This window comes from Castor canadensis, chromosome 4 (genome assembly GCF_047511655.1).
Source record: "Castor canadensis chromosome 4, mCasCan1.hap1v2, whole genome shotgun sequence".
Classification (NCBI taxonomy): Eukaryota; Metazoa; Chordata; class Mammalia; order Rodentia; family Castoridae; genus Castor; species Castor canadensis.
The window spans coordinates 170,479,070-170,551,158 of NC_133389.1; the positions used below are offsets into that span (position 1 = coordinate 170,479,070).

Here is a 72,089-nt window from a genome sequence, read left to right on the forward strand (position 1 = left end):
TGAAAACATCATTCTGCAATGAAAATTTTCACATTTAGTATTATTTTAGTGTAGCCTTATCTAGGTGTCATGTGACATGATGTCAATAAGTTTTCTCCTAAAATTACTACTTACACATAGTGTTGAGGATGTTCTCCTGGGTTGGTCAAATGAGTGATGTGCAGAATTTTGGAATTCACTACTGACCGTCAGATGCACAGTTGGTCCTCTGTATCTGGGAGTTCTGCATTTGTGATCCAGTCAACCCTGGATCACACATTTGTGAAAAAGTTTTGCCTGCACTAGACATTATTCCCTAAGAAATTCTGTATAACAACTATCTAGATAACATTTACATGTACAAGATATTATAAGTACCCTAGATGTGATTTAAAGTATCTGGGAGCGTGTGTGTAGGTTATATACAAATGCATCATTTTTTATATAAGTCACTTAGGCATCCATGGGTTTCCATATTCTCAAGGAGTCATACAACCAATTCCCTGTTGATACCAAAGGTCGACTATAATTAGTGTTGTTTTGAATTCTGTCCAGTGCTCTTCTAATCAACCCCGTAAAAGGACTTCTTTTCTTGTTTTGCACTTGGAGGTATTTAGAAATGTCCAGACCTTTCTCCGTGAGATAGATGTTTTGAGTGTGGTTCTGGGCCTGGTTTGCTTGGCCTTGTTGCTTCCCTTGATAACTTTAGCCTAAAAATAAGCTATTTAGACAGCAGAAAATGATCAGATCTCTCAGATTCAAGTTTGTGATAATCCTCATCATATTGCCTAAACAAGACATTAAACATTTTCTGGACTTCTCTATTTGTTTTGTGAGTCTGATGGCCTTTTGGTTTTAATCAAAGTCTTGACCATTATGATGACAAAATAAATGTCAGAAAAATTGAAATCTACTTAAATGCAAGGTACTTAAGAGGATTATAAGCCTTCTTTGATACCAGAAAAATTGGCTTTTCAAAACAATTTTTTAGGCTAACTGCATTTTATTTTGTTCTTTTGAAACAGGGCCTTACTATGTAGCTGAACTCATTATGTAGCCCAGGTTAGCCTCAAACTATTGATGCTCCTGTCTCTTGAATGCTGGGATTACAGGTTTATGCCACCATGCCTTGCTCAAATATATTTTAAAAACTAAACTCTATAAAAATATTGTAAAAGTAAGTATATGCATGTAAAATAGCACTAAGAGTGAACTTTCATTGAATTCTACAATTTTACAAGATAACAACTTTTTTTATATTTATATATGCTCAAATGTATTTTAAAAGTTAATATCATGAAGTTATAAAATTCTGTAATGCCTTTTGTGATAATCAGCTTCGGTTGTGACAAAATAACTGATATATTCAACTTATAAGAAGAAATGAAGAAAAAAGGATTTATTTTGGCTCAAGGTTTTAGAAGTTTCAGTCCATGGCTGCTTGGCTCTTGACTCTGGGGCTGTGGGGACACAGAACGTCACCTGGAGAATGTGTAGCAGAGAGAGATGCTCACCTCATGGAGGCCATGACCAGGAGGTAAAGAGAGAGCAAGAGGAAGGGGATGGGGTACCAATATCCCCTTTGATGGTACACTCCAATGACCTATGTTCTCTAACAAGGCCCCACCTCTTAAAGTTTCCATCACCTCCAATAGCACTACTAGCTGGGGACCAAGCCTTCAGTACACAAACCTCTGAAAGCACATAAGATCCAAACCATAATAGTCTTTTAAATCTACTTCTTTGAATTATATTTTAACATTATTTGATTTTATAAGTAAGCATTATTTTATGTCTATAAAGTACTTATTATGACATTCTCTCAAGAATCACTCTTGGGCTTATTGTTGACATAAAAAGCCAATATAATTTATTAATTAAAAACTCAAGAAGAAACAATTAAGACAAGAAAATCAATTATATTCCTTTGATCAGACATGAATCACAAGAACAAAAATCATATCTACCTCTGGTATCTGTAGAAAAGATGGTGGAAAGTAAAATTGAGAAGTTTACTTGAACTCCCCAAACTAAAGTCATCACTAGTGATAAGTAAGTGACTAAAAGAATAACCACTTTTGATGGAATGGTAAAGGGAGCTGTTACTCAATTCAGTCCTTGAATGTCTCAAAATAGTGTTTACTGATTTCAGAAATTTGTAGGAAAAAGTATACAAACTGTATTCAAATACCACTTCAACTGTTGAAAATTCTTTAATGTGTTAACATCTAGTCACACAGTCTCCAAACACGTGAGTGATATGTTGCCTAATGATTGGGACGGTATCTGCTGGATTCCACAAAGGGGAGCATCAACTCCCTTTTTGACTTGTTAGAACATCCAAGGCCCTTGAGTCTGAAGGTAAACATCTGGTCAGGGTTATTTTATGAGCCAGATGGTGAGATCTTCTTGGAATGCATGTGGGAACTATGCAGATATGAAGGGTCTTAATAGAGCAGCAGGGTTCCATTACTTTTGGGAGAGTGGGTGTGAAAAATAGATCCTCTTAGCAGTTGGTGCCTGAATTTGTAGGGATGGAACTGCCTTTGTTTATAATAGCACTTCACTATGACACGTGCAATACCAGGTGAGAAAGAACAAAAGAGACAGTGGAAGTGCTCAGAAAAGAAAGTAAGAATAGTTCTATTTGCAGAGAAACAGAGTAAGGTTGAACATCACAAGGGTGAGTTGGCAGGAAGAAATGCCTAACAGGCAGGTGGTCTAATGATTAGGTGTGTTGGAAGTGTGGATGCCAACCTTTTACTTTTTGGCAGTCCTGCAAATCCATCCCAGGATTTTATGCACACTAGGCAAATGGTCTATCACTAAACTATACCTTTAATAACTGGGAAACAAAATTTTAAGTAGGTTGTATATATTCCCGTACTTTTTTCACATTTGTACTAAAGTTAGCAACCACTCCTCTGTCTTTTATTTCCTTTAGAAACTGGAGAAATGGGGCAGAGTTGGGGGTGACTCAAGTGACCCTGAGTTCAAACCCCAATACTACTACCACCAAAAAATAGAAAGGAAGGAAGAAAGAAAGATAAAGAATTGAGTTTCACATCCAGGTCCATGATGGTAGTTGAGAACAGATATGAAAAGTCAGAATGGTTCATCAAGCCAAGTAATGCCAGATGGCACTTTGATCATGAGGTCTAATGATTCTCCAGGAATTTTCAGAAATTATGAAAAAATGGGTTCAGACTTGCCTAGAGTGTGAAATTGGGATTTTGATCCAAACTTATATAGATCTCCAACATACAGAGGAATTACTTGCTGTCTTGGTTAAGTAGAAATAGAAAAAGGAAGACAGAATTTAAATAAGTGATAAAACTGCTATTGAAAAGCTATCCCGTGGACATTAACTTTCAATATTAGGACACGACCACAAGAAGACTGCTCAGATCACTTTCCCCTATGTTTTGGCAATGAGGAAATAAGCCCGAGAGGTGAAATCTGTAGCCAGGTACCTTAAATTAGAAATAAGGAAGAAATGTACTTGGAACAATTTTGTGTCATGAAAATTGCAAAATATTGCCTCAAGAGGAAAACTGCCAGTATCTTAAAATGTGTCTGGCTTACAAAGGAGAGACGTCATTAATTGACAAGTGATTTGTCAGGCTATGATGAAACTTACTTCTTGGCCTCACACATCGTCTGGTACGCTCAATTTGTTTTTCTGTTCCATGTTTTTGGGACTCCTGCCATCTCATTACAGGTAAGAAAGCTACCATGTGCAGCACCCATTTAGGCTGGGTATTGTGTTGACTGGTGATCTGTATGAACAACCAGAGCCAAAGGGAGCATTTGGGAAAACATGATATACAAAATCAATTCCAGATTCATGATTAATTTTTTCCAACTCCTTCTTTTTTAAGATTTTTTTTGGGGGGGGGACACAGTAAACTTACATCATGTTCTAATGACCAAATTACCCTTTAGAGATTAAATAGAAGTTTTTTTTAGGCATGTATTGGTCAGGGTTCTCCAGAGAAACAGAGCTAACAGGGTGTGGAGATACATAGGAGAGTTTTTATAAGGAATTGAACCTACTCATTTGAGAGACTAACAAATCCCAACATGCAATTGGCATGTTGAAAACCCTGAAGAGCCAGTGGGGTGGTTCCAGTCTGCAGGTAGACTGCTCCAAGATCCAGGAGAAGCTGATGTTTTGGTTCAAGTCTGAAGGCAAAAAACCTGGGTATCCCAGCAGGAAGGCAGTGGGGCAGGAATGGTGACTTCTCATTGCAGGTGGGCCAGCCTTTTATTTTTGTTTCTGTTTATGTAGGCCTTCAATTGACTGAATCGGGCCCATCCACATTAATGAGGACAAATCTTTACTGAGGCTACCAATTCAAATGTGAATCACATCCAGAAATGTCCTTGCAAACACACCAAGAATAATTTTTGACCAAATATCTGGTTACTGTATGTGTGGACAAAAGATCAGCCAACATACTATGTACATCGGATTATAATGAGGCCGATTTCCTCATATGGCTTATGGAAATTGATCTTATTTAAGAAGGATTTTTTAAATACCTCATTATTTTCTTGTCTATGATTGATTTGAGGGTCTTGTTCTTTTTCCTGTGAAATATCCTAGTCACTATATTTTTGTGATTTATGAAAAGGCTAAAGTGTGTTGGAGACCCATTCCTTACAATAATGCCAGTTCATAGATCATTTGTACTTATTTCAGAATTATTTTTCTATTCTTGTTTCAATATTTTTTCCTGGTGATACTGGGGTTTGAACTCAGGGTTTCATGTTTGCTAGGAAGGCACTCTGTCACTTGAGCCACTTCACCAGCTATTTTCTGTTCTTTACCCAAAATATTTGCTCATAAATCCAAAAATATACACTTGATTATTTACCTACCCCAGTTTTTCATTGACATTTTCCTTTTCTTCTTCCCCAGTGGATAGTGCTCCTTTGATCATTACTCAGTTTCTTTACTCCCATTTCTGCCTTGAACCCACTGATACATATTTTTTTTTGTTCTTTTTGAGTCTTTCACTTACTTCCACCTTTATCATGCCCAGGAACAACACCACTTCCTAATTTGTGAGTGTCTTTCATGAACTTTACTATTCCTTCCCTTCAAACATGTCTATTTGGGTCAGTATTTTCAGCATTGTCCTCTTTCTTAGAAGAAGTACCAGCCCCGTCACTGCGTCACTGCTCTGATCTCTTCCCCTCCTTATTCCTTATGGTCACTCTCCATTACAGTTTGAATATGAAATGTCCCTCATAGACTCATGCATTGAATGCTTGATCCCCAGTTGGTAAAATCATGTTAGGAGGTGGGGGCTAGTTGGAGAAGTAGGTCACTGGGGACCTGGCTTTGAAGGTCATACCTGGTCCCCAGCTCATCTTCAATCTCTGCCATCTGTCTTCCATGAAGAATCTCTGCCTTCCTACTGCCTGATGTTTTACCCAAGGGCATGGGGACAAGAAACCATGGACTGAACCCTCCGAAACTGTAAGCTAAAATAAGTCCTTCCTCCTTTAAGTTGTTATGTCATGTATTTTTGTTGTCACAGCATGAAAAAGTAACTAATACACTCTTCTGTTGCTCCCACTACATTGGGTGGTTTTTATGCTCATGGTGTTCTCATAGGATTCTTATCTTCACCTACCCGGTGAACCCAGTTCTCCTCATAAACTCTGGATTCACATCTGGGTCCCTTGCACGTGGAAAGTCAGCTCTACACAGAGAGGCGGTCGGCATGTCAACCAACCACAGCTTCATTCACCATGTCTGTCCTTGTCCTCTCTTTAACTGCTTCTCATTCCTCCTCCTCTTATCATTTCTGCCTTGATTGGGAGTAGCAACATTCATCCCTCTAACTGAAGGGTATATCCATAGTCCTCCCTTTCCTTCTTCCTTTCACTTACGACCCTAATGCATTGTAATGCTCTTTTGATTTTCTCAACATATCTTTATTTAACACCTTCTCTTTATCCACTGACCTAGTCTCAGCCTACATTTTCTCTTGTATGGACTGTTGCCACGGCCTCTGCCTGCCCTCTCTGAAAGCAGGGGATGTGATGACACACTGTGGACCTAACAGACTCAGGAAGCACTTAGGTTACTAAACGCACCATAAGTGAGAGGACTGTTCCCTGAATGTCCTTTTGGCTCTGGGTTCTCTAAGCACAAACAGGCCCAGAGTCTCAAGGCTGCAGCCCTGTGAGTTCATTAACAGTGGACCATTCCCTCAAAACAGAGCTGAATAACTTTAAATCCAGACTGAAATGGGCCATCAAAATTGTGGTTAAAAAAGTTGTTTCAAAAAAATGTGAGATTGGAGAAACATCAAAGCAGGCATTTTGGGAAAAACTAGTTCTTATTTCTTGGATTTTCCTATCCTTATTTTATAGTTTAGTACAAATGTTATTTTGAATGACATTTGAGCAGGGATGGGAAACATACTCTTCTCAGGATTTAGGGCCTCTGGAGGTCTTAAGCTGACCTTGCCTTGAGGACAAGATCAGGTTGCCATGGCGACTACTTTAAGAAGGGTCCCCTTACTGTTGTTAGCCATGAGATGTTCCCAGTACTGGGTTCCAGTGTTGAACCCAGGCCACCCATCCTGACTTCATTTTCTCACTTCTGGGAAGTTTTCTATTTGGTTGTTTTCTTTTCTTATTCTTGGTACCAATCTAAATAGACTGAATCAAAAATTGAACCTAAAAGGGAGGTGTCTGGGATCACTGGTTACCTTGCAGAAGGCTCCTTATACTCCCAAATAAACTCATAGTGTCAAACTGGTTAATTTGGAGGCTGCAGCATTCTGATTGCTAAGGACGTTTGAGTTCAAGGTCACCACAAAGCTCAACACTCTTGAACTTTTCCTCCAGGATAGTCAAAAGGCACTAGCTTTAAAATTTGTTTATAAATAACTATTTCCGGTAAACTTCCTGGAGCAAAGATGATCTGATCCACGGTGGTTTCCTTTTCCTACCTCCTAGAACAGAAGCTGTTGCACATCTCAGGAGCAGTAAGAAAACTAACTTCCCAGTGCCTTTTTGATGCCTAAGAAAATAGACAATCATGTTGTTGAGTCTGTGATTTTCCATCTGGCTTTGGTCTGCTGACTTCTTTGACTCCACCCTTGACTGGAAGGACTGCCTCATGGGACATACATATCTGGATATGCTAACGAGGCTGCAAAGTGCCAGTTTGCCTGCCTAGGATACGGCATTTATGAGTCCTGCTGGGCAAATGGTCAAAATCCGCTTCCTGCTCAGTCCTTTGAGAGTGTGAAGAAAAACCCAAACCACCTTGGTCAATAGCATTAAACACATTTTCACATGACTCAGAAAATAGGATTGGCCAAAAAAGCCCATTCCGTTTATTTAAAAATTCCATTGTCTTATCATTGTGTGAGGATTTGAAACTGGCGACCACACAGATGCCTTAGCTGTTTTTGGTATGTCGTTGGTAGAGATTCAAAGTATTCAGAATAAGCCAAGTCCTTAAAATTGACTAACAAAATTTTTTTAAAAGTGTACATCTTTGTGCTCATTAGGTTACCTTCTTTCACACCCTGCAGGATTTGTGTAATGGAATATAAAAACATATTGGGAAATAACAGCACCCTGAGTTTTTCAGACTTCCTGCAGACAAGTTTGTCAGGAATATTGGCAGGAATTTTGCCAACCCCAAGAAATATAAATTGGGCAACAATATTTATGGCTATCAGGGGAGCTATTTTTTAAACAAAATTGGGAACACAAGAAAGAAATCAAAGGAGCCATCTGTGGCCCCAAATTTCTCAATAGAATAATCTTTCAAATAAATTTATACTTTCTCAAGGTTTTAATAGAAAAAATTGTTTAGATCATCATAATTGGTCATATGCTATGTAAAATAAAAATTTTCATTGATAGATAGCTGGTATGAAAAAAGGGTTGAATGGAATATTAAAAAGACATGTTTTTAGAACAATTATTATTTGAACAAAGAAATGTTAAGGTTCTCAGCACCTTAATTTTATCTAACAACTCTGATATGAGGTGTTATCTCCATTTTACAAATGACAAAACCAAGAACTTCAAAGGCTAGTGAGTTTTTTAATATGGATTACAGTCTGAGCCTTAGATGATAAAACCCAGTTCTCTTATACCACAAGCACTTCCCCAAATTTGTTTTTATTATTCTTAGGTTCTGATACTAAAATAGTCAAAAAGTGGCAAACAATGTTTTGTGGACCTGGTTTCTTAACAAGATTAATAGCATGATTCCTTCTTAGATTATGCTATTGCATTAGAAACCTTAGAAGTATTCTGCAGTGAAACATTTTTCTTTAAATGTTATCCATATTGCTAATTTGCTTATAGGACTTTTTACACAAGTACTGTAAAGGGAACTATAACCTTACTGATCTCATATTTTAACTCATGTTTTAACAAAGCATTTGAATATTCGTGAATACATCTTTGCATTTTTGAGAGTTCTACACAGCCATCTATTTCCTTGTAAATTTAATTAATAATCCTTAAAAATTGTTCCTGCACAGATGGAAGTGAAATATTTTCTTTTCTCTGATGTGGAGAAAATGTTGAAGATAAATAGCAAACTAGAAATGAAAATTTAAGCGTTCATGTTGGTCCTAATAATAGTCTTATAATAGTAAACATCTGACAGAAAGGGCTGAAAGGCATTGTTACTGCAAAGGCAATAAGTGTCAGACTATCAATGTGGAACTTTTTTTCTTTGCTGCTGATTAGAAATGTAAAGACTTGGTTTATAGTAGCAATAGCTACTTTTATGGAGCGTTTCCAGGTTTGAGGGTCTCTGCTGGGGCTGTCTGCATATATTCTCTTTTAAGAGCATCACTTTACAAGGGAGAGGTCACTAGCCACTATCATATGACCCACTGACTGCATGCCTTGACATTTATCCCACAAAAATGGACACTTAGGTTCATGCAAAATCCTGGACAACAGAGTTCATAACAGCTGGAATTAGCTCAGATGTCTTTCTTGAGGTCAGTGAGTAAACAAACTGTGGTATGTCTACATCATAGAACACTATTCACCATGAAAAAGAATGAACTATTGATACACCCAACTCAGACTGATCTCAGGAAAATTATGCTGAAAAAAGACAATCTCCAAGGATTTCTTACTGTATGTAATCCAGTTATATCACATTTTTGAGATTCTAGAGATGAAGGACAGATTGATAGTCCCTCAGGATTAGGGGAACCAGTGGTGGGAGGTTGGCTGAGCATGGTTATCAAAGAGCAATGTGAGGGGTCCTTATGGTTTTGGAACTACTTCATGACTTCACTGTGGTTATAGATACACCCATCCACACTGCTGATAAAACTGATGGAACTGCACACACACAAACACGTTCACAAGTACCAGTAAAATTGGGAAATAAGAATTAAGTGAATTGAATAGAAGAATATCCAGTTGTGATGTGAGGCTGTTTTTCATAATATTATCATTGAGGAAGATTGGACAAAGTATACATGAAATCTCTACAATTGCATGTGAAACTATAATTATCTCAATAAAATTTTAATTGAAAGTATATTAAAAATACTTCCAAAGTTAATAGTTAATAATAGTTAACAATTACTTGGCCATATATGAGAGTGACTGCAAACTTTATACAGATATTATTGCTAACACAAATGTATTTTTCCTTAGCCATATCCCTGTATACCCATGAGTTCTCCAATAGTATTCACCATGAGGGCAAGTGTGACACAGGGAACATCGGCGCAGAAAGAATCTGGAATTAACCACGTGGAGTCAAATGTTCACCTTTGCAAATTTTATAAAACCTTCTACCATGTGAATAGTGCTGGAGCTCCCCATCCCCATCTGGTCCTGTAAAAGTGAGGGTCAAGTGAGGGTCCCTGGGGCTTAATTAAGCTTTAGATTCCCCAAGTCTGGCCAGAACCAAGCCCAGCAGGGACCTCTCTTCTGATTATTGGTGCCTGGGTTGTACTGGTTATTAGGTAGTTAGAAACAGGGATGATGACCTTTAATTATTTTTCATTGTTTTTGGGGAGAGGTTTTTTTTGTCTTTTTTTTTTTTTTTTGGTGCTGGGATCGAACCCAGGGCCTCACGCATGCTAGGCAAGTGCTGTACCACCGAGCTACATCCCAGCCCTATTTTTCATTGTTTTGAGGCAGGGTCTTGCAATTTAGGTCAGTCTGGTTTCCTGGCTCCACCTCCCAAGTGCTGGAAATAATCCCAGCATGCCTATAAAGGCATGCAGCACCCTGCCTGAGTTTAATTGTTTGAATTAAGTTTTTGTTCATTTTCAATTCATGAAAATTAAAGAATGTGGTAAAGGCATATGAAGTGGTATGAGAGGTTTGCTGTAGGACTCTTTGCTTTCATTTGGACTCGGAATAAGGTAGGTCATCAGACAGCCCTATTTGGGGAGACTATTTTCAGAAGAACCCAGAAGTCTGATGAGAAGACCCTCTGTCCTTCAAGGGTCAGGCAGCAGTCCAGCTCTGCTGCCTTTCTCTGGGTCTGTAGCTTAGCTGGGCAGAGGGCAGGAAGGACCAGGAAGTTTCTTTTGGCCTCTGGATGAAGCCAGGACCTTGAATCCAGCTTTACTAGTGATAAAGCTGATGCTCAGATTGTGACCTCACTCTTGTCTACTTGTCAATTGGTTCAGAACCTGTAGGGTGGAGCAATGAAATGAAATGACCCTTAACCCTGCACACATGAAATTTGTATTTATCCAATTTGTGTGCCAGACACAGTCTTGGTCATCGTCATGGTCCCTGTCCTCATGAGCCGCATTGGCACATTTGTGTACTTCACAGGTTGTAAGCACTCCCACTGGACTCTGAACACAGGAGTGACCCTGCAGGTTTAGAGAGGAAAGTTCTTTTAGCTCAGTACTGTACATTCCTCCATATTTTATTATTTCTTTGAAGAAGCTGGGCTCAGGCCCAGTAGTCCTAGGGGAATCACTTGGCCATTTTGTCCCAAGTATCTCTCCCAAACATGTGGCAGTCAAGGAGAATATTCCTTTTGTAACCTCAAGTCAGCTTAGAGTAAAACCAGTCCAGGCTGTAATAGAGGAGCCTGTGGCCATGGCAAATAAATCACTAAAGCAGGAGACTGCCAGGCTCTCCCTCTTCATGCTCTGCTGAGCGAGCTCCAGCTATGCTTCCAAACTAGAGAGGACAGAGCAGACGAGCAGCCCTCGGGTGACAACAAGGGGCTAGGCTTCCCATGCATTTTCCCCATCCCTGTCCCAATCCAGCTTGGTGCAACTTTATCACATTCTCTTTTCTTATTTCTGACCCTCCTCATGCCCCAATATAATTTGTTTGGGGGAAAGCATTTACAAATACAGCTCTGAGCTTCACTTTGAAAATAAATTTTACTTTCCTAAAAAGAAAACAAAGTTTAAAGTTAGTGTCTGAATCTTGCAATGAAAGAAAGGGGTGTGTGTGAGGGGAGAGAGAGAGAGAGAGAGAGAGAGAGAGAGAGAGAGAGAGAATTATGAGAGCTAACCATATTGTGTCTCTTCTTATAAGAGTGCTAATCCCAGCAAGAGGGCCCCACCCTCATGACCTGATGACCATTCCTTTGGGACTTAGGGTTTCAGTTTATGATTTTTTGTGGGGGGGGGAGTGAAAAAATGCAGACCCTACAAGATACATTCCATTATTAAACGGCTTGCCAAAGAACGGGTCCCTTTAGGCCACACTCTGTCTTGCATTTCAGAGGGAGGTTTGGTCTTAGTTGGGGCAGGTGAACCTGGAACTGGAGAAGGGCTCCATTGGCCATGTCCCATGAGGATACTGGTGCTGATGTCCACTGAGGCAGACTGGTTATGGGAGGCCCCTGCTCTGGGCCAGCTCCTTGCTCTGCCCCAACATGACACAGTCACCATGTTCTGGTGGTATATCTTTGGGTTGAAAGACACTCTCTTCTCTGCACCCGCAGCCTGGCATCCTCAGAGAAGGAAAGCAGATTTGAGTTCATGACATGGTAGAAAGAATGCTAGTCAGCAATCAGGGGGGCTGGTGCTAGTTTTGACTTTGTGCCTAGTTGAAGAGCTTTAGTCAAGTTACTTTTTCAACTCTGTCTTATCCACTTATATGTATCATGAGCAATCAGAGCAAGTGTATCTCTTTTTCCCTTCTAGCTCTCACTCTACAGTTTATGAGTAACTTACAAAGGGAAGGAGACAAAACTTACTGCAGTCACTAAATGCCACTCATTGAGATAGATACTTGGCACTATTTCTTTTCAGAAAATGTATCTGCAGTTTTGCAGGTGTACTCATTGGGTCTCAGAGAGGTTAAGAGACTTGGGTCATATGTAACTGAGATAGTCTTCTGTTACGAATGTCAGGAAATTCAAGTTATACTGATTTAAGAAAAAAATAAAATAATTGGGAAGGGGCTTGATGATGTGACCAGGAATTGGCTTTTTCCTTTCATCTCTTAAATCCTTTTCTTCTGTGTTGATTTGTTTGTCAGATTTCATGTGGCAATAATATGGCTGTAGCAGCAACTGCCTTCACATCACACAAAGCAACCCAAATTTCCAGCTTGCCTAGTATTGGGCTAGCGGGGATTCCCCAGATGTGGAACTTTCAGTTTTCAAACCAGGAAAGTCCCAGGCAAAATGTGATGAGTTGGTCCCCAGCACTGGCTCAGGTTCAAGTCCAGCAGGAAATAGGATGCTTCTTGAATAGCTCGTGCAAAATGTTCTGACCTGCTCAAAACTGGCTGTCTTAGGTTAGGGCCTGTCCTGGAACCAATCCCTGTGGCCAGGCGGATGCAGGTGTGTTGGTGGATTTAGGCTTGTGGAGAGCCTTGCCCGGACCACATGCAAGGGAGATGGAAAGGGGAGGAGCTCTAAAAACACCAGGGTCTGTGGTCAGAAAAGTGACTGAAAGATCCAAGGTAAGTTAGTAGGCATGACACCCTCTGTTAGTAAGTGGCAGGATCAAGTTCGAAACCCCAGTCTCCTTACTGGGAATCTCAGGGAGGTGGATGATTCCAAGGGATGCTGTGGTCCCTTGCCAGGTAAGGTCAAGAAAGAACACCCAGCACAGTTAGAGACTAGAGATTCTGACGCAAGAGCTTTGGGAGTTCTTGGCTCCTTGGCCTTTGAATAGAGAACAGATCCACTTCCTGGCCCCTGCTGCACAGCAGGATTTATGGAGGTGGGTGGGCGGGGTGTGTGTGGGGTGCCTGGCTGAGCATTCTGGCAAATGGAACCAAGTGAGGGCCCTCAGCATTTGGAAGCCCCTGTTGGATGCCAAGGGCAGAGCCAAGCCTACTCCCTGTGAAGTGCAGTGTCTGCATACAGAGAAGGACGTCTGCCTAGGATATTGAACCCCAAAGTTGTTGAAAAGTTGCCTTCTGTGCAGTACCAGCTTGGAGAGTCCTAGCTGTTAATATTGCCTTTTATTAAACCCTCCAGCAACACTCACTGGAGAGCTACTGGGCTAAAAGGAAAGATTATTTTTGGCTCTCATACTTCCTGTTTTAGGAGAAAATGATGTTCCAGAAAGACTGAGAAACTGCTAACATAATGACATTGAAGACAGAAGAGAAATTTCACACTGAAAATTTTATTTCTAGTCTTAGAAAGTGTGAAAATTATTATAAGGGTGATGATAGAAACATGCTGTAATCAGGAAAAAGAAATATGTTCTACTTTAAAAGGCCTAATGTTAGGGGTACTGAATATCTGATGATTTCAGTGCCAAGTTTATGTTCCTGCGTATGGAAAATTTTAGAAGTGTTACTAACAGGAATGACTCTACAAGAAATGATTATTCAAAGATTGCCTTGTATTTAAATCTTTCTACCCAGATGAAGTGACCCGTAATGAACTTCAGTTGGCATCTGCTATGTTTTTCTTGACCAGCATCCTTTGTCTTTTCTTCAGCTAATGAGTGGTACCTTGATGTCATCTTAAGGAATTAACCTTAATTTTCCCATTTCTCAGTTCATGTAGGTTTGAGTGAATTGAACTTCAGAGATGAATGCATGATCAAACCCTGACCATTGTCAAAAACCAAAATTACAATAGATTTAATTTAGAGCTCTTAATTGGCTTTTATTTGTGATTTTGGAATGGAGCAAAGCCTCATTTTATAAAGCAGAATAAGTGTTCTAATGAGCAGAGCAGAGGAGGTAGGTTTTATAGGGCAGAAAAGGACTAACGAAGCCAAAGAAAGATAAAAAGCAGATTGTTATTTCAGGGTTAAAGCAAAGGGGATTTCCTCATTATACTGATTATGGTTGACTGGAATCTTCTGGTTTTTGGAAAATGGACATATTTCAGTGTTTGATTTGGTTATGTGGTACCTGCTACAAGTTATCTTGTTCTGGTTTGGTATGGTCTTTTGGGGCCTAGTATAGGAGGCTATTCCAAAATAATTCCCACCCCCCACCGCCACATTTGTGTAACAAAATCCAGAGTCATTGTGTTTAGTTCAGAGATGGTCATGTGACCCATCAGGTTAATGGAAACCATTCTGAGAGTCTTGTTCAACCAGGAGGATATGAAACCAATAGAATATAGGCCTATTAGTGCTTTGCTTAGATAAAAGGCAACACGCAGAAAGTAGAGTCAAAGGTATTGAAACATGACACTTTACTGTCACTGATAAGTATTACAAGAGTATATTGCCTTTTGTTATCCCAGGAAAAGATCAAAAGTCAAAATTCAAAGTACAGTTTTTACCAAATGCTGTCATACTGTCCCTGAAGATAAAAAGTGGTAAATCAAACTATATGAAGTGGGGGGACTATGTATATTTAGGATTACATGTAAAGGAGGAGTCAAAATGCTCTCACTTCTTTTGCTATTTGTTTTTTAAACCTGTAGCAGATAAAGAGGCAAATCATAAAACAAGGGGGAGCCACACTAAGCAGGAACAGAAAAGTAAGGAACAATGGAGCAGCCTGACATGGGTAGATCCAGAGAAACCATAAAGATTCCAAAACAATGATCTTAGTCACAGTGAGGTCAACAAGGGCCCAGATTCTATGAATTTGTTGAAAAAAAATCCATGAAAAGACTGCACACTATTCCACCAGTTGGTGCTTGAAAAGACAGGGAAGTATGTTAACACATTTTAGAAAGTGTCCAAATTAGGAATATAAGTTTTGGCTATGAAAGGGATGAATGTCACTAACCAGAAGAGCTCTTCACTGAGACCCACTTCCTGAGGATAATGGGGAATCTAGAAATATGCTTATATTGATCTAGAAATAACAACGTAAGGAATCCTTCTACAGCTTACCATGAAGTGAGGTGGCCTGTTGTTTTGTGATTTTTTTTCCCTGTGTTGATTTAGTCACAAGCTGTTTTTTGTTGCTGGTGATAAGGGAAAAGGAGACATACCCATGTGGTAATGAATCCAGAGGAGGTCAATCTAACTGCATCTCAAAGGGAAGGCAACACATATGCCAGCACTTTGAACATTTGTTCTAGGTGAAATATTTTGTGTGATAAATAGATGATCTCTGGGGTTTCTTTGAACTAGAAGAATCAATCTATGATCACATGCTTGGCATAGGTGGTTATTTGTTTCTTTCAATGGTCATTAAGTTTCATGCAATGAATGAAGAGTCTTTGAATCTGTTTTCTCAGTTTTGCTTTCTCAAAATACATATCCTTTTTAGAGAGTCATGTCAACTGTAGATAATGACATCTTTCCAGAGTCTAGAAAGATGAGCCTGGTGAGCCTGGGTTTTGGCCAAGAGAGCTGTCTAGCAAACTTCTGCTTTCCTTCCATGGTATCAGGTTTTTCCTGGAACATTGAACTCCAGCCAAGGACCATGTTTCTCAGCCTGTTTTTCATGCAGGAGTAACCCACCAGCAGTAAGGAGAGTCTGAATTTTTTGACATCTGCACCAACACTACTTATAATCTCTTGGATTAATTACAGCCATCCTAGTGATGTGAATGGTATGTCATTGTGGTTTTGATTTTGGTTTCGTTGCTGGCCAATGAGGAGTATCTTTTTTATATGCTTATTATTCATTTGTATATCTTCTTTGGAGAAAAGTGTAGTCAGATCATTTGCCTGTTCTTAATTGGGTTGCTTATCATTTTATTATTGAGTTTAGTTCTTTATGTACTCTGGATACAAGTCCCTTGTCAGATACATGATTTATAAATATTTTGTATTTATAAATTTGTGTTCTGTAGGTTATCTTTTCTTGAATATTTGCTGCACTGTTTGACCTTTTATAGCCTCCACGACCTCAGAATTCCTTCTTCCTTCCATCCATCCATCCATCCACCATCCAACTGATAGGATGAGCCTCATTTGCTTTCTATTTTCTTCCTCCAAGTATGGTTTCAAAACAAGGAAACAGATTTATTCACTGGTTGAGAGGGCTGGGGAAGCAAAGGCCAGGGACACTCTTGTCAGCCTTCTTAGCCTGCAGCACAAAATCGGGTGATTCTGAAGAAGTCACTTGGAGACCACTGTGACTCTATGGTGCACAGTTCTCATTGACATAACTTACATTTCTGACTCTTTGATTTGCTTTCTTGGTTTGTGAGCAAGAGGATTTTCTGTGGTGTGAAGCAAACAAAGGGAAAAAATCCTTAATTCAAGACTGTAAAGCACAGGTGTTTTTCACCAGTTAATTAATTTAAATGGAATCTTGTAGAGAAAAAGTGGCTTTGGAAAGCATGTTGAGAAATTCATGACTTCAGTATTGTCTGTATTTCAATAAAACTTTCAGAAAAAAATACTTTATTTGAAATGTTTACTTTATACCCAGGGTATACTTCTGTTCACTTTAAAAACCAATAAAACCCAATTTGCCCCACCTTCTTTGGAAAAGTCTGGATATTTTAGAACACTCAGAGTTGAACTGCATTATATGCGTTCAACTGGTAATTGTGAAACTGGTTGTTTTCTCTTGGTGAGTTTGTTCAGTGAGAAGAACAAGGTTTGTGACCACATTTAATCAAAGTTTCTTCTTTCTTTGATCTCTAATCCATGCTCCAAATGACAACTGTCTTCAATGTCCTCACTGTGTCATGGACATAGCAAACATATATTTCCTAAGATTTTGCAGCTGAATTCAGTGCCTGGGTTAGAATAAGTGCTCAGTTACTTTATTAACTTTTTATCTTTTTGTGAGTATAGAGACAGAAGTTTTGAGGGTGTGGCCAGATTAACACCATGAAGAAAACAATTTATACAAAATTCTTTGTGGATCAGATATCTGTATACCAAGATAATATGCTTGCAAATATATTTCTTCTTAAGGATTGGATGGGGCTGGGGCACAGAACACCAGGTACATGGAATGCTTGGCAATGCCAGATTCTGAGTCACAGAGGCCATACTTGCCCCATACCCTACGGGTGGCCAGTGAAGACACATGTAGATCAGAGGGCCGGCTCTGTCCCAGGGCTTCCTGTGCAATCTCTCCAGAACATCTGCTTTATGGAAAGAAGCAGATCAAATGGCCCAAGAAAAGATCCATGTCAGATAGATGGGAAAAAATAAAGTCTCTAAGCCCTAGGTTTAAGTTAATTTCCAAAAAAAAAAAAAAAAAAAAAAGCTTGTAGTATACTTAGTTACTTAGTAGCATTTTAGAGAGGAATGTAATTCCTTGATGTGGGCGTGATGGTCTCTACTCCTGGGTCAAAATGGGCTGAGTGTGGCTCAAAAGAACGGCAGAGTCTTCAGAACAGGCCACGTGAATGAGCAGCTTGGCCCTTGTGGCCCCTGTGTTTGATGATTCATGAGATTGCGTCAGCTCTGGGTCATCCCTTCTGACCTGAGCTTTCCTTCTCATTCAAAGACATTCAACACAACACAGCATGTGTCATAAAGTTGAGCTTAGGTAATGGACTAGCACACATTTCTTGGACATCTTGTAGCTGAAAGGCACTGCATGAAGCTCTGTGGGGATTACAGACCAACAAGTAAATGATACCATTTTTGTTTCCAGAAGCTTGCAGCACAGTTAAGGGGATAAGCAAGCATGTTTGATGGATAGTTTGATGTCTCAGCTTTTCTAGTGCCTGGTGATTTAATTGAACACTAACCTAGGGGTTACAGTGAAGGTATTTTGTACATGTGGGTAAAAACATCTATGATCTCTATTGACTTTAAATAAAATAAAGTGACCTCATACAATTAGCTGAGACCTTGGGTACAAAATTTGAGGTTTACTGAATAAGAATTCTGATTCAAAACGGTACCATCAACTACTGCCTGGGTTCCAGCTTGCTAGTCTACCCTATGGATTTCAGACTTTCTAGTTAAAATTATATGGGCCAGTTCTCCTACCCTCTTTACCTCCCTCCTTCCTTCCCTCCCTTCCTCCCTCCTTTCCTTCCTTTCCTTTCCTCCTTTCCTTCCTTCCTTCCTTCCTTCCTTCCTCCGTCTCTGTTTTTCTCTTCCTGTTTCTCTCTGTCTCTCACCCTTCTTTCTCCACTATTTTTGTCTCCATTGCTCCTATTGGTTCTGTTGCTTTGGAGAAGACTGACTGATACAGTACCAATAACTCTAATACAAAGCAGAAGAAAGAAGAATGTATGATCCTCTCAATAATTAAAACAATGTTTGCATACACCTTGATACTCAACTCATACTTCTTGGATGGCTGGGTGGCTGGCTGAGAAAGTAAGAACAATAGGAATGGTAGAAAATGCTAGTAATTCCTAGACAAAAATCATAGAAATCTTAAAATCAACTTTCAATTTCAATTTTTTGTTCTTACCTGTTTTTTCTCTGAAAGCTAAAATTGAGTAACTATGAAACAATGTGTCTAAACTAAAGACAGCCCATTTCAGTTCTCAGTGATTAGCTTAACAGTGGTGGTGGGGTTGGGGTTATATGTCTGGATTCTGTACTGAGGTGTTAAGAAGTCTGTTGGGAGCCAATAGGAAAGTTTTTCTTTCCTGAAACAAAATCCTTTTCCTTCTCTAGGTATAAAGATAATTGTATATGGTGCTTTGAGTTCCTGAGGTCATCCTTTACCTCCTGGAGGATGGCTGAGCCGAGAGAATTACTGAAAAATAGAGCAAGAATCCTGATGGCCCATATCAGGACTTTGTGTGTGTGTGTGTGGTGTGTCTGTGTCTGTACCTATGTCTGTGTATTATAATAAAATTTCCTACTGCTGAATAATTTGATGCAGCAATTTTATGGGACATGGGTCACGCTAAGGAGACACAGCACATGAGAGGGATAGAATAGGGAAGAAACCAAAAACTTGAATGTGGTTGATGTGCTCAGGGTACAGGAATGAATATAGAATTCTTAAACTGGCTGGGCCCACCATGGGAATGGGACTAGGGAGGAGTTAAGAGGTCTGGTAGAGATGAACCAATTGGGGTTGTAATACACATATGCATGGAAACAACACAAGAAATCTCCCTGTGTAGCTATCTTAGTCTCAAACTAGCAAAAATGCCATGTTTCTCTTATTATCTTTTATGTTTTTTCTGCTACAAAATCAGAGAACAGAAAGGTGGAACAGGTTCTGCCCAGAGGTGGGGGTTGGGGGGTGGTTGGCACCAGTGGGAGAGGGAGGAGGCAGAGAAAGGGATAGGGGAGTGAATATCATATAAGTAATGTATACACATGTATGTAAATGTAGAAATGATACCTCTTGAAACTTCCAGGAATCAGGGAAGGGGGGATGAAAGAGAGCAGTGGAAAGAATGAATTCAAGAATGATATATTTGATACATTGTAAGAACCTTTGTTAATACTCCAATGTATCCCCACCCAGAACAACAATAAAAAATAGAAAAAAAAAGATAATTTGAATCATGGCTTTCATCATCTGAGGTAAATGAATATAATGCCATCTTAGAAGGACCAGTACTGACTGGTAACTAAGAAAACTTAAAAAAAGCTGAGTTGTTTTATATTATCAATGGTAACTGCCTATTAGAATACTTTAGTTGTTGGTGTACATTAGTTACTCCATAGTAGTGAAGATTCTTAAAATCAAGGAAAAGCTTCTGAAGAATCAGGAGAAAAATCACAAAAGTACCCATGTGTCCATCATGGAACAAGTTCTTTGGAAAATGCAGCCTGTGCCCTTCATTCAAAACCAGTGGAGTTAGTTTCCCAGGGTTCCCAAACCAAAAAACTGCAAAATTCTCAGCAGCTCTTTACTTTTCCTGGGTGAATTACCTCCTTTTACCTTCTGGACTAATATTCTCTGACACCATTCCTAATACCCTTTAAGGGTTCTTGGATGCTGGGGAGGAGATGGGAAGATTATGTATCTGTCTGTCTTGTTGGTTTGTTCTTGAGAGGCTGTCAAGGAATAAGAAGGGTCTGAGATTTTACCCAACTTGCAAGTAAATAAGTTAGTCTGCTACAGCCTTTCAGATGATGGCAGAAGGCAGGAGATTCCTAGGTCAGGAAAAAAACCAATCCTTTATTATCCACTCATTGCAGAGCACACAGGTTGAACATCATGTTTGCATTGGTCACCTGCCCCATGTTCCACAGGGGTGAATGCTGTCCATGTAGTAGATTTGAATCACACCTGAGGGGCCTCTTGTGTTGGGGAACTTGAATATTTTATATTGGACTCCAAGAACACCTGCCTTGGGAGGAGACATTATCTGTATTATACTGGATAACAGGCAAGTCTTCCTTTTTCTCTGGAGGTCATCACTATCTCTGTTTCACAGTGTTGTTTACCATACACCATCCTTGACAAGTAGTCACACTTGCAGGACATTCAGAAGGAAATGAGTTCCCTGGAAAATCATTTCCCTAAAGGAGCTGGGAATGGACTTGGAGAATTGAAGAGTGCCTCATTGGGTTTTTAGGATGGTAAAGTTAGAACCCACTGGTCTACCAATATGAATGCAGAGTAATGTTTTGGTGAATGGCTTTATGACAGGAGGAATATGAACCTCACAGACAGTTCAGGATTATCATGAAATAAGAAATGACTTTATGGTATCTTTTTCTCCCAGGCAATGATGTTTTCCACTGAGATGTTTATGGATAAGGCATTCTTTTTCATTAACAGTGACAAGCGTGGCTAACACTCATTAGGTGCATACTATGTTTCAGTGATAGTGCTAAACCTTTGCCTAGTAACTGTATTTGTCATCATCATAACACTATCAAGACAGGGCATCATAATTTTCCTCAATAAGCAGATAAGGAAAATGAGACACAGAGCAGATGATTCTGAGAAATTAGTTTCAGAATATTACACAGAAACAAAAGAGTGGAGAAATTTAGGGCCTGCTTGTTAAATTTCAGGGAAGGAATTCTTTGTCCAGATCACCACCTAGTCAGCTGGTCAGAATCAGAGTGGAGCTGGAGCTATCTGGAGTTAAAGTGGAACGTTCTTCCCTCTCTCCCTCTTAAGAACACTATTTGATAATTAAGATACAGTATTACCATGAGGAAGAGAAGGATATGGAGGGCCACAGAACCTCATGTTCTATGTCTCAATACATCTGTTCTAAACTTCTGAGTCTATTGTTTTATACTTCATGTTTTATACCTCTATATCTATTTATATAAATATTGGAAAGGAAATAGTAAGGGATAGTGATATGATTTGTATTTGTGTCTGTATTAATGGGTTAAAATATTTATCCTCAGTGTACTCATTTGCTTAGGCTGTCATAACAAAATATCCCAGACTAGAAGGATCAGATGACAGAAATTTATTTTCTTATAGTTTTGGAGGCTGGACATTCAAGACCAATGTGTCAGTGGTCTGTTCCTTGTGAAGAGTCTCTTCTTGGCTTCAGATGGTGCCTTCTCTTTGCATCCTCAGATAGCCTTTTCTCTGTGCACACATGGAGACAGAGCTTTCTACTGTCTCTTGATTTTTTGTTGTTTTGTTATTAAATAAGGACATCAATCCTATTGGATTAGGGCCCCATTCCTAATACTCAGAGACTATCTCTAAATACAGCTGCATTGGAATTTAGGGATTCAGCCTATATTTCAGGAAAGTTCAACATTTAGAGGGAGTACATGGGGTTTGATTGTGAGGGGCAAGGATGGGCTTTGTGTACCTATAGTGGTACAGGGACTTGAACCTGGGAAGTTTGGCTTCAGTCTGCATTCTGATCCTCTGTTTTTTCCATTTCACTGTTCTAGTCCTTTCTGGAGGCTCAGCTACATCACTATCCTGATATAATGTGTGTGTCCCCACATTCGTACAATAAGTTCCTTGTGAACTTTTATTAAACATTTATTAAAGTTGGTTTCTGTTACTTGTATATAGAAATTAAGACAGTTTTGGGGTATAAAAGAAAAATCTGTGAAGACTTCATGACTGTTTTTTCAGATAAAAAAGTTAACACTATTCTCCAGTTGTGTAGAATCCAATGGGAAATGGGTTTAAGTTTCAGAAAAGAATATTCTTTTCTTATTTTTGGAGGCTGGGGTTTGAACTCAGAACCTCATGCTTGCTAGGCAGGTATTCTACCTCTTGAGCCACTCCACCAGCCCTTTTTTATGTTGAGTAGTTTTAAGATAAAGTCTCTGGATTTATTTGGCTGGGTTGGCCTTGAACTTTGATCCTGCTGATCTCTGCCTCTCAAATAATTAGGGTTATAGGTTTGAGCCACTCTTTCCTGGCATCTGGCAGGAAAGAGTGTTTTGACAGACCATTTAGAGAGCAAGAAAGCATTATGGATTAGGTTCTTGGGATCTTCAAAAACTAGGTAAATTACAAACCTCTTTGAAGCAGGAGACTGGAGGTAAAGATGTTTGAGGTTTTCTACTTCTAAAACTGAGGGTTTTATATTTCTAAAAAATAAGCAACTACTCTGGAGAGCAGGGAACAGAGGGGGCTGGTTCACAGGAGTTTCTCTGAGACCTTAGTCTGAGGTGAGTGAGACCTCTCATATGTGGCATTCAATCCAACTTTATCATTTAGGAAAGTCTTCTCAGGTAGGGGAGCTGAAATGCAAGGGCACAATACTACTGCAGGATACGTTCCCAGCACTGCCAGAAGCTGTCATTTAATTCTGATGATAACAACTGAAAAGTTAACAGGAGGATGTTAAGACAATAAATAAGAGTTTAACTGGGGTATTTTCAAAGAGGTTATTGTTTTACATGAGGTGTACATGCTTTGTGATAGTTCTAAGTCATTAAATGAAGATGCTCATTGGAAATCCTTTCATCACTTGCAGCCTTCAGCCAGCCTTTCCAGAACAGGTTCTCGTGATGTGATTTGTGTAAAGTGTAACTGCATGGACATTAATTCTTTGCTGAAATTTTAAAGTCTTAAAACCTCTAAGAAGAGATTGCCAAAAAATCTTCACGTTGGAGACAACCACTGAAATGTCAAATGTAGTCTCTGAGTCACATTGGGCTCCTAAGACACTACTTGATTCTCCATACTTACTAGCAGTGTATAGAAAACCTAGAGAATAGAAATAGTGAAAATTATCAGGGATTAAAGGAAAGTAGAGACAGAAAATGGGTTCCCATTAATTTAAAAATTTCTTAATAAATTGAAACTCTGGTTTTCTTTGCTTTGGTTCATGTAAGCATCTTTTAAAAACTACAATAATTAACACAAAGTAATTATGCAAACTAATGAAATTCACTGTGATATTTCCATATGTGTATACATCACACTTTAATTTTGTCCACCTACCCTTCTTTTTAGGCCATCTTTCCCCACTGTCCCCCCACCTCTTTCCTGCATTCCCCACCCCCTTGCTTCCAGGCAGAACCTGTTCCACCCTCTTCTCCAATTTTATTGAAGAGAAAACGTTAAGTGATAATCAGAAAGACATAGCGTTTTTGCTAGCTTGAAATAAAGACAGCTATACAGAGAGATTCCTAGCATTCCTTCCATGCACAACTGTATTACAACCTGAATTGATTCATCGCTACCTGATCTCTTCACTACTTCCCGGTCACCTGCCCATACTGCCCTCGGCCAATTTAAGATTACTTTATTCACTCCTCTACAGTAAGCACATCAACCATATTCAATTTTTAGGTTTCCTTCCCTTTTCCTATTCCTCCTGAATGTGTTCTCCCCTTAGTGTGTGACCCATGTCCAATAATATTCCCGCATTTGTTTTAGGTCTATAATCTGCATATGAGGGAGAACATGTAATTTTTGACTTTCTGAGCCTGGCTAATTTTGCTTAAGATGATGTTCTCCAGTTCCATCCATTTACTTGCGAATGACAACATTTCTTTCTTCTTTGTGGCTGAATAAAACTCCATTGTGTATTCCACATTTTCTTAATCCATTCGTCAGTAGTGGGCATCTTGGCTGTTTCCATAACTTGGCTATTGTGAATAGCGCTGCAATGAACATGGGTGTGCAGGTGCCTTTGGAGTAGCCTGAGTTATATTGCTTTGGGTATATCCCTAGGAGTGGGATTGCTGGTTCCTATGGTAGATCTATGTTCAGTTTTTAAAGAAGCTTCCGTATTGTTTTCCAAAGTGGTTGTATTAGCTTACATTCCCACCAGCAGTGTATGAGGGTTCCTTTTTCCCCACATCCTTGCCAACATTTGTTGTTGGTGGTGTTTATGATGATAGCTATTCTAACAGGGGTGAGGTGGAATCTTAGTGTGGTTTTGATTTGCATTTCCTGTATGGCCAGGGATGGTGAGCATTTTTTCATGTGTTTTCTGACCATTTGGATTTTTTCCTTTGAAAACATTCTGTTTAGTTCAGTTGCCCACTTCTTTATTGGTTCACTGATTTTGGGGAGTTTAGTTTTTTGAGCTCCCTATATATTCTGGTTATCAGTCCTTTGTCTGATGTATAGCCAGCGAATATTTTCTCCCACTCTGTGGGTGTTCTCTTTAGTTTAGAGACCATTTCTTTTGTAGTGCAGATGCTTTTTAATTTCATGTAGTCCCATTTATCCATCCTTTCTCTCATGTGAGTATCTTGAAGGCTAAAATTTTCTGGAAATATGTCTTCCCCAAATTTTGTGACAGATGATGATACATACTTGTCATTTGAGAGGCACTGAGCTATTGAGAGGATTTGGAATCACCAATTACATGATTTGTAATTTTGGAAAGTTGTTTAACTTTAAGCCTCCATCTTCTCCTCTATAAGCTGAGAATAAAAAAGTGACCTCCCAAAGTTGTTAAGAGGCTTAGTGGAACACCAGAAGTAACAGCACTGACTTAGCACAAACAGTAGAACTCAGTACAATCCTCAGCTATTGCTGCCTGCAGTGGCCCAGGATGGGCTCTGTTGTCTGGTCACCTATAGTCAAATCCTGGGCCAGCTACTCAGTGGTGATTACATAACTTTTGACAAGTTAAATCGCATAATCTTTGACAAATTAGGCACTCTGAGTCTCAGTTTTTAAAATCTGTAAAAGGCTGATAATAAATAGCAGCTGTTTCATGGAGCTATTGGAAGGAGGAAGTGAGTGGTAGAACATTCTTAGAATGGTAGAAATATTATACTGGATTAGTGGAAATTTCATATTAAATATTAACTTTTAGCATTACTTCTCATATCCTCAGTTATAAATTTAAAGCTCTTCCATTAGAGCGTATGGTTTCTGAGTGGTTCTTATTTCTAAGCACCTACGCACAAGAAGTTCCTCATTTTATAACTGAAAATTGGAGAAATATTCTCATTTCCCTCACAGGCATTCTATTTAAAAGAGCCATGGAATCTGAAAAAAAACTATACATGGTAGTCCACGTATGGGTATACCATGGCGAAGTATTTAAAATGGAAGGTCCGAAGGGTTTATTGTCTTCTTCCTGTTAATTTCATTTGCATAGGAGGTCCATAGCTAGAGTGTAATTTCCTTGAAGACAAAGACCAAGTCTTTTAGGTTCATTTTATGTACAACTTCTACATGACCTCAAAAGTTAGTAGAGTAGTTGTTGGAAGTCCAATTTGGATTGAGACAACTAGAGTGCATGAAGGTGGCATTTCCATTCAGTTAGACCTACCTTTTTTTTTTTAACTGATGCTCTCTATTTAATTATTCACAAATATTTATTAATTAAAAAAATTTTAAAGTTCTTACATGCCAGGGACTTCGATGAATGCCAGGGAGAGTGGTAGCTAAAATAGACACAATCCATGATTTGTAGGATGCAAGTTCTAGTTTAATATAATATAGAGGTTCATAAGATGTTAAGAAGAATCTTTAAGGTCTCCCATTGTAAATATACCCTTGAATTTGGGGCATATTTTGAGTTTGCATGTTTCCCTTTGTATCTTGTTTGCTTTGGGGTCTACAAATTACTTCCTGAAAATATTCAAATATTCAACCTAAACTTTCTTTATGGCATCTGTGACATTTAAATAAACTTGTGGATTTTCTCTATCAGGTACTTTTTCTCTTGAATTTTAGTGGGATGCTGCATTAGTAGGTACTGACCAGACCAATGAACCTTATTTAAAACATGGAGAATGGTTCTTTAACTTTTTCCTAAAGCTTCCTGTAAAAACCAGGATCATGATGCAAACTTTACTTTCACAGGCTTAACACTGCCAGAGGAAAGAGGCCCAAAGGGAAACATAATTTGTAGAAGGAAAAACACCATGGAGATTTAAAAAAAAAAAAAAAAAGAAAGAAAACAAGGACCAAGACTCTTGAAATGAAGGAATGGGTCACAGCATGCAGAAGGGCTCTGGATGAAGACCGGAAAACACCAGGGGTTAGCAGAGCTGAAAATACATATAAACATATTTTAGTTTTGAGAAATGGCTCATAGGAGATTTTAATGGCTGTGAAAAGCCCCCTTTTATTTCACATAGGACAGGGAGTTAAAAATAGCATATTTATACCCTTAGGAAATCCTGTCCCCAAGGGTCTCAGTTCCTTGAGCTCAGCTACAGCTGCAGAGAACCTGTTCTGTGCCAGACACTGTGCTCTAGACCATGGCACAGAAAGGGGAAGGAGAAATTGTCCCTGCCTGAGGAGCTTCTGTCCAGATACCTATGGAAGCAGATATCCTGGTAGGACATGTCTCTACACTGTGATGCAGGAAGCCTGGACTTCTACGGGCATGCTTCGAGTGGAGGTGAAGACTTTGAGGTGTAGGGAGCAGGTATGCTAGCAGGATTTCTGGAGCAGGGGATGCCTGAGCCATATCTCCAAAAGGTGGGCTGTGAATGGCCTTATACCAATGAGGTAGCATTTTTATTTTCAAACACTTAAAAATAAATAGAACGAGGACTTCCATGAGATGATACAAACCCTGTTGAAACTTTCAAGGATGAATCTTCAAGGCAGTAATCACATTCCAGGTCTCCTGACTCCTCCCTTGCCAAATAGCAAAGCAGAAGCAGAACCACTGGACAATTGCACACAGTAGTTCACCTGCACGTGGTTCATACAAACTCTGTCAACTGGATTCCCTGGAGAGTATGATCTCCCCAGATGGCTCTTGTAACTGGAAAACTTTAGCAGCCTACTCCCTAAAGTGTCCTGTTGCCAGAGTTCCTTCCTGTTGCCAAAGAGCCCCAACCATCCTTGTTAGGGGAACTGCACTTTGACTTTCTTCATTTGGTGACTGCATCAGGTTCACAGCATTCCCACGGGGTTATTTCAGGATAGCTTGAGAATAGATGGTAGTTTTATTAACCCCTTCTCCCATGGTGTTAATCACTTCCCAAAAGGCAGACACTTGCTTCTCTTGCAAAATGTGCTGTTAATACACTAGGTTAATTGATTTTTATTCTCAGGAACTCAAAAAAGTCACGTCTAAGCCAAGGATGGCATGAAATGCTGATCTTTCCTGGCCTGGGTAGTTTCCCTTCATGAAAATGTTTAGTGGTACATTGTAGTTTTGGGAATAAGGGTCTCTTGATTCTCTGAAAGTCTATCTGTTCTGAGAAATACTCAAAAAAATGATTGGATTTCTTGATAAATCTCTTTCACAATATTTAAACAACTTAAGAATTTGGGGATTTTCTTTATAATGTTCTTATTATAGAAGATTTTCTATTCATACTTCACTTTTCCATCCTTTTATTTAAACCTCTCCCCCTCCCCCCCCCAAAAAAAAGAGAAAGAAAAAGAAAAGGGAAGAAAGAAAGAAAACTAAGCCTTCCACATTGCCATAGATAGAGCACATTGGATGGCTTTTTACTCAGCCATTCATGGTCTTGTTCGTTTTGAATACACCAGTGTTGGAACAAATATGGTTTGGAAGGGTTTCAGTTCCATTAGAATTTTCATCAACTTTACTCCAAATAAATAAAAACTGGATAACTTGCTATACACACATAGCTTCAAAAGGAGTATCCTGTACTCTCCTCTGCCTGCCATCTGTGTGCCAGCCAGTGCTGTAGGAATTCTGGGACACATTTGTGCAAAGCAGCTGTGGCCTGTGTCTCTGGAGTCGGGGGCAGGTGTGGTGACATGAATAACAGATAATTGTTTTCAGTCACACTGGCACGATGTTTAAATTTCATACTTTGCCAGGGTTCCCTTACGAAGTTAATGAGGTAGAATTGTCTGAATCCTATGAAGCCACTGTGGACTTGTTTCTGGGTTACTTTTCTCAGTTTTACTCATTATGAGGGAGCTGGTGCAGACCTCAGGTTTGGGCATAGGAACTGAATTCATAAACCTGCTGCTCTCACTCTATGGAAGCAGACTTTTCTTTCTGCACCTTGAGGATGGTAATGTCGAGCTTGTAGGCATAGCTTGAACATGCAGAGGGGACACCATGTCCATCTCTTTTAGACACTGTGTGAGTGAGATTTCCATCACTACACTGAAGTCTCTGATCCAGGCTACTAATGAAGGAAAAAGAAGTTTGTTTTGGTTCATGGTTCAAAAGGTTGAAGTACAAGATTAGAAGTGTCACTTGGGGAGGGCAGCACATCAGGGCAGGAGCACATACAAGAGCAAGTAGAGTGAATACGTACATCCAAAGCCAGGAAGGAGAGAGAGAGAGTGAGAATGGACTGGAGTCCCACAATCACTTTTTAGTGCACATCCCCAAAGACCCAAGGATCCCCCCACTAGGCCTCACCTCTTAAAGGTCTATATCACTTCGCAACACTGCCCCCTGAGGGCCAAGTCTTTACATACAACACTTTGGGTAGACTCATCTAAACCATACACAATGCCTTTCTACAACCATTAGCAGAGAGAATTAGAGTTCTTTGGTTTCCAAAGCTTATTGCTCTTCTTTTTTCCTCCCTTGATCCTCACTCATTTTCTCTTGGTATTGTCCCTCCAGGGCTCGTTACCATGCTACTCTTTTTTTCTTCCCACTCCTCTTACCTCTCAGCCTCTGGTGACCACTGTTTTGCCCTCTGCTTCTATGAGTTTGAGTTTTTACAATCCCACATTAGGAGTGAGGTCATGCAGTATTTGTTGCTGTGCCTGACTTGTTTCACTTAGTATAATGTCCTCCAGGTTCATCTATGTTGTCCCAAAGGACAGGATTCCTTATTTTTCTTAAGGGATGGATTGTGTTCCATTGTGTATACATACCACATTTTCTTTATACATTCATTCTTTTGTGGGCACTTAGGTTTGTCCCATATCTTGGCTACTGTGAACAGTGATGCAATGAATGTGGCAGTGCAAATGTCTCTTGACCATAATGATTTCATTTCTTTTGGATATATACCTAGTAATGGATATATAGATCCTAGTAATGGATATCCTAGACTGGATCATATGGTGGTTCTATTTTTAGTTTTAAGTGACCCTTATACTGTTTTCCATAATGCTGTAATGACTCACATTCCCACCAATGGCGTACAAGTGTTTCCTTTTCTCTTTATCATTTCTAATACTTGATATCTCTGTTTGTGAATGACATAATCTTATATGCAACAAATCCTAAAGACTCCAAAAAATGGTTTGAATTAATACATTCAATACAGGATAAAGTATCAACATTCAATTGCAGGATAAGATATCAACATACAAGATCAAGTTATGTCCGTAGAGTGTTGCAGAACCCACACAGCAGATGTTGGTACCTGTGGCAATGAAGCAGTGCCAACAATGGGCTTTTAGAGTCAAAGGGGTACCTCTATGCCTGCATTTGGAAGTCAGCCTGGCTCTCAGCTTCTCCCAAATTTGGACCACATGAGTCCTCAGTTATCTGGAAAACTCAGTGGCGAGTACACCTTAAGAATGCACTGTGAGATTTTCTGCTAAGTGACTACTAGGTATTACATGACAACACAAAGCTCCCCTGTTTAAGAATAGATCAAACTCTTTAGGTAACATAACTGCACCTAGGAATCCCTTGAAGATTCAAAAGGTGCTGATATCTGGTCCATTTTGTAAGATCCTGATTTAGTTGGATTGTGCAGGGTAGCCTGGGCATTTGGGGTTTAAAAAAAACTAGCTTGGTGGTTCTGGCGTGCCTAAGAAGGTTGAAAACCCTGAGACACATAATCAAATCTTATGACCATTCTTTTTTTTTTTTTTTCATTTTTCTTTTATTATTCATATGTGCATACAAGGCTTGGTTCATTTCTCCCCCTTGCCCCCACCCCCTCCCTTACCACCCACTCCACCCCCTCCCGCTCCCCCCCTCAATACCCAGCAGAAACTATTTTGCCCTTATCTCTAATTTTGTTGTAGAGAGAGTATAAGCAATAATAGGAAGGAACAAGGGGTTTTGCTGGTTGAGATAAGGATAGCTATACAGAGCATTGACTCACATTGATTTCCTGTGCATGGGTGTTACCTTCTAGGTTAATTCTTTTTGATCTAACCTTTTCTCTAGTACCTGTTCCCCTTTTCCTATTGGCCTCAGTTGCTTTAAGGTATCTGCTTTAGTTTCTCTGCATTAAGGGCAACAAATGCTAGCTAGTTTTTTAGGTGTCTTACCTATCCTCACCCCTCCCTTGTGTGCTCTCGCTTTTATCATGTGCTCAAAGTCCAATCCCATTGTTGTGTTTGCCCTTGATCTAATGTCCACATATGAGGGAGAACATACGATTTTTGGTCTTTTGGGCCAGGCTAACCTCACTCAGAATGATGTTCTCCAGTTCCATCCATTTACCAGCGAATGATAACATTTCGTTCTTCTTCATGGCTGCATAGAATTCCATTGTGTATAGATACCACATTTTCTTAATCCATTCGTCTGTGCTGGGGCATCTTGGCTGTTTCCATAACTTGGCTATTGTGAATAGTGCCGCAATAAACATGGATGTGCAGGTGCCTCTGGAGTAACAGTCTTTTGGGTATATCCCCAAGAGTGGTATTGCTGGATCAAATGGTAGATCGATGTCCAGCTTTTTAAGTAGCCTCCAAATTTTTTTCCAGAGTGGTTGTACTAGTCTACATTCCCACCAACAGTGTAAGAGGGTTCCTTTTTCCCCGCATCCTCGCCAACACCTGTTGTTGGTGGTGTTGCTGATGATGGCTATTCTAACAGGGGTGAGGTGGAATCTTAGCGTGGTTTTAATTTGCATTTCCTTTATTGCTAGAGATGGTGAGCATTCTTTCATGTGTTTTCTGGCCATTTGAATTTCTTCTTTTGAGAAAGTTCTGTTTAGTTCACATGCCCATTTCTTTATTGGTTCATTAGTTTTGGGAGAATTTAGTTTTTTAAGTTCCCTGTATATTCTGGTTATCAGTCCTTTGTCTGATGTATAATTGGCAAATATTTTCTCCCACTCTGTGGGTGTTCTCTTCAGTTTAGAGACCATTTCTTTTGATGAACAGAAGCTTTTTAGTTTTATGAGGTCCCATTTATCTATGCTATCTCTTAGTTGCTGTGCTGCTGGGGTTTCATTGAGAAAGTTCTTACCTATACCTACTAACTCCAGAGTATTTCCTATTCTTTCTTGTATCAACTTAAGAGTTTGGGGTCTGATATTAAGATCCTTGATCCATTTTGAGTTAATCTTGGTATAGGGTGATATACATGGATCTAGTTTCAGTTTTTTGCAGACTGCTAACCAGTTTTCCCAGCAGTTTTTGTTGAAGAGGCTGCTATTTCTCCATCGTATATTTTTAGCTCCTTTGTCTTATGACCATTCTTGAGTCATTTTAATATGTGTAAAGTGCTCGGAAGATTGCCTGGCCCATGAAGGTACATAAAGAATGTTACTGTTTTTTTATGTTGTTTTTGGTACGTGGTTGAAACCAGCCCAGACATTGAACACAAAATCAAACAGGCTATCACATTACTCAAACACTAAACACACTCTGACTAATGACTAAGTTTAGGTCTCTAACTGTTATGAGAAGTCATCTACTTATGAATTACATTTCTTTTTCTACTTAGATAATTAGCACTGGAACGGTGGATTCTGATGTCTTCTTTCCAAAGGCAGGTTTAATGGTCTGGGCTCCCAAAATGAGAAAGGCAACTTTGTGAAACTAAATTGTTTCTTTATTTGTTAACAGTTCAAGTCTTGGAAGAAGATTTTCTTTTTTCTTTTATTATTCATATATGCATACAAGGCTTGGGTCATTTCTCCCCCCTGCCCCCACCCCCTCCCTTACCACCCACTCCTCCCCCTCCCTCTCCCCCCCACCCCCTCAATACCCAGCAGATACTATTTTGCCCTTATTTCCAATTTTGTTGTATAGAGAGTATAAGCAATAATAGGAAGGAACAAGGGGTTTTGCTGGTTGAGATAAGGATAACTATACAGGGCATTGACTCACATTAATTTCCTGTGCATGTGTGTTACCTTCTAGATTAATTCTTTTTGATCTAACCTTTTCTCTAGTTCCTGGTCCCCTTTTCCTATTGGCCTCAGTTGCTTTTAAGGTATCTGCTTTAGTTTCTCTGCATTAAGGGCAACAAATGCTAGCTAGTTTTTTAGGTGTCTTACCTATCCTCACCCCTTCCTTGTGTGCTCTCGCTTTTATCATGTGCTCAAAGTCCAATCCCATTGTTGTGTTTGCCCTTGATCTAATGTCCACATATGAGGGAGAACATACGATTTTTGGTCTTTTGGGCCAGGCTAACCTCACTCAGAATATGACTACATAACAAGTCTTAAGAGTAGACTAAATGGAAGGACATTCGCCAATTGTTCTTCCCTGATGAGGACGTTACTGCTATTGAACTGGTACTGTTCACCTATGTGGAGGGCCTCATGGGAGAGGGTGGTGTGAAATATGCAAAATACAAGATCTAAGTTCTCAGCTGGGGAGTTTATGATATTTATTTATAGCGCCTACAATGTGCTAATGAGTCAAAATCATTTCATTAACTAGGATAAAAATCATTGGGCTCCGTTTTAGAGTTGCATAAAGTCAATTCACTTACTCTAATAGATGTCACTCTTTCACCTATTGCTCATGCATTACTGCATTGAATATAATGATACACAAAGTATTTTAATGAGTTTGTAGTTTTCCTTCCATTCCAGGGAAAGAAGAAAAATTCATGTAGAAATAAAAGAATCCCTTTTTCATTCAATTTTACTATTTTTTGACATTTTAAAACTGTCTTCAAAAGTTGAAATTGCTCAAATAAATCACTTCAGAATAAGTGGGAAAATCCACTGTTTTTTTAAAAATTATCTTAGTGGAATCTTGTTTTCCTTTGAGTACTATCGCCAAGGTTATATACAACCATCTTCAAGTGGGGTTAAGGTGTAAAGCTACCCACTGCTAAAGAGTATTGCGTACATTGCACATGCAAATGAAAATGTTTCTTACAATTACTAAGAATTGGTTGAACTGCCACAGGAAAGACAGGCTGGCAATATTACATAGCAGCTCATCCTCTCACAGTGGAAAAGTACACAAATGCTTAATGGCTGCTACTGCAATTGCTTTTTGGTTTCAGCTCAGAATGCAGGCTGGCAGCCTCTCTGGGTGCCCCCTTTAAAAAGGAAAGTGGAGTGACAGTGTTGACACAGTTGCTTTGTCTTATTTGTGTGGACAGAGCTACTGCTGATGACTTGGACCCAGGAGAGCTAATGAAAGGTGACATTTGGAGGATTACTTTGTAAGTGGCCCTTTCCAACTTAATTATTTCAATAAGTCTTTTCTGTAAATTAGCACCACTAAGACAAAACCTTGGCAGAGTCCAGTTTCATACTCATTCAGAAATTCATTCACTCATTTGTTTACTTTCTTTATTCAGACAAGTGTTTACTGAATGACTCATTGGTACCAGACAGTGTGCAAAGCACAGAGGTTTAACATAGACCTGGAGAAGGGGTGGGGGTTCCCACACTGCCATCTTTGGTTTGGGTGATCCTGAGTGACTCACTTAACCATTATCAGCCTAGTTTCTAATCTACTCCAGATCTGACTATGTGACTTTTGCCTTACAGGATGACTGGTCCTCCGTTCCAATGTCATTGAACTTGGAAGTCATCCTGTGATTTGTTTTGATCCCTGGAATGTGGGCAGCAGTGGCACATAGCACTTCCACTTAGAAACTCTGAGAGACAGCTCTTGATCAGTCATCTCTCTGTTTCTCCCCTCTTTGGTGAATTCAATAATGTCCCCCATATAGGCTGCTTTCCTTGTTTAGGTCTAGGAGTGAAGACATAGTTGGAGTTTAAAGCAATTCTGTACATGACTGCAATGTGTGGAGGAAGACCTGGGCTGACACCTGATGGCAAGGGGTCATGTAAAAGAAGAAAGCAGTCTTTAGATTTTTGCTCCATAAAGGCAGGCAGCATGCCTCACAGCTATTGAACGTCTCACTTTCTAGAAACTCCAACTCTGTTCACACCTCACCTGAGTCTCAACCATCCCTTCAGCCATTTTCTTTTTCCTTTGCAACTTTCTCAAGTGAAATTTGTCTCCTGCATGTGTTCATTGCTGCCAGTTTTTGCTCCTAGTCAGAGGGAGGGGCTCTGAGTATGAGAGGGGAACGGGAGCAACCAGGAGGTTTAGAACTAGAAGTGTGGCTTCCAGCGCTGCATCTGCAGGAACTTCTGCTCCACTCTTGCCCCCAGTGTCACAGTCCACAGCTGCTTTCAATCAGGAGATGCACGCATTTCCTGTAGAAACCAAATCAGAAAAAAGAGGAGGCTCACACCATCCAAACTCCGTCCTCCCTGTCGTCCTCTCCTCCTAATCTCAAGCTTCTTATTTCTCAATTTAAACACATCCAGAAAAAAATTGTATCTTTATTTGGGAACACAAAATGCTTTTTATTTTTATATATATAATAATAATATCAATAATATATAAAACGGTTAGCTCCATTGATGTAGTGAAAACTATCTTTTTCTTTTAATCATTGTTGTGCTGGGGGTGCATTGTGACATTTACACAAGTTCTTACAATATATCATAGTTGAATTCACCCCCCCCCTTATCCTTCCTCCCTCCATTCCTGAAATACTTTCAACAGCTCTCATTTTTCATCTTACATACATGTGTCATAGTAGTTTTATCATACTCACCCTCCTACACCCTTTCCTTATATCCTCCCCCCCTCACTGGTACCAACCCCTAGACGGGACCTGTTTTGCCTTCCTGTTCTCTGTTTTTGTAAAAACAATGACAGTTTTGTTTGTTTAAGATTGCTACACAGGGGGTTTCCTTGTGATGTTTCCATGTATATGTTTATTGTAAACCAAATTGGTTCATCTCTACTATTTTTTTTTCTACCTTAGTCCCTTTCTTATGGTGATTTCAACAGGTTTTAAATTCTATATTCATTCTTGTATAGAAAGTACATCAGCCATATTCACCTTCTTAACTTCCTTCTTTTACCCTCCCTCTCTCGTTTGGGTTCCTCTTAGCATTACCTGTTTTCATAAAATTGCTTGTGTTTGTATTAGGTCTATATTTCTAACATGTGGCCTTTGGCCTTCTGAACCAGGCAAACTTCACTTAAGCCGATGTTCTCCAATTCCGTCCATTTACCTGAAAATGACAAAATTTCATTCTTTGTGGATGAATAAAATTTCATTGCGTATAAATATCACATTTTCTTTATCCATTCATCAGTGGTGGCGCATCTTGGCTGTTTCCATTTCTTAGTTATTGTGAATAATGCTGCAATAAACATGGGTGTGCAGGTGTCTTTGTTGTAACCTGACTCACATTCCCTCAGGTATATTTCTAGGAGTGGTATTGATGGATCATATGGCAGATCTATTTTCAGTTCTTTGAGGAGCCTCCATACCATTTTTTAAAGTAGTTGTACTAATTTACATTCCCACCAGCAGTGTATGAGGATTCCTTTTTCCCCAGTCTTCATCAACATTTGTTGTTGTTTGTGTTCTCCATTCTAACAGGAGTGAGATGGAATATTAACATGGTTTGGATTTGCATTTCCTTTATGGCCAGGGATGGTGAGCATTTCTTCATGTGTTTTGGCCATTTGGACTTCTTCTGAAAAAGCTCTGTTCAGTATATTTGCCCATTTCTTCATTGGGAGGTTTTTTTGCCTATTTGCCCATGGAGGGAGTTTAGTCTTTTGAGTTCCTTGTATATTCTGGTTAGTAATCCCTTGTCAGATGTATTGCTGGCAAAGATTTTTCTCCCATTCTGTGGGCTGCCTCTTCAATCTGGTGGCCATTTCTTTTGTTGTACAGAAGCTTTTTGATTTCATGTGGTCCCATTTGTCCCTTTCTCTTAGTTGCTGAGCCGCTTGAGTTCTATTTAGGGAGTTATTGCCTAGGCCTATTAATCCTAGTGTATTGTCTGTTCTTTTCTGCACTAGCTTCAGAGTTTCAGATCTTATGTTAAGGTCCCTAGTCCACTTTGAATTAACACTTGTACAGAGTGAAAGATAAGGATTTAGTTTCAGTTTTCTGCATGCAGATACCTACTTTTCCCAGCAGCGTTCTTAAAGAGTCTGTCTTTTGTCCATAATATGTTGTGCATTTGTCAAAAATCAGGTGGTGACCAGATTCATATATGCAACTTCTATTCTGTTCCACAGGTCTTATCTGTTTTGTGCCAGTACCATGCTGTTTTTATTGCTGTGACTCTGAAGTACAGTTTGAAGTTGGGTATTGTGATACCTCTAGCATTGCTATAGCATTGTTCAGTATTGCCTTGGCTATTCACAGTCTTTGTGCTCCCACATGAACTTTAGTGTTGATTAAAAATGTTTTAATTCAATCTTTCTACCAATATTTATTGAGCACATACTGTGTGCTGAGACCTTTCTAGATTCTGGGTATAATGAGTTTTCTGATTCCTCTCTCTCTCTCTCTCTGGCTTTTAAATGAACATATAAAGCACGTCATTACCTTTTTGTGTCATGAAGACATGAGAATTATATTGAAGATCCGTGAGAATTCAATTCATGTTGATGACTGCCAATCTACTTTTGATGGTGCCTCAGAAACACATTTTAAAACTAGAATTGGCATGCTCAAATTTATTGAAGCAGGTGCTCAGAGTAACACCTGTGTGAGAGAGGGCAGCAGGACAGGGCAGAGAGAGAAGTTGGGCTGTGATGCAGCAGTAATGAGGCCTCAGCTAACCCTACCAGAGCAGAGAGTGGAGATGGCCTTCAACTTGGCAGTCAGGGACATGAGGGCTTGTGCTCTCCTCCCTCCCAGTAGGAGTCATTGGATATGCATTGGCCTGGAGAGAAGGCAGGATCTAGGGAGAGGAGGCATGGGAGAGACTTCTATGGGGAGAGTGATTCCAAGATTCCTCTTAGTCTGTAGGCGTCCCTTGGCAGCTGAGGGGATGGGGGTCTCCATCTAGAAGGGGGACCTGGGCAGTAGATGGAATCAGGATGGGATTGCCACTTAACATGTGTCTCAGAAGCATCTGTCTGAGTGAAACTTGTGAGTTGGTCGAACCTGTTTGTCTTTAGCTTGCACTTCCTCACTCTGTGTCCATCTTGGTGTTCTGTTTTACTCAATGAGAGATCAGTGATGGGATAAGAATGTCCTTTTGAAAATACTGGTTCTTGCGTTTGCTTTGAGGATTCTACTATAACTCTGGCGGAATGTGTCTTTATAAAAAGCTTCAAAGAAAAAAATGCTTCTGTTTATATCACACTTTAGAGATTAAGAAGTCCTTTCATGTACAAGCTGTCCTTGTCTTGCCCAGAAATGCCATGGTAGCCAAGCACAGGTGCAGCACTGACACAGGTTGTAGCACTGGCACAGGTGCAGCACTGAGACTTGAAGAAGCTAGAACATGTCCAAGGTTCATCAAACCGAGTGCTGCACTCAGAATTTGAGGCCATGTCTTCTATCAGGTTGCCTCTGACTTCTAGGAACTTAGCAGGTAGGCATCTGAGAGGTCTGGGGAGCAGTTGACATTTTCTATGTGAAGCCCAACATTGATCTTGCACTGTTAATGATGTACAAGGCCATGTTTTAAATTGAGTGGGTTTGCATTCTTTTTCCTTAATTCTTTGGAGATAAATGTCTGTATTTGATCTTTATTAGCATGATATTTGGATCAATGAGAAAAGCAGCTCATGGATGGACTGACTGAATTGATCTATTTACAGATATTTACTGATTAAGGACAATGTGCCAGGAACTGAAGGAAAGGAGGACTGTTCACCTCTACCACTAGAGATTTTTTTAAGCTTGTGCTCTGTATCACAAACTTATAGAAAAACAACTATGACATCACACACTCTTACAGTTAGAAATTACTCACTGGTTTTAGTTTCCTCATCTGAGATATTGTATTAGAGGGTAAAACTGGTAAATAGAGGAGTGCCCTCTTGAATGGCTGAAATTCAATTTGTCATGAAATCCAATCTCCCAAAACAGAAAAGCTGCTAAAACTTTTCAAAATCAATGTATGTCTCATGGGCTTTAAGATGGATTCCAGTAGAATTTGATATGTGCATAGAGATCACACAGAGAGGTAGTTACACAGAGTGATACCCACAGGATGTAGAATCACCAGATTTTAATTTAGGTACTTGTTATTATGTATGATGAAATTGGCCATCTTTATAGTGGCATTGCATCTAAACAAAATAAAAAACTTAGGGCTGATAGAGTAGCTCAAGTGGTAGAGCGCCTATGTAGCAAGCATGAGACCCTATGTTCAAACCCCAGTGCTGCTAAATAAATAAATAAATAAATCATCGAAATCAAAATATTCACACTCACTCCTCTCTGTCCTAATAGATTGAAGTTTGTTCCTTTGTTCAAGGACTCAAATTGTTGTTTTACATTAAGTTAGCAAATCTTGTCCCATTGAGCTAGTCCTGAGAGCAGGAACTTGGATTAAGTGCTACTCTAGGTAGCTTGGTAGCTTGCAGGAGTTTGAAGGGATCAAGTCACCTATATAACACCTGTGTAGACAAATGTATTATGTGGAAGTCTATGAAGAGTTGCAACATTTTAATTGACCAGAACCCCAAATTTCTTGTCAAGAGAAAAAGATAGTTGCACTACTCCCCGAAGAATTTAGGCTGTGAGGAAGGGTGTGTGGCCAGAGCAGGGGCTCTTGAAGTTGGCAAGAGCTGCATAGTGGTAAATGGAAGAAACAAGTGAGAGCGCCTCCTGCTGGCAAGAAAGCAACACTGAGAATAGAGAGAGTGAAATAGCTGCTCTGTGCCGAAAATCTGGGGAGAGATGTTTAGAAAGAATTCTTGTGGTTATCATGTATTTTGTCCTATCCATAGAATTCAGAGCCAAGTGCAGTACTATTTTTCAAAGTCTTTTCATGACAGAATGGGGAAGGGGTGTTTTTTTTAACCACTGTTCCTTCAGTCAAGGGAGGATCTGGGATTGTTTGCACGGTGCATTCACAGAGAAGGAACATCTCGCCATTGTGTTTGCACTGGTGACACGAGTTTGTAACCCAAGAACACATCAGGGTTTGAGAAGCGTTAGACACACTGACTGAATCCCCTGTTTATTTGGGAGAAAACTGAGAGGCAGAAAGATTAGTTGCCTTTCGATTGGTCCACAGAGTGCAAAACTGGAATAGAATGTAGAATTCTGAAATCCTGACTCCCTCCTTAGGCATTCTTTCTAAAATCCACTTTGCACACCTGGTCTTTAAGAAGTAGGAGGGAAATGGGGAATTAATGTAATCTGGGAAAAGCTGACAATGAATTCCTTCTCTGTGCAACCATGAGAAAGACACTTTATATACACATGTGCATGCGTGTGCACATTCACACAAATGCACACACACAGCATCTACTTTCCTTATGTATTAAGAAGTTATTTATCTTATAAGGAGATCTTGAAGATACAAATGATAGAAATTGGCAGTTATTAAGGCTTGAAATTCCTCCCCTATTCTTTTACGTCATTTTGGATTGCTTGGCTTTGATGTTCTGAGATGTCACTGCATATTTATATAGCTATGTAATGGTATTTGGGTCTTTGATATTCAAACTTGACCAAACACGGCTAGATTTTTATTCCTGAGGATTTAGATATTGACCTAGACAAGCATCCGGACCGTGTAAATGGGATCTTGGATCACAATTTAACCAGAGTTAGGATGGTTCATTCTACTCTAGTGTGCTTATTTAGTGGAACAGCTAGCTTGAAATTGATACCAGAATTGCTCTGTCCTGTTCCTCTGATCTTCCTATGCTCTATAAGAGTAGAACTAATCTAGTAGTAAAAGAATTTGTTAGGAAAGTCATTTGGAGAGGCTAAATATGCTTTCTGAGGTGTAAAAATAATCTTTGTCTTCACATGTATTATATAGGTGAAGCTTCAGAGAGAAATGCTTTTCACTGAGGACTCTATGGACTTCCTCTGTATTCCTTGGATTCAATTTCTTATTGTGTCCATCCAAGAATGTGGATGGGTAGGATGAACAATGGGATATATCCAGACATTCCTTCCATCAAAATAAGAACATTAAGAAAACTCATGCGATGAGTATGTATTTACTAAAAAACATTATTGAAATGTAGCCTGTTAATTAATAAAAGTAGGATTTTAGTAATAAACAGAAAAGTTTACCGATTTTACTTGTACAATGTGCATAGTTGTAGGTCCAGTGGTTATTGCTGGGGGAGTTACTGAGACTACTAGTAGTAAACAATTTTTGAGATGTAAACTAAGCATTCAGCTAGCATTCTTCTCAATTTTGGTTTCAAACTGAAATCCTTAAAAGATGACTCTAGTTTTTAACTCAACAATTTCATACTAGGAAAAGATCTTTCAAAAAGAACAGTCAGTCTAAGCATTACTTAGAATATAGCCACGTGGAAGAAGACATTATAGAGTAAATATTTTTAGGGGTGCGGGACTGAAGCTTGAACTCAGGGTTTCATGCTTGTAAAGCAAGCACTCTACCACTTGAACCACACTCCAGTCCATCTTGCTCTGATTATTTTGGAGATGGAGACTCTCCAACTAATTGCTTGGGCTGGGCTCAAAATGCAATCCTATGGATCTCAGCCTCCCAAGTAGCTAGGATTACAGATGTAAGCCACTGGCGCCTGGCTGGTAAGTATTTTCTTCATTATTTCTTTGTTGCCTACTCATTTCCATCTTGGTCTCATTTTTTATCAGCACTAAATTTTCACCTGAGAACTGGCCTTCCCCCATCTTTAGCTCTCTTGGGACTATTACCACTTTGGCTTCAGGGGTGGTCTCTGTGTGGCTAAAGTCTGGGCCTCTCTTCATTGATCCCATACGTTGATTGGTATGGGGTGGATGGACGACAGTCTCATTTCAGTTAAGCCTAGTTCTTGTCTTTGATGTTTGCAAGGGAATTAATCTTCCTCTCCTATGTTTTTCCTTTACCCTCATTTACTAATAACATAATGAGTCCTGACTTATACATAGGCAGGGTTTTTTAACCAGTAAAATTAATTTCTCTTAAAACTTGTCATAATGATAAGACACACGCTTAAAAATGTAGACACATCCTGAGGTGTGTTCTTAGAAATTATGGACCATTCATGCCTGATTCAATGAATTCTCAGCGAGTATTTGCTTACTGTCTGTTCTACCATGTACTCTGGAATCTCTTTTGAAATTGTGAGATTGATCTGCTTGCTTCAAATCCAGGAATCTCCATGAGCCTAGTGTACTTTAACATGCTAACTACATGCTACAAAGACCATTGGAGATGAACCACACAAACTACTAGAGAGTCTGATATGGTGAATATCCAGGGGCCTTTACCTCCAATGTTTTTGAGGCTGAAAAGCTCTTGATCTAAGAAAGTATGTTATGGAGTAGATATCTTAAAATCTCAGAATTTAGACACCTGTTTGGAATAACATAAACTAAAATGTTGTACTCTGCTTTAACCACATCTGAAAGGTAGCAATGATAACTGTTATGGACTGAATTATGTTCCCCCCAAATTTGTATGTTGAAGCCCCATTCCCCCAGTGAGACTGTACTCGGAGATGGTGCCATTAGGGCAGTAATTAAGGTTGAATAAAGTCACAAGGGTGGGATCCTAATCTGGTGTCCTTATTAAAAGAGAGACACAGAAAGCTTTCTTTCTGTGCACTCAGAGAAAAAGCCATTAAACAATATAGTGAGAACACAGATATGCAGGAGAAGCAGCCTTACCATCAGCCTGCCACGATGGCACTTTGATCTTGGACTTCTAGCTTCCAGAACTATGGGCAAACAAATTTCTGTTATTTAAGCTACCTGGTCTCTGGTATTTTGTTACAGCAGAACAAGCAGATTAATGCAGTAACTATGGCTATGAAAGTGTCAAAAACCTCACAATTTTGGTTTCTTCCCTACACAACGTGCAATGAACAAGATTTCCAGAATTTACAAACTTACACTCTGAGTGGTGCAGTTAAAGCTGTGCATACAAATTATCTTTAATTGTTAAAATCCTTCTTTCCTTTTTTTGCCTTTTATGCAGTCATGCATGCTAAGTAATCACACTTAGATTTGATTATGTTTAAAATTCCCAGTGGGCCTCATTGTACCCATAGGAAGTGGATTCCTGGGTCCTAACTTGTCATAGAAAAAACCAAAACTTTCCCCACCCTACTCTATCACAAAGCAATGGTATTCTTTCTCAACCCTTAACATGTATGCCTTATAACAGTTCTTTTTAAAAAAGTTTACAGATATGCCTGAATCTCTGAATAGAAAGAGCAAATCATTCATGTAGGACTTTGGAGGCTTATACCTATAATCCAAAATCAATTTACAAACTTTCAAACACTTTAAGTTTTTCTGTTGGAATTTCCATCTTGAAGCGATGGCAAATTTTTATTTTTTTGAGGGTGGATTAGAGTTTTAGAAACTTCTGTCAGACTTGGTTCTAGGTCCTAAGGTGAACCATCAAGCTGTCTAATAAAGTATTTTGGACAAAAGGTAGGTAACCCAATAAAGGGATGGGTTAGTTCTATGTGTGGGTATGAGTGTCATATGTATACATCAACACCTGAAGATAGTGTGATGAGTTGATTGCCTAATATACTAAGTATGGTTAATTACAAGTTTGAAGATGACAACACCATTTTTATTTATTAAGCTTCTTATGGTTAAAATCGTCCATTATATTCTGTATGTAAGCAAGAAAAAAAGTGTAACTGTAAGTTGATTTGATTTTTTACTTTGATTATTTTTATTATCTTTATTGCCTCTACAGACTGGTCTTCTCTGTTTTAGAGTTTGAGACAGACCTATGTACATATAAATCTTTGTATAAGCTTTGCTATGGTAGGACTTTTGTTATGATGGTTCTTGACTGTTGTGATGGTTCTGCTAGGGTTTTTAATTATGGATTTAAGATAAGTATTCAATAGCTAGCCATAAATCTTTGATGAAGTCATATTAATTAACATTTTGTTTTCTGATTTTATCAGCATAATGTTTGTAGTTAGACACCTAACTAAGAACAGAGTGTCAGACGAGTTGTGAAATATCAAAGTTTAGAAGTTTGACAGTGAACAAATAACTTCAGGTGATCTTGTGTCAAATCTAAACCAAGAGATCAGTCAGATTACAAATCCTGACAACAGATTCTCTCAAACTTACTATTTCCAGAAACTGATAAATCAAAATCTTACTTGAAGAACAAAGGCATTAAAACACAGGCAAAAAAAATTATTAGAAGCAACAAGATGTATGAGAAGGCTCCTTAGGCAATGCAAGCCAAAGCTATGATGTCAAGGTGTTGGATTCCAGTCTTCAAAGTCAGCAAGCCATGTGTCCTGTGACTGACATTTACCACAGGGAAGTGAGCACGAGGAAGAGGAAGGCTGCAAAGCAGAATCCCAACTCAACTGTCATAACAACTGCACAAGGTCCCAACCAAAAGTAGCTTCTTCAAAGATGCTCTCTGGAAAGATATCACCTTGAAAAGGTATTTTTCCAATTTTGAATTTTTGAGCAATAATAAAATTAAATTACAAGGTACGATTAGGACATATATTCATATTCTGGTTGGTTGGTTTTGTTTTCAGTGCTGGGGATGAAACCCAGGACCTGTGCATGCAACACAAGGGTTCTACCACACCTCCACCTTCAATATTCATAGTCTGTAAAGCGTGAAACACTCTATCACGGTCATGTTATTTTATTCATTTTATTTTGTAAACTTTGGAAAACAATTATTGTAGACTATGCTGTTCTATTGTGTATAGTTGATTAAATGCCGGACCTGAAGCCATTACTCTAAAAGTTGAGCATCTAACCCTTGAACAAAACCCAGAAATCTGAGAAAGTATGCAAAAATATGTGGTATAAGATAGCTTCACATGCTAACTTATTTTTCTGTGATTGCTGTCTGCTGTGAAAGTAAGCAGAAAATCTCCTACTTTTAATTTATTTCTTGTACCTTTAATTTCATGATAAAAAGAAAAAAAAGTAAATTGTAGCCTTTTTACCTTAAGACTCAATTCAGTTGTAAAAAGCCAGCTGTAATGTATTAAGGATTTCCTGTAGAAGGAAACATTTTAACAGGATTATCTTTAGGGTCAGAGCCAATGTGATAGGAGAAAGAAAATCACTGACCACTGCTGACCTTGGGCTCAGTTCTTACCTCTTCTGTTAAAATGAAGATTTTTATATCTCACATGTAAGGATGTCTCAGGATTGTCTATAGTGATGCACTGTCTGTCTCCTCCCCTTCCTTTCCCTCCTGTTTGAACCTGTGCTTTCTAGATAGGCATTCTACCATTTGAGCTATGTTCATGGCCCCTTTTTGCTTTTTGAGTTTATTTTTCAGGTAGGGTCTTGCTTTTGCCCAGGCAGATGTCCTACCTATGCCTCCCACATCACTAGGATTTCAGTCATGTACCACCATGCCTGGCTTGTTTTTTGAGATGGTGGGTCACTCACTTTTTGCCCTGGCTGTCCTCAAACTATGATCCTTCAATCTCTGCCTCCCTGAATAGCTGGGAACACAAAGCATGGCCCACCATGTCCTGTCCCTAGATGCAAGATATTCTAATTGGTGAATTTCATTATTAGTTTTATGGATTTTGCACTTTACATGGCAGTTTGTTTTCTGCTCTGTGGGAAGTTGTAACCCAACTACTACCACAAACCATAAAAATGGGACAAGAAGATTGATTCTGGACTGTTGCAGGAGTGTCTGGAGTATTCCACGGGTTTGACAAGAAGCTGTACTGAGGCATGTGCTGCAGGCAGCAGGGCGCCAGAATCCACCTGTACTTGTCAAGTTTTCTTCTGGAAAGAACAAGGTTTTATATTTAGGATTTTAATCTGATTCTTAGAAACTGAGCATTTGTGCAATAAATATTTAGTCTTAGGAAAAATTTCCAGATCCAGCTGAGGAATATTTTTAACAGAATGTTTTGGTATTGCTTCCCTGATTTTTAAAAGCCGTTTTGGCATGACTTCACTGCTCTGGGAATTAGCTTTGCTAGTACTGCTGATTTTCTTTTATCTGCAGAGGAATTTTAGGAATGGTAGGTGAGATCCAATGCTGGATAGACAGACGGAGCCCTAAGGAAACAGGAGTCACGTTAGCCATTTGTATCTTGGATCCTCCATGCCTGAAAAAAAATCTTTTAGTCACTGCTATGATACATCCACTTTGGTTGTTTTCTAAAATGTAATTTTTACTTCCTGTCTCCAAAGCCCTCTAGAGAAGAATGTTTAGTATATCCTGAAGTCTTTACATTGGAGGATGGGGAAAAAAATTCCCACTTTGATCCTACAGGTGTGAATTGCAGGGTTCGGTCATGTTTAAGGATGGTAAAGAAACTCACCAGGAGTTTATGCCTGACAGGTTGGAACATCCAAGTCAAAATAATACACTCTCCCTCCATCGCACCACCCTGCACCAAATCGAAAACAACAAGAATCACAACTCTGCTTGGTTAGAGACAAGAGCTAGGCCCAGTAGCCCTGTCTTTGTTAGTGGAGGGGATTGTAGTTTCAAGGCTGTGGTACGTCATTGTCATGTGGAAGATCCTGGATCATCAAACCAAGAGTTGTTTTTTTGTCTTATGTTGTTTTTTGAGACTGGGTCTCCCCACGTAGCCCAGTCTGGAACTTGTGATTACCCTGCGTCAGTGTCTACGTGCTGGGATTACAGGCATCTGGCATGAGTTTTTGTTGTTGTTTGTTTGTTTTGATCTTGCATGGAAATATCACAACAAAACCTGTTTGTACAATTGATGTACAATAACAAAAAAGAAAAATGCCTTGACCTTGGAAGAATGGACACTCCAAAGGTCCTCATATCAACAGAAACTCTGAGTTGTTGGAAGAATTATAAATCTATACAGATTAAAATCAAGAAATTTTTCCTCACTTGCTATATTGGCAACAATAAGTGATGGTGCAACAATGTACTTGAGATTTGTTGAGAGACTAGATTTCAAATGTTGTCACCACACACAAACACAAAATGTTATTTAGTTTAGCTGTATGTATAATCATTTCACAATGTATACATATATCAAAGTATCACACTGCAAATTTTAAATACATGCAACTTTTATTTGTTAATTTTTCTTCAGTAGAGATGGAAAAAAATTAAAAATAAATGCTAAATATGAGTCTGGGTCATTCTCATTCTCACTATAGAGATGACCTGCTTTTGGTCTATTGAAAATGTATTTCTTTCCTAATAAACTTGACTATCACTTTCACTACAATAAAAAAGAGTCTAGTATTACCAACACTGGTGAGCATGGGGAAACAATAGGAACTGGAACCACCATTTATTGGAGGAGAAATTGATACAACTTTTGGGAGTATTTCAGAAGTTTCTCTCTTTCTCTGAGTTCTAGCTTTCACTAATGTCAATATTCTCACCTTTAAGGAAAACAGGTTTCTTTTTTTTTTATAAATGAAATATAGTGATACAAACACTTTTGAGAGTAAGCTGCTATAGAACAGAGTTTTGAACAAGCAGAAAACGTAGACTTTTTTGTACAGAAATGCTAATTTTATTTTATTTATTTATTTTTTATGTTAAGTCTTTAAGATTTTGTGGTTTATCTATTACAGGAGCCAACATTTTATTAAGTAAAACAAATGAAGTAGTAAATGTAAGTATACAATACAGTGCTAGACAAAAATCATGCTCAAATGGTAGCAATGTTATATCCCTCTGTCAGACGTGTATTTACCATGAAGCTTATTTCCATAGGCCTCTTCCAAAAAAGTTCCTAATTTTACAACTCATAATTTTATTTTAATTAATGAATTAATTAATTACTTTTTAAATTCATATGTGCATACAAGGTTTGGGTCATTTCTCCCCCCTGCCCCCACCCCGTCCCTTACCACCCACTCCATCCCCTCCCTCTCCCCCCTACCCCCTCAATACCCAGCAGAAACTATTTTGCCCTTATTTCTAATTTTGTTGAAGAGAGAGTTTAAACATTAATGAGGAGGACCAAGGTTTTTTGCTAGTTGAGATAAGGATAGCTATACAGGGAGATTCCTCGCATTGCTTTCCTGTATGTATGTGTTACATTCTAAGTTGATTTTTCTCCAACTAACCTTTTCTCTAGTTCCTGGTCCCCTTCTCCTATTGGCCTCTGTCTCTTTAAGGTATCTGCTTTAGTTTCTCTGCGTTAAGGGCAACAAATGCTAACTAATTTTTTAGGTGTCTTACCTATCCTCACCCCTCCCTTGTGTGCTAAAGCTTTTATCATGTGCTCAAAGACCAATCCCCTTGCTGTGTTTGCCCTTGATCTAATGTCCACATATGAGGGAAAACATACGATTTTTGGTCTTTTGGGCCAGGCTAACCTCACTCAGAATGATGTTCTCCAGTTCCATCCATTTGCCAGCGAATGATAACATTTCATTCTTCTTCATGGCTGAGTAGAGTTCCATTGTGTATAGATACCACATTTTCTTAATCCATTTGTCAGTAGTGGGGCATCTTAGCTGTTTCCATAACTTGGTTATTGTGAATAGTGCCGCAATAAACATGGGTTTATGTTTATTAACATAACAGAGGCAGGTGCCTCTGGAGTAACCTGTGTCACAGTCTTTTGGGTATATCCCCAGGAGTGGAATTGCAGGATCAAATGGCAGATCTATGTTTAGATTTTTAAGAAGCCTCCACATTTTTTTCCTTAGTGGTTGTACTACTCTGCATTATACACTGCATTTCCACCAGTAGTGTATAAGGGTTACTTTTTTCCTACATCCTTGCCAACACTTGTTGTTCGTGGTGTTGCTAATGATGGCTATTCTAACAGGAGTGAGGTGGAATCTTAGTGTGGTTTTGATTTGCATTTCCTGTATGGCTAGAGATGGTGAGCATTTGTTCATGTGTTTTTTGGCCATTTGAATTTCTTCTTTTGAGAAAGTTCTGTTTAGTTCATTTGCCCATTTCTTTATTGGTTGATTAACTTTGGGAGAGTTTAGTTTTTTGAATTCCCTGTATATTCTAGTTATCAGTCCTTTGTCTGATGTATAGCTGGCAAATATTTTCTCCCACTCTGTGGGTGGTCTCTTCAGTTTAGAGACCATTTCTTTTGTTGAGCAGAAGCTTTTTAGTTTTATGAAGTCCATTTGTCTATACTTTCCCTTAGTTGCTGTGCTGCTGGGGTTCCATTGAGAAAGTCCTTGCCTATACCTATTACTTCCAAAGTATTTCTTACTCTTTCCTGTACCAACTTAGAGTTTGGGGTCTGATATGAAGGTCCTTGATCCATTTTGAGTTAATACTAGTACAGGGTGATAAACATGGATCTAGTTTCAGATTTTTGGTGACTGCTAACCAGTTTTCCCAACAGTTTTTGTTGAAGGGCTGTCTTTTCTCCATCGTATATTTATAGCACCTTTGTTAAAAATAAGTTGGGTATAGTTGTGCAGATTCATATCTGGGTCCTCTATGCTGTTCCCCTGGTCTTCATGTCTGTTTTTGTGCCAGTACCATGCTGTTTTTATTGCTATTACTTTGTAATATAGTTTGAAGTTGGGTATTGCGATACCTCCAGCATTATTCTTTTTAGCCTTGGCTATTTGTGGTCTCTTGTGTTTACAAATGAATTTTAGAGTAGATTTTTCAGTCTCTTTGATGAATGTCATTCATCATTCCCATTTTGATGGAAATTGCATTAAAAATGTAGATTGCTTTTGGTAGTATAGCCATTTTTACTATGTTGATTCTGCCAATTCATGAACATGGGAGATCTCTCCACTTTCTATAGTCTTCCTCAATCTCTTTCTTCAGAAGTTTATAGTTTTCCTTGTAGAGGTCATTCACATCCTTTTTTAAGTTTACTCCTAGGTATTTGATTTTTTTTGAGACTATTGTAAATGGAATTGTTTTCATATATTCTTTCTCAGTTTGTTCATTATTAGTGTGTAGAAAAACTAATGATTTTTCTATGTTGATTTTATATCCTGCTACCTTGCTATAGCTGTTGATGGTGTCTAGGAGCTTCTGGGTAGAGTTTTTTGGGTATTTAAAGTATAGGATCATATCGTCTGCAAATGGGGATATTTTGACAGTTTCTTTACCTATTTGTAAAACATGCTAATTTTATAAGGGTGTCATTGCTTAAAAATATAAGGCTTTACACTGGGAAGTAGACAGCCTTATCAGACTACCTTCCATAATGTCGAGACGTAAGCTCAGGTTTTAATCAGTCAACCTAGACTCCAGCTTCTCTACACAATTTCCTAGGACCACAGCAGGTCAGTCTTTTGTGGACTAATGTACCGTTGAGATCTGCTCAACATTCTGTTTGCTATTTAGGGTCAGGGAAGTCCTCAGAAAGACTTCTCTCAGCCCCTCGGTTTCTTCAGTAACTCTTGGTGCTGGCATAGCAAATGCTGGATGTTGAGGAGGTTCTGTAGGAGTGTGACATGGGGTTCTCGGGAAATCCATGGCCTGGAGATGTTCCACAAGTCTGTTGGAATCAAGACTGATAGGAAAGCTTGGGTTGAACAAGTTTTCATTTGGTTGAGCACTGAGCTGTAGCTACACATTTCTAGGGAAGACTTCCTTGCAAAAAAATAAAATAGAGCTTGACATTATCTTATAATTTCAAGGAAACATATGATGAACATGCCAACTGTCATAGGTAGTTTTATGTGTTAGCTTGGCTGAGCTCAGGGTTCTTAGATATTTGGTTAAATATTCTGGGTGTTTTGATGTGGCTGTTTATTAGATAAGATAAATGTTTAAGTTGGTTCACTTTGAATGGAGCAAATTGTCCTCCACAATGTGAAGGCTTTGTCCAGTTAGTTGAAGGCCTTGATAGCACAGAAGGGCCAGTCTCCCCTGGCAAGAGAGAATTCTTCAGTAGACCACCTTTGGACTTACTGTGATGTCATCTTTCCTGGCTCCACAAAAGACTTCTTTCAGATGTGAACTAGAACATCAGCCTTTCTGGGTCTCTGGTTCACCAGCCTACCCTGTAGGTTTGGACTTTCCAGCCTCCACAATCTCAGGAGAAATTTCCTTATAGTAAATCTCTTTCTGTATTGACATACATTCTGATGGTTCTGTTTCTCTGGAGAACATTGACTGATATAATAACCTCACCAGTTATCAGAAACCCCCCCCAAATACAGTTTTATAACTATCAAGTTCACAAAAATTTAGACATCTGGTGATGATGACCAATGGGAACTCATAGAATGCTGGCAAGAATTTAATTGGTAAAATTGCTCTTGGAAGCAATTTAGTATTGTTTTGTGAAAACTGAAATTCATGTAATTTTTAAAACAGAATTTCATCTTTCATGTGTGTAGTCAAGAAAAACTCACTGATCCTAGGGCACAAAGCAAGTCTCAGCAAATATAAGAAAATAGAAATTATACCGTGCATACTATCTCTGATCACAATGCAGTAAAAGTAGAACTCAACAACAAAAGTAAAGACAAAAAACATGCAAACTAAATAACTCATTACTTAATGAAGAATGGATCATCAATGAAATAAAAGAAGAAATTAAAAAGTTCCTGGAAGTCAATGAAAACACAACCTACCGGAACCTATGGGACACAGCTAAGGCAGTCCTGAGAGGAAAGCTTATAGCCATGAGTGCATATATTAAAAAGACTAAAAGATCCCAAATCAATGACCTAATGATACATCTCAAACTCCTAGAAAAACAAGAACAAGCAAATCCCAAAACAAATAGAAGGAGAGAAATAATAAAAATAAGAGCTGAAATCAACGAAATAGAAACCAAAAAAACCATACAAAGAATTATGAAACAAAAAGTTGGTTCTTTGAAAAAATAAACAAGATCGACAGACCCCTGGCAAACCTGACTAAAATGAGGAGAGAAAAAACCCAAATTAGTAGAATCAGGAATGCAAAAGGGGAGATAACAACAAACACCATGGAAGTCCAGGAAATCATCAGAGACTACTTTGAGAACCTATATTCAAGTAAATTTGAAAATCTTAAAGAAATGGACAGATTTCTAGATACATATGACCATCCAAAACTGAACCAAGAGGAAATTAATCACCTTAATAGATCTATAACACAAAATGAAATTGAAGCAGCAATCAAGAGTCTCCCCAAAAAGAAAAGTCCAGGACCTGATGGATTCTCTGCTGAATTCTATCAGACCTTTAAAGAAGAACTGATACCAACCCTTCTTAAACTGTTCCATGAAACAGAAAGGGAAGGAAAACTGCCAAACACATTTTATGAAGCCAGTATTACACTTATCCCAAAACCAGGCAAAGACACCTCCAAAAAGGAGAACTATAGGCCAATCTCCTTAATGACCATTGATGCAAAAATCCTCAACAAAATAAATGGCAAACCGAATTCAACAACACATCAAAAAGATTATTCACCACGACCAAGTAGGCTTCATCTCAGGGATGCAGGGGTGGTTCAACATACGAAAATCAATAAACGTAATACAACACATTAACAGAAGCAAAGACAAAAACCACTTGATCATCTCAGTAGATGCAGAAAAAGCCTTTGATAAGATCCAACATCATTTCATGCTAAAAGCTCTAAGAAAACTAGGAATAGAAGGAAAGTACCTCAACATTATAAAAGCTATATATGACAAACCTACAGCCAGCATTATACTTAACAGAGAAAAACTGAAACCATTCCCTCTAAAATTAGGAACCAGACTAGGATGCCCACTATCTCCACTCCTATTCAACATAGTACTGGAATTCCTAGCCAGAGCAATTAGGCAAGAAGAAGGAATAAAAGGAATACAAATAGGTAAAGAAACTGTCAAAATGTCCCTATTTGCAGATGACATGATCCTATACCTTAAAGGAGTACCTTAGCAGGAGTATTCAGAACACCTAAATCAGGAAATACAATCAACATTTCCCAACATTAGAATGCATAAACAGTTCATAGGATAATTAGGCCATAGAAGAATGAGTGATGGCTGCTTCACAAATATAATTATGTTCCCAAAACAGCATGATTGAAAAAAATCAAGGTAGCTTTGAAGTTTCTATGCAGTTCAAAAATATGCAAAACTTGCCAACATCATGTTTAGAGAGAATGACAAACTATAATGTAAAGTATGATGTCTTAAACACAAAACAGCAAATGGAGAAGAAGAGAGGTATGGGAAAAATGAGTCCCTCATAAGGTATTAGCATTCTTTTTTCCTTAAATTTGGTAGCATGTATACCTTATGTGTGTGTGCATGTATGTATGTATATATATACATACATATACATATACGTTATGTATGTATATATATATACATAATTATAATTAAAATTTAGAGGACTATATTTTCACATTAAGTCTTGGGTCATGGTGCTCAGCTTTGGCAACATGAAGAATAATTCATTGAGGGATGAGAGATTCTGACTATTTCTGTCAGAACATTGCATTATACCATGAATAAGTCCTCCTTGCCCTCCAACTAATCTCTTTATACTTTATATTTGTCCTTTGAAGTAAAAATAAAATTATTAAAAAGGAATAGAATGCTTGACTTGAAGATTCCTCAGAAGTTAAAGGGAATCCAGATTGTAATTAAGAGGAAAAATTCATTTTTCTTATGTTGTCTATTTACAATCCTTGACAGATACCTGGTTTACTGAACTTCCTCTCCTCAAGGTCCCCCACCAGATCCTGCATTCATATTTGCTCTCTGCCTTCCTGTCTTTATACATAAAATATATTTCAGACATTGCCTTTCTTTCTATTTGCTGGAATAGTTTGCATAAGATTGAAAATTTCTTTTTCTTGTTGAAAAGTCTTTTCCAAGACTTGGACCTAGCATCACCTGGGGATTGATTTCTGACTAACAATCCAATTCATAGATTGCTTTGATTTCTTTGGGTTTTCAATATATTTTGGGGTAAATTTTATTGTTTAATTTTGAAATGATTTTCATATACTCTAAGATTTTTAAATCACTGCTAATAATATCATTATTCCAAAATTGTCTCTTATGTATGAATTTTGATCCCTTTTTTATTCTTAATATCATTTGGGTCTTTTTCTTCTTAATCAGTATTACTGGAGATTTGACTAAGTCTTTGTTAAAAGTTAGTTTAAAAAATAATACCATTATTTCTTTCTCTTTGATTGATTTCTGCTTTATGTTGATCTCCTTTGTTCTACTTCAAAAAATTACTTTCCTGTTCTTTTGTTAGTTTCATAATTCAAACGTTTAAGTGAATGATTTTCAAAACTTTTAAAAAAGTATGCATGGAAAAAAAAGGCTCTTAGTTCTGTTTTTAAGGTTAGAAATGGTCAGAGGCACTTTTATGTAATTCAAACTGCAAACTACCCTGAGTTGTGGCACAGTTCCAGGAAAATATCAACCAATATTTCAAAATGTTAGAAGTTATCCTGAGTTTTTAGTGTGTTAGAAGCAAAAGATTCAGCCTGAGATGGGAAAAAAATGTTTTTTCCCCCTGAGTTCAGTTATATCTGAAACGATTAGTAATAGGTACAGTTCATGAATTATCATGTTTTAAACCTTCCCATGATTACTCAAATATGTTTAGAAATGTGACATTTGTTCAAACACAAAATTTTTATTCCCCTCAGATAAAAACAGTGAAGTAATTTGACAACAAAGGAATTTTTCTCTGTGTGTCAAATGGCAATGAAGAAGGAACTGTGAAATTCAGCAAGAGAGGTAGGAAAACCCAACAGTAGATCCATGCTGAACTATAAACCCAGGGTATAGTTAGATTAAAGATAACTTGGGAACTTTGTCTTAGTTGGTTAACCAGCCAAGAAGCTGTTGATGTCACGGGGACACAAATTCAGCTTCCCTTACATAACAGTGTAAGGCATTTTATTGCACAGCATCCAAGTACACAAGAACTTGGCTGTCCTGTCATTTTCTTTATTCCATGTATACTAGATTGTCTTTATTAATATGGTCAAGTTTTATGGTTTGCTTACGATATGAAAAGAGAATTTAGAAAACTTGCATTTTGGGCATATTGCTTGCTAATGGATTTAAGAAGTCAGCTTGGCCAAGAATCTCTTTGCAAAATGATCCTTTGATTGCAGGATGTACCTGCTTTCACCCTAAGGCAACAAGAGCCAGGGACACTGTGGTTGGGGAAACTAGAGAAATGTGGAGTCCAGGCCAATGAGGGATGTGGCCTTGTCAGCATTGCAAGAGTTTAAGAACACCAGCCACATGAATATGTCTGACAGTAGTGCCCTGGGCACACGCTAGTAGCTGGCAGTGTGAGTATGGATGACAGGTCTGGCAGCTTTGGGGACAAAGGAAGAAGGCACTCTTGTTATGGATATCCTTGGCGATCAGCCTAGAGAAGAGAGGAGCAGAACAGTCAAAAGGGCTGGCACAGGGCAGAAAGAAAATGGCACGTGCGGATGTGAAGGTGATCTGCTTGTGACATCTGTCACCCCACTGATCACAGGCCACATCACAATCAAGAATCCTTATTCATGAGCACCCAGTTCCGCCTAACCAGGACTCTGAAATAACTGGAAGGGAACAGTCTTTTTATTTTTTAAGTGATTGTAACATAGAGAATCAGAAATGAACCTGATTTTTAATACCTCTGGAATAGGAGGAAAATGAGAACACAGTCTAAGTTGAAGTAGTAATAACAGTAATTGTAATGGCCAGTTTCTAGTGAGTATGAAGCTTAAATACCTAAATCATTGAACTTCACTTGAATCTCTCAATAATTGGACAAATGAGATAGTAGAATCACCAACCTTGCAATGACCGATCCTTTAGCTCATCAAGGCTATATAACTTGTCAGGGTCACAAATTAAAATTTGGAGTCAGCATTTGAACAAGAGGCCTTCTTGACCTTGGAATCGGAGGCTGTCACTGTCTGCGTGGGCAGTGCTGAGACTTAGGACCAGGAGGGCATTCCTGGCACTGCTAGTGCAGCTTCCAGAGGGGTGTTTGAGTGGAGGGCTTTGGCAGTGACTATAAGAATGGCCTTTGTGGAGAGGGGCAGGCCCATGACAAAAGGAAGAAGAAGAGAAGAGAAGGAGCAGAATGAAAGAAGGAACAGAAGGAAGAAGACAGAAAGAAAATGAGAAGCAATGGAAGCTATACGGCCAGGTAGTGGGCACAAGGTACATATGATGCACCGTGACATTTGTGTGAGGGACAAACTGGAGATGGGCTTTTACATCACCATAAAAGCTGGGCTTTCCCTTGATTTTGTTACCATCCTGCCTTTGTGTTTTGGGGACACACTGTGATGCTATATAGACAATCTGGGAGGTTATACTTCCTTGCTAAAGGGACTATTAAAAAAGTACCACAGGCTTAAACTATAGTGATTTATCGTCTCACAGTTTTGGAGACTAGGAGTTCAAGATCTAGGTGCCAAAACATTTGGTTTCTTCTGAGGTCTGCTGAGCCCCATCTTCTCCCTGTGTTGTCACATGGCCTTCCCTGTCTATGTGTCTGTGCCTTAAGCTCTTCAGAGAAAGACACCAGTTATATCAGATTATGGCCCACACATGGTAAGCACCTCATTTTAAGTTAATTATCTCTTTAAAGACCCTGTCACCAAATAGAGTAACATTCTTTTTAAAAATTATTGTTGTACTGGGAGTACACTATAACATTTACAAAAGTTCTTACAATGTATCATAGTTGAATTCGGCCCCTGCATATTCTAGAGGTATTAAAGACTAGAAGTTCAATGTATGAATTTGTGGAAGGGGACACAATTCAGCCCATCACAGATATGCAAAGACATAAGCTAACTTAAAAAAAGCAGGATAAGGAAATAATAAAGATCATAGTGAAAGTTAGCATAAAGTTAATTAAAATAAAGAACGGAAAAATAATGAAGAGAATCAACACAACCAAAACTGTTTTTGAAAAGATCAATAAGATTGAGACTTTTAATTAGACTGAGGAAGAAAAGAACACTCAAATTAGTAAAATCAGAAATTAAAGAGGGGACATTACTTATGACTTTCTAGAAATAAAAAGAATTATAAGAGAAACTGATAGCTGCATGCCAATACACTAGGTAATCTAGATAAATAGAAAAATTCTTAAAATACTACAAGCTACTGGAACAACTCAAGAAGAAACAAAAACAGAAAAATCTGTGGAGAATCAGAAAATCTGTATAGATTAAAACAAATGTAATGAGTTGGATTGTGTCCCTCAAAAAGATGAGATGAAATCCTAACCCCCAGTTACTCAGAATGGGACCTTATTTGGAAATAGAGTCATTGCAGATATAATTAGTTAAGATGAGGTCATGCTAGAATAGTGTGGGCCCATAACCTAAGGGGAAATGAGAGGCGTGCAGACATGGGACACAACATGAAGACATGGGGGAGGAGGTCCATGTGCAGATGGAGAGAAAGGTTTGTGTTATGCTTCTTAATGCAAGTCAAGGTATGCCAAGGATTGCTGGAAAACACCAGAAACCAGAAAAGAGAAGGGAAGATTCTTTCTTATAGGCTTTGTGGGGAGCATAGTCCTGCTGATACCCTGATTTCAGTCTTTTAGCCTCTAGAAACATGCACCAATACATTTCTGTTGCTTAAGTCACCCTTTGTGGTATGCATAGTAGTCTTAGAACAAACACAACTAAAAAAAATTGAATTGGCAATCAAAAAACTTTTCACAAAGAGCAGCCCAGTCCTGGATGGATTTCCTGGAGTATACTAGCAAATGTTTAAGGAATCATTACCATGAATTCTCCCCACACTCCTCTGAAAAAGGAGAAGAGGAAGGAACGCTTTTCATGTCACTTCTTTGTTATTGAGAAAAAACATCACAGGAAATCGAGAGAACAATATTTTCGTGATTTAGATGCAAAGATCCTCAACAAAATATTAGAAAGCAAGTAACTAAAGACCAGGCACGATTTACCCCAGAGAACAAGGTTCTTTCCACTGCTGATAATCAGTGAGTGTAATACACCATAGCAATAAGATAAAGGGCAAAAACCACACTAGAATTTCAGTGGATAGAGAAAAGTCATTTGAAGAAGTCCAACTTCTTCACGTGTTGAAAACATTGAATGAGCTAGGAAGAAAAGAGAAATTCAACCTAACATAAAATGTCTACGAAAAACTCCCAGCCTCATCACACTTTATAATGAAAACCTGAATAGTACAAGGATGTCCTTATTGTTACATCTAGCCAGTATTGTATTAGAGATTGTAGCCAGGATAATTGACAGGTATCCAGGTTGGAAAGAAAGAAGTAAAACTATTTCTACTTATGAGTGTTATCATCTCATAAATAAATCTTAAAGAAAACTACTAGCAAACAATTAATCCTAATAAATAGGTCCCATGAGATTGCATGGTATGAAATCAATTTATAAAACCAATTGGATTTCCATACAGTATCTGTGAGCAGGCCAAAAAGATGAAATTAAGAAAACAAATCCATTTACAGCAGCATAAAAATGAATATAATACTTAGGAATAAATTTAACAAAGGAAATGTCAAATCTACACTCTGCAGATTATAAAACATTGCTGAAAGTAATTAAATAAAGCTTAAATAAATGGAAATAGCTACCATATGTTCATAGGACAGAAGCTTTAATATTGTTAAGGTAGCAATATGTCCCAAGTTGATCTACAGATTCAGCATAATCATTAACACAATATCAACTTTTTTTTTTTTACTAAAAATTCATATGGAACTCCAAGAAACACAGAGTAGCCAAAGTAACCTTGAATAAAGGAAGAACAAAGTTGGAAAATTCAATTTATACTTTCTGATTTCAAAATTTATTACACAGTTTCAGAAATCAAGATGGTGTGATACAAACATAGATAAATGAAACATTGAGAATAAAAGAAATAAACCCTAAGGTTTATGACCAATTGATTTCCTGACAAAGATGTCATGACAATCAATCAGGAAAAGTTGTCTTTTCAATAAATTCTGGAATAGCTGGATCTCTAGATGTGAAAGAATGATGATTAATTATGACACAAAATTAATTATGAAAAAAAGTGAATCATAGGCCAAATATCAGAATTAGAACTAAAAAGTTTTTCAAGAAAATATAGGAGTAAATCATCATAACTTTTGTCTAGGAAAGACTTCTCAAATATGATATCAAAAGTGTAAGCAACAAATTAAAAGGATAAATTGCAATTCATCAACATTAAAACTTTGGTACTTCAAAAGATACCATAGAAAAAGTAGAAGTAATGTGAAAATACTTGAAAATATTTGAAATCTGATAAGGGTCTTGTTTCTAGAATATTCAAAGAATTCTTACAGCCCAATAATAAAAAAACAATCCAGTTAAAAGTAGGCAAAGGATTCAAACAGATCTTTATCTATATAGAAAATTCATAATTGCTATCAAGTCCATTTAAAGATGCTGTAATAGTGACAAAATACCTGAAATAAACAACTTAAAGGAGGATTTATTTCAGTCCATGGTCCCCTGGCTCTGCTGCTTTTGGGTCTGTGGAGAGGCAGAGAGCACGTGACAGAGGAGGCTGTCCACTTGACAGGCAGTCAGGAAGCCAAGAGAGAGGTAAGAGGAGGCCACGGCCCCAATGTCTCCTTCAAGTACACACTCCCAATGACCAAACTCCCAATGACCCTACTTCTTAAAAGTTCTATCACCTCCCAACCGCACCACAGGTTGGTGACCAAGCCTTCAACATACAGCCTTTGGAGGACATTTAAAATCTAGACCATAACAGATACTAAACATCATTACTCATTAGAGAAGTGCAAATCCAAACCACAATGGGAAAACCCAACAAGACAGCACTTCTTACTCATGAGGTGATCTACAATAAAAGGGACAGATAGTAATGAAGGAAAGATATGAGAAAATCTGAATGCTAATACACTGCTGGTGGGAATGGAAAATAGGCAGTTGTTTTAACAAATATGGTCACTATTCCTTCAAGATCCAGCCATTCCACTTTTAGATATTGAACACATTCTACTCTTAGATAGATACCCAAGAGAATTGAACACATATGTCCATACAAAATATGGTACATGAATGTTCATAGTAGTATTATCCATAATAGCCAAAGCAAAAACAACTCAGGTGCCCATCAATTGATGAATGGATATACAAAATGTGGTATATCCATCTATACAACGGAATATTATTTGGTAATTAAAAATGAAGTGTGCCACAACTTGGATGAACATTGAAATATTATGTTAAATGAAGAAAGCCTGTCAGAAAAGGCCACATATTGTATAACTCCATTTATATGAATTGTCAATGGTACATAAATCTACAGAAACACAGTGTAGATTAGTGGTTGTCTAGGACAAGGGAGCTTGGGGTAAAATTGAGATATCATGGCTAAAGAGTTTCTTTTTGAGGTGATGTCAATACTTTCAAATCAACTATAGTGATGGTTGCCTATATCTGCAAATCTGCCCAAACCTTTGATTGGCAAGCTAAATGGCTGGAATGTGTGGAATATGACTCATGTCTCAAGAAAGCTGTTACATGTAGTAAAGAGAAAAATTGATGATTGGAAGGGATAATGAGGCATCAAGAGAAAGAGGGGAGGAGCAAAAAGGAGGATACAGAGATGCAGAGGGCAGGTGAGCATGATGCACGGTCAAGAGGACTTCCGATCCTTAGAGAATCTGTTGGTGTTAGGAGAAAGGAGAACTGGAGAATGAAAGGAAACAGAACAATTTGAGTAACCACCATGAGCTCTGCATAGGGACATAAGATTTATATGTATTAATATCTTGGGTGTTCTTAGCAGTCCCATGAGTTGGGTATTGTTACCCACATTTTATGAATAAATGACATTGAGTTTCAGAGAGGTTAGTTCACCTGCCCAGATTTACCAGAAATCAAGACAAGCCTGGATAACTCCACACACTGGCTCTTTTCCAATTCCTGAGTGTTCCCCAAACCCCAGTCAGGGCCAGATCCAGTAGCTGCTGCTATACCAGCTCCTGGCCCCTCCTTAGTAAGGGAGTAAATCTTTTGGAAAAGAGCAGAAACAAGGAGAGGACTGTATTTCATCAGGCAACCAGGAGAAGGAACCAGTAATGAGGCTCAAGCAGCATCTGGGGTCCCCAAGTCAGCTCTCATTTCCTGTACTACTTTTCTGTGCTCAGTTTTAGGATCAAGGGAGAATGTAGGAAGTCAGGCACAGTGTACACTAATTAGAAAGTTGAGGATCTCTGGATGTTACACAGCAAACACATCTGAAGCTAGTTTGATTAAAAAGAGTTAAATGTCACAATTTGGAATTTGCTGCAGGAGAAGTTAAGAGTAAGATAAATGTCCATTTCTGGAAGAGCTCATCAGAGTCCATGAGTCTTGCTGCTATCTACATTATAGCATCAAGGTACTTAATTTGTATGGCTAGAGTTTAAACAGTGACTGCAAAGAAACAAAAATATGCATATTTGCTAAGTCTTTCTACTGTGGGTCTTTTGGCCTGATTTCTAGAATAGACTCAGTGTTTTATATTGTCTAGATATGAACTCTGGTGTCCAATATAGTGCCTGGAAGATGGTAAGAGTTTACTTAATATCTACAGATTGGATATGCTGGAGAGCATTTATATTCACCTGTTCGTATATTCTTTCTGTCTCTGCATTTGAAATTCCACTTAGCAATTTTGTAAGATTTCAAGTTGAAATCACTCATCTTTTATTTTGCTGATTAAAATTCATCATTTCTTTAAAAAGGCCCAACAACAAGAACAGAGAAGAGTTGTGAAATAAGAATACAAGAAACGTAGTTGGATGACTGCCTTTGGAAACTGAAGTCAGTAGGCAGATTGTTTTGGCCTCCTCGTGTTGAAATTTTTTTAAAGGCTGTTTTTGTTATGCTTAAGCATTTCCATGAGTCATGACAGTGATTTGAAAAATGACACCTCCTCTAACACTTGTCACCAACCATTTTTACCAGTGAATCCAACTTGCAGAGCCCTTTTGACATTTCAGCCACTGAAGGAAAATTGCCTGCCTGAGTGGTTGTCATCAATGAGACAGACTGTTCTGGGTCACTCCTCCTTGTTGGGCACTGTGCAAGGCACAAAGAGGTACAAATATTAAAACAACAATGGGAGTTTCTACCCTCTGCATGTCATGACCTAGAAAGGAACAGTCCTTCATTCCACATTCTTTTCTTACCCCTTCAGTTAACTTTAAATTCATCTAATATTTTATCTGAGAATCACACAAAGGGCAATGATGAAGCTATTTTCCTATCCAATTCAGTAAGTGTCAAGAAGATTTGTAACACACTGAACTCAACTTCCTCTCCTCTGGGAGGGTGAAGAGTTTTCAATTAAAGAAGGGGTTGGGGAGGAGAGTCTCCCCAAAAGGACACATGTCCCCTGGGCAGCTCTCTCTTGTGGATTGATCTACACAGGAGCCTCCTGACTGATTGTAACCCGTTCTTCTGAGAAGAGTTTATGAGTGCACGCTAGGGCCTGTTCTGAGACCATAATTGTGCCTAGAGTGGTCAAGAAGATTCTTTTGGACTCCTTCTCACACTTGAAGTCTGTTTTGTTGGCTGTAGGTTGCTGATTGAGAGTACAGTACTCTCTTGGGAGGAAGTGGCCAGTGCACAGTTTAAATTCATGTCATTCTCAATGTTAAAAAATTGTTTTTCTGATCACATATAACCAGTCTCTGATTATATTAATCAATAAGCTTCCCCAAATTTCTAAAAAGTTTTGGCTTAAAGCGACAATCTTTTTGAAAGGAAAGGCTAGAAGACTTGAAGGTGTTGACAATGGTTTTTTTTAAGGTTTATTTGCAGATGGTTGTTAGAATGTTTATGCAGAATGACTTTCGATAGAGAATATGGTGAGGTAGATAAAGGAACTCCTTGTCCCTTCCTACTTTGTCCCTATCCATACTTCCCTATGCTGTGTCCACTGGCTAAAACACAGAGCAAAGGATAGTCAATCTAAAGGCAGTTGCAGAAAAGAGAGGAGAATTTTGATTTTAAAATTTCCTTTTGGTCTCAACCAAAAGGAAAACCTCATCCCTTACTTTCATCCCTGGACATTGACTTCAGATGGAGATTCCTTTTTTTAAAATTTTCTTCTTCATTTTTTTTTATTGTTGTGCTGGATGGGGGTACATTGTGTCATTCACAAATGTTCTTACAATCTATCAAATATAGCATACTTGAACTTACCCCCTCCACCATTCTCCTTTATCCCCGTCTTCCCCCATTCCTGGAACAGTTTCAGCAGTTCTCATTCTTTCATTTACATACATGTATACGTAGTATTTGCAGTTTGTTCACCCTCCCTTGGCCTTTCCCCACCTTCTTCTCCCTCCCACTAGTATCAACCCCTCAGACAGGACCTGTTCCACCCTCTTGTTCTCTGATTTTGTAAAAGAAAAAAAATAACATTTTTGTTTGTTTAAGATAGCTGCACAGGGAGTATCCTTGTGACATTTCCATGTATATAGGTATTATAACCTGAATTGTTTCATCTCCTCGATCTTTCTTCTCTCTACCTTAGTCCAAATGGGAATTCTTTGGGCTTCAGTCACCGAGGCCTTGTCCATAGCCAGTCTTCTTCAATTTCATTTATTACCACTGAAAGTTGTACCCATCATCTGTCATGCCCAAATCTTCTGTCTCAGTTCTGCATGTGAGTGTGCATTAATTAGGTTATTGGTAAATCCCTTTAAATTACAAGTGAAATTTCCTTACATGTATTTTCACTGTAATTAATTTTATTTTAATTTAATTTAGCTTAATTTGTGTGCAACTGACAGTCGCACAAAGTCAAAATGAGCGAGGAGTGCTAATGGACTTATAATGAAAAAATGAGCAGTTTCCCATCTCACTCCTCCCCAGTTTATCAGCTCCACTTTCAGAGCACCCATTTGCTGCCATTACAGCTCATCATTTTCTGTTTTCCTCCAAATTTAAGAGTGCTTACCTTTTCTATTTTTGATATTTCAATTTTTTATATTATCCATTGGATTTTTGTGATGCTGGCTAAAGGTTAAGCTCCATTCAAGCCACATAAGTCCAGTTCATCTTCCCACATCTTGTCACTAAAGTTATATTAGAATTTTTATTATGGTATATACTTTCTTAACGTGGTTGCTGCTTTAGTAATTTTGGTTTTCATCCAACTTAACCTTTGAGTCCTTGGAGTTCCACTTTGACATTTGGTTGATGGCTGGGATGTAGAATTTCTACTGAAAATCATTTGAAGTCCTCACTCCACTGTGGTTTGAATGTGTCTCCTCCAAAACTTAGGTGCTGCCAATGTGACAGGAGTGAGAGGTGGGGCCTTCGAGAGGTGCTTAGGCCACGGAGGCTCCTCCCTCATGAATGGGACAGGCTCTTGTAAAAAAGGCTTTAAGCAGTCTATAGTTAGCTCCCTCTTCTTTTCTTCTGCCACCTGAGGATCCAGTGATTGATCCCATTTAGGACTGAAACCTTCACCAGGCCTCAATGCTAGTACCTTGATCTTAGGGTTCCCAGTCCTTGGAACTGCTCTTTATAAATTTCCCAGTTTCAGATATCTTGTAGCAGCACAGATGGACTAAGACATAGCATATAGAATTTTAGTTGAAAAACATTTGCAAGTCTAGCTCAACTAACTTTTGACAAGCAGTGTTACTGAGAAGTTCAATTCTAGTTTGAATCTTGTTTGCTCCTGTGTTACCTGTCTTTCCTCTGTGAGAATTTTAATGTTTTCTCTTTATCCTCCAGGTATTTAGAGTTTATAGCAATGTGTTTTGTGTGGATTTTTTTTGTGGACACTCAGTGGATCTGCTTAGTCTGAAAATGCATGTCCCTTAGTTCTGTAACTTCTCTTTCTCCCCAACTTTTTCCAACAGTTTCTATTGTATGAATATTTTACATTCTCTTCTTGATGGACATTTATGTCTTCTTCTTCTCCTCCTCTTCCTTCTCATCTTTACTTCAAACAACATGACCATGGTCATTTTTATGTGAATATCCTAGAATGTAATTACATAAATCTGGGTGGCACAGGCCAATCGCTGGGCATCGTGTCTTGTTGCAGCCAAGAGATGCCATTAACAAAAGATGCATGAGGCTGCTGAGATGAACACAGAAAACTGTTTTTAATTAATCTTACTTTCTTCTAAGGAGAAATAGTACTCCCTGAGACCACAATAAAAGGCAAAGTATGTAAATGCATAAGTAAATACATGACTGCATCAGGCAGTGTCAAGTGTTAAATATTGGACACAATCATATGTGCTGTACTTTTATATGACCAGCAATGAAGCAGGTTTATTTACACCAGTATCACCCAAATGCATTGCACTGTGACATTGTGGCAGCTGTAACATTACAGCAGGTGACTTTATTATGAAATAGGGGTTTTTCATCTTCGTTGTAATCTTATGGGGTCACCATCATAGATGTAGACCATCGATGACCAAATGTCATTGTGTGACTCAGGGCTATATTTTTTGGTGTTATTTGGTGTGACAAATTCCTGCTGCATAGCTCTCTGATTTTCTTTATGGATGAAATAGCTCCTGTGATTACTTGGAGAACATTAATTTTATTTTTGACATTTTCTTCTACTTGGATTAACTTTGTTGTTTCTGGGTTTCTTTGTTTATATTTCTCTTTCACATTTCCATATTTTCTTGACTATTTTTGGTTATCTGTCTACCATTAGAATGAGGCTTATACAGACCGGAAGCTCTGTGTGCTTGGGCAGTACTAACCTGTTACAAAGTTATTCATCAGGCAGCTTTGTTTTTTTATGGGGAGTTTGACTCCAGGGGCAATCAAGTTTTCCAGAGAGGAATCCTTAATTCAATGGCTTGACTATCTTGGGATATACAAGGAACAGGGTTGATATCCTGAATATACTGGGAGCAGAGTGGGAGATGGCTCTTTTCACTCATTGTAGAGAATTACCCTTAGTTGTTAAGGGTTCAGCCTTTGGGGTTTGACTGCTTGGATTTGCAAAACTATAACCATGATTTATGGGGCCATGGGAATATAAACCAATAACTCTATATTCCTCAGTCTACTTATGTGTAAAACAGTGATACAAATTGTACTCTATGAGGAGAGCTGTAATGAGAATTGACAGATATTCAGTACAGTTGTAAAATATACTCATTATAACCATGAGGGGGAAAGAAAACTTGGATATTCAAAAGCACCCCCTCCCCAAGAGCTAAAAAACAAACCATCACACATTACAGAAAGTTGTATATGCCTCATTCCCTCCACAGGATCACACCATGATCGTGTATCATGCCAAAAACAAACACAAAAACCCCTGACAACTGGGAAATTAAGAGCTCAATGATTCCATGATTCACTTCCAACTTCATTTTGCCGTATTGACTAAGGAGGCAACTATCAGCTAAATCATCCCTGTACAAGCTCCCATGTGCCCCAGAGTGTGACTTTGGGAATACCAGGAACCACGCATCAGACCACCTCAGATCAAGTAAGCTCTCAGAACTCCACCACCATGGTCTCCGAGCCCTGATCTGGGCTTCCCTAGAATAGTAGCCAGCATGGCTTCCCACTTACAGAAAATAGACCAGAGATTTCTTTCTAGAATGAGTACATGTCATTAAGTTTGAATTTAAATAAGTTCAAATTAACTCTCCCACTTTGCCATCCTCAACTCACTTTGAGTAGTTAGAAACAGAAAAAAAAATGAATAGCTCTATTTCTTCACAGTAAGTTTGATTACAAAGAGCCCAAAGGTAGGAGACTTATTGCTGTTTTAAACAAAGAATCTTACTTTAGCAAGAGACATTGAGTAGATGCTGAAATTTAAATAGTTCTGTTTTAATTTGTATAAGTTGCAGATAAAAGGATTTTGTTATCTGAAAAGAAAAAGCTAGCTTGAAGCATTTATGCATACCTTAAAACCTGTCCCTTAGAAAAAGTGTCTTCCAGACAACTGTTAAGCTCCATTTGATTAATACACACACACACACACACACACACACACACACACACAAAATGTGATCAATTTTTATCTGAAGATTTTGAAAGTTTATGATTCATTTACTTTTTTAGCAGGAAGACAGAGTAACCCCAAATGTTTAAACTCTATAATTAAAAAATATACCAAACTGTTTAAAAAACAGTTCTCTTCTTTCTTTTTCCACCAGACAGAACATTATACTTACAAAGAGACAGTTAACTTGGAATAAGAAGTCATATACCAAATAATTCTTAAGAGACTCACATCAATTAGACTATTAAAAAAATTTCAAGTCTTACATAATAACAAAAGCATGCATTCCACAAGGGTAGGAAATTGAACTAATTTTTTTTCTGCCAAAACATTAATCATAGATTTGCATATTGGGAGCAGTAGAGGCAATCACTTAACTTTCAAAACTAATAGCAACCTCCTTCCCCCCAAAGCAAAATAACACTGGAAGAAGTATTTATCTAGCATTGAAGGAATGTGTGCATGTGTGATTTACTGTGAGTGGTAAATACAGTTACTACTGAATGAAAAATTCAGAATTAGGTGCATGACATATTTAATCCAATGCTGGAATGAGATTTCTGCATTACAGCTAAGTAACCAAAGCTTTGGATGAATGTTTTCTAAACATGATTCCAGTGAAAAGATTCAGTAGTCCCCCCTTACCTGTGTTTTTGTTTTTGGAGTACATAGTTTATCTGTAGCCAACCACGGTCTAAAAATATTATATGGGAAAGTTCACAAGTACAGTTATTTTATAAGAGACAAAGGCCATATTCTCATAATGTTTATTACAGTATATTCTACAATTGCTCTGTTTTATTGTTAGTCATTGTTGTTCATCTCTTTCTGTTACGGTTTGGATCTGGAATGTCCCACAAAGGCCCATGTCGTGAAGGCTTGGCTCCCAGCTTGGTGCTGATGGCAGGTGGTAGGACCATTAGGAGGTGGAGCCTCCTGGGAGGTCCTCCAGTCATTGGGGGTGTGTCCCCAAAGTGTTTTGTGAGACCCCAATCTCTTCCTCTCCCTCTTTTGTGTCCTAGTTCTGAGGTGATCAGCTTCCTATACTACACACTACCACCATGATGTGCTGCTTCTCCATAGGCCCAAAAGCAAGGGGACCAACCAACCATGGACTGAAGCCTTCAATGCCATGAGCCAACGTACCTTTTTCTCTTAATAAGCTCTTTTTACAGTAACAACTAACACATTTTCTGTGTAATTCATAAATTAGACTTATGATGGGTTTATATGCATAGGAGAAAATGGTTTGTATATATAAATGTGTATATATATATGCCTATGTACACACGCACAGCCATATATATATGTATGCATATGTATATATGTATGTACACACAAATAAATACACTATCGGTCTGTAAGGTTCAGTACTGTCTGGTCTTAGTCACCCACTGGGGAGCTTGGAACATATCCTTGCAGTTGAGAAGGGACTATTGTGTTACAATAAATATGCTACAATTGAAAAAACTGTCATCTTCTGTGATATGGTCCTAGAAGGCCTCGATCTGGAAATTCTGTGAGTCTATGGAAAAGTTCCTACTTAATACTCTTTAGATGTCATTTAAAAGCCTAACACACAATATATTTTCCAGTTTTCTAAAACATTTACTCTATTGCATTTTACTATGTTGAATTATACTTGGTAAGCATTTTCTTTCGATCAATTCTGAATATAGTTTCTAACATCTTAATTGTGTTTAGAAAGGTTGATTTTGTCTAGCACTTAAACAGTAGATACTTTTGCTTAACCAAATGTCTCTACAAACTTGAAAGTCTACACTAAGTATATCTGTAATTAAAATAAGGATATTAATAGAAGATATGAATTATTAGTTATATATTCACATAATTTTAATTAATATATGCTTTTGATGGTTCTCTCCTTACTCTGTGCTAAACCATATGGTAGCTCTTATGCTTCCATATCATGGGATCTGTTTACCTACCTTCTCCTCTGTGGTGTGTGTTTTTTGAGGTCAGCTCTGCAGCTTTTCTCAGCGTGGGTGCCTCTCAGAGGGCCTCACATGAATCAGAGACTGACTACGTGCTTGTTCACTGGCCCAAAATGCAGGATGGACTTCCTGATTTTACTATAAAGAACATGAGTCCTATGGCTTAGAATCACATATTCAGATTTCAGTTCTATATCTCTTTCCACTGTTTCCTGCTGTCCTTTATTTTGACAATATTATAGTATACAGATAAGAACATCTTGAACACCAGCAGAAAGCTTCTCTTCAAAAATATTTATGACTCTTCAACAGACAAAGCAAAGGGCCTTGTGAGAGCCATTGCAGGCTCATGGATTTCCAGCCTGCCTCTGCTAACATCCTGTCACTACTTTCCCCCTTCTCACAGCAGCAAAACAATCCTTATCTTGTGTCATAAAGATCTGAGAGAAGGTTACAGCTGTGAACAGACTGAGAAAAATGTCCATTACTGAGACCTGTTTAATGGACAGTTAATAGCTATGTTCAAAGATAAATTGGTGTTTTTGAAAATAGAACAGAGTGAACCAAAGACTTCTTTCAAAGCTTTGTGAGCAGTGGTAAGAAAAATCTTTATTACAGATGATCAGATCAATTTATACACACATTGCAATCTAAAATCATCTATGGCACAATGGGACTGGTATAATGTCTGGACGGGTTGTCATGTCCTACAAAAACAAGTCAACGAATTCACCCTTTAGGATGAGGAGTCACAAGAGGCTCAACGTGCCCTTCAACCTGGGTTCTCACTCAGAGTCAGTTTTCGTACACTTGCAGCGTGCAGAAAAGGAATGAATTGCTGTTTCATAATTCCTAATTTGTTGAGGTCCAGTGACCTCAGTAACATCCTTTGGTCACTGCAGAAAAATATCTTTCTGGTAAGTGGACTGGAAGAGAAATCAGACGAGAGATTCTGTCTGATGTGAAAATTGTTGTTCTTAAAAGGTTTTATGAACTTCACAGGTCAAAGAAAAAGTATTCACCTACCTCTCTCAAACACACCCACAATGTGTGATGTGGAGGGAAGATGGGGTGGTAGAAGAAACACAAAGGAAATGCTGTGTGGACCCAGGACAGCTGTGAGCATTGCTTCTTTGGTGGGTAGTTTAAACAATGTTCCGTACCTGTGTGCATGGTATATGGGACTTAGAAAACCAAGAGTGTTAACTGTGATCTGTGAGTGAGGTTACCTTTTCCCTTCTTTTTTTGTTTTTGTTTTTTGTAAATTTTGAGTTCTGCTAGGAAACAGTCTTTTCACCAGTCACAAGCTTGTGTCCTCTGAAGGCCATTTCTCATGGAGACATCTTCCCAAAACTGGGAGAAAAAATGGAAGCTTCTTCTCCAGACCAGAGAGGCAGTGTGAGGTATGAAAACACTGGACAGTGGAGTCAATCAAACTTGGATTGAAAAACTATTGCTGTGTCTTGTGGACCTGCAAATTTCCTTAGTCTTGGTAAGTCACCATGCTTAGCATCCCAGTCTTCTCCCTCTGTGAACTGTATGTCCCCAGTACACATTTAGCTTGACAAATACCATGACTTGGGTGACATTGACTTTACCCCTCTCTGGTAGTAGGCTTGGATTAGAAAATCAAATGAATCCATTCTGTCCCTCTGTCAGGTAATCAAAGACAGTCATGTGATGGAGATATTTGCATAGGTCTTGAGAACAGAGACTTCCTCCCTCTTGCAGCACCTACCAGAAGACTCTGTCTTGACTGTATATTAGTTTGCTAGGGTTCCATAACAAAACACCAGAGACTGGGGGTTTAAAAAACAGAAAGTTATGTTGTCACAGTTCTGGAGGCCAGAAATCTATGATCAAGATGTACATAGGTTTGTTTTCTCCCGAGGGCCTTTCTTCTTGCCATGCAGATGGCTGTCTTCTCACAGCACCGTCATGTGGTCTTCCTCTGTGTGCTCAGATCACTGGTATCTCTTTGAGTGCCCAAACTTCCCCTTCTTATAAAGACACCTGTCAGCTTGGCTTCATTGTCAAGCTGATGGCTTCCTTGTCACTTAATCATGTCTTTAAAGGCCTTATCTACAAACACAGTCACATTCTGAAGTAATGGGGGTTCAGCATCAACATGAATTTTGGAGGGGTACAATTCATCCCATTGAATTCTTGTCAGTAAATGTGAACATGTGAAGTCTGGAATTACCGCAGCCCTTCCCTCACCATAAAGAGAACCAGCCTGAGGGTGAAGCTTACTGGGCAGATAATACAACAGACTGCTGGAAGGAAACCAGATATTTGAATTATATTATTTTAACAGGGGAAGTCAGAACTACTTCTGGACTGTTGAGTTATGCGAACATTTAGATTTTATTGTTTAAGCCAGTGTTAATTGGAGTTCTATCTTGGGTTCAGGGTCATTAGTTTGGCACTGAAAACAAAGGATTCCTAACCGATTCAGTTACCTCTGTTGCAGCAAATCCTTCCCAGAATAACGTTGTATAAAGTAATTTATTTAAAGTGCTCCATACTGCACTTTACTAAATGCAAAATGTCATTGATTGTAAGACATACTGCTATTTTATGTACCATTAGAAAAAGAAAAAGTACCTCAGTAAAATACAGTACATATGACTTATTATTGTTTAGATTTAAAAGGTTGAAACATATTAAAAGAGTGCTGTTAGGTTTGTTTAAGCAGATTTTTTATTATATAAAGTAACTTTTTCTTACACAAAAATAAAAATATAACTGAAATCAACTGGCTAAGATACACAGTATTGGAATCATTTTAACTGAGAGCTGTGGAAGTCTGAGTTTGCTTCTTTGCCAACAAGGGTGCTCATGACATAGATATTTTTTTATTGTTTTATTATTCATATGTGCATACAAGGCTTGGGTCATTTCTCCCCCCTGCCCCCACCCCCTCCCTTACCACCCACTCCGCCCCCTCCCTCTTCCCCCACCCCCTCAATACCCAGCAGAAACTATTTTGCCCTTATCTCTAATTTTGTTGAAGAGAGAGTATAAGCCATAATAGGAAGGAACAAGGGTTTTTGCTGGTTGAGATAAGGATAGCTATACAGGGAGTTGACTCACATTAATTTCCTGTGCATGTGTGTTACCTTCTAGGTTAATTCTTTTTGATCTCACCTTTTCTCTAGTTCCTGGTCCCCTTTTCCTATTGGCCTCAGTTGCTTTTAAGGTATCTGCTTTAGTTTCTCTGCGTTAAGGGCAACAAATGCTAGCTAATTTTTTAGGTGTCTTACCTATCCTTACCCCTCCCTTGTGTGCTCTCGCTTTTATCATGTGCTCAAAGTCCAATCCCCTTGTTGTGTTTGCCCTTGATTGAATGTCCACATATGAGGGAGAACATACGATTTTTGGTCTTTTGGGCCAGGCTAACCTCACTCAGAATGATGTTCTCCAATTCTATCCATTTACTGGCGAATGATAACATTTCGTTCTTCTTCATGGCTGCATAGAATTCCATTGATGACATAGATTTTTTAAAGCAAATACTACATTAGTGCCCAGGACTTACTTCTCACCCACAGAGCTAATGTTTGTTCCCAGGCAATGATAGTTTTATCA

At 38.6% G+C, this 72,089-nt stretch overlaps 1 long non-coding RNA gene across 2 annotated transcripts; it reads left to right on the forward strand.

The window, feature by feature from the left end:
* The first annotated feature begins 4,117 nt into the window (after nucleotides 1-4,117).
* Nucleotides 4,118-46,884, forward strand: LOC141422646 (uncharacterized). 2 transcript variants are annotated; one of them, XR_012447393.1, is made up of 3 exons: nucleotides 4,118-4,233; nucleotides 43,760-44,078; nucleotides 44,179-46,884. It is a non-coding gene; the product is annotated as an uncharacterized lncRNA (long non-coding RNA). The 2 variants fall into 2 exon arrangements; XR_012447392.1 differs by lacking the exon at nucleotides 4,118-4,233 and adding an exon at nucleotides 39,698-41,230.
* Nucleotides 46,885-72,089: the final 25,205 nt, after the last annotated feature.